The following is a 66,531-nucleotide window of genomic DNA, read 5'->3' on the forward strand; positions in this document are numbered from 1 at the left end:
ACGGCGCCCTTGAAGTGTTTAGCTCAAAAGGCAAGGAAAAGAGAACCAGGAAAATGTCTCCAGACGCAGGACCCGCAGTGAAAAGCAAACCTCAATCCTGCTGTCCAGACACCAGAGAGCACCCCCAAACTGAACACCCGCAGGCCCCTGCCAGGGACCGTCACCTCCACACCTGTGTGTCTCAGGACAGTAAGGGCTCTTTTCAGGCCTCTGACCAGGGGAGGCCTGAGCTCTTCTCATCTGTCAAATCGAGACCCTGCTGGACACGATGCCCCCGCAACTGTGAAGCCGCGGGTGCCAGGGCCTTCCTTGTGCTTGTCCAGCCCTTCAAGGGTCTTTCTAGTGGGTGGGCACAGGGCGTCTGAGGGGCTTCTCCAGGTGTCTGCTAGGTGCCCGCACTGGGCCGGGGGTGGGCTGTCACCTGTCATCGTTTCCTGCTGAGGGGACTCAACTGCTCAGCCACGCCCAGGACGGAGGCGCCAAACACGTGTTGGGTGGAACATCGCTCTCATGTCCCCGTGCTCTTTACTGCCCTGCAAGGTTCTGGCCGCGTTACCACCTCCGTGTGTCTGCAGGGTCTGCCTGGTCAGGGTCCTCTGTGGGCCTGCCTGGAGGGGTCGGGTATTCCAGGAAAGAGCGAGAGCCCATGCAGCAGCAGCAAAGGGGCTCAGGGGCCGACGGATCAAGGTCAGGGAGGCGGCAGGCCTGGCGGCCACCTCGGGCATCCAGGGTGCGCAAGAGGCAGCAGCGCGGCCCCCGGGAGCTGCGCGGGGGGGGAAGGCTGAGGACTTGGGGGGGTGCGGCGGCCAGGCCCGGCACGGGCCAGGGAGGACTCATCTGGGCGGGAGGCCAGGAGCAGCAGAGCCAGGGGACCTCGGCTGGCTGGGCCACCTCTGCCAGGACAGGGACTAGAGGGACCAGAACCTGCGCGTTGGGATCCGGCGTGGGGGGCTCGGCTGCTGTCCAAGGAGGGGCCGGAGCGACAGAGTCAGTCCCGGCCAGGGCGGAGGCATGGTCGAGTTGCGGGTAGCTCGGGGTCCCCTGGATGAGCTCAGGATACGGTGGGAGGCCGTCCTGCGGCTCCGCGGCGCTGGGCGCCGGGAGGTGCCCCGGGGCTGCCGGCTCGCCGTCCACCTGCCCGGATGCTGGTTTAGTGTGCACTCTCGGCTTCATCCTCACCAGGAGGTGCGGGCAGTCTCTCTGAAACAGGGGACTGTGGTAGAAGTGTAACTGAGGTCACAGTTGAGAGAGAAAAGGAAACCCCGAGTCACAAAAGAGTTGCTCGCAAGCAGCAGCCGCCTGGCTGGGCCCCTGGGCGCCCTCCCCCAGCCGACCCAAGGCCTCTTTGGAGAAAGCGGGACCCGGTCCCAGCAGGACGCTGTGCCCCAGCTTTGACATCCCCGAGACTCGCCCACTCACCATCGCCTTTCGCCCTTGGGAAATGACTGAAAATGGCCCCTTAGTATGAGTACAAGGCCCACGAAAGGGGACTTGGCGTTTGCAGGTACGAGACTGCAACGAGGTTCGGTAGCTTTCTAAGGAAGTGTCCGAATCGCCCCCTGGCCAGCACCTCCAGGGGCCAGACCGGGGACGCTGACTGCTTCCCAGGAAAGGACCTGCGCCCCCACTCAAGTGATGCTCTGGAGCTATGGGAGTCAAGGGGGCACACAGACCTCCCCCCTCCCCCCGGCGGGCCACTGTCCCCGAGCAGGACGGGAAAGGCCAGCGTTGCAGCAGTGTCCTCTTGTCCCCCGCTGTGACTGCGTGTCAGGCACGAGCGGCACTGCCCACGTGTCAGGAGTACAGGATGACGCCTTGCCCGCGTGTGCTGTGAAATGATCACCACAGGGGGTCCAGTTCACACGCATCACCTCACACAGACACACCAAAGGGAAAAGGAGGAGGGAGAGAAGTGACGTCCTTGTGCTGAGAACGCTTCGGGTCCCCCCCATAACAACGTCCCAACACAGCTCGCGGCACTGCCAGCTCCGGCCGTCACGCCGGTCCCCAAGTACCACCTTTAAAGGAAGCTCTCCCGACACGCCTGCCGCCGTCCCAGGCGGCCCCGAGGTTGGCACCCGCCCACCCCCGGGCCCAGTGGCTCAGCCCCTGGAGAGGGCTCCTCCCCCGCCGTCCCCCGCCCTCCTTACCTCGCTCAGGACGTGGGCGGGCCGCTCCTTCGTGGACAGGTTGGTCATGCAGAGGGACGTGTGCATGTCCTGGTACACTTTGCTGAATCCATAGCAGTTAAGCTGGCGGATGAAGCTCTCCACACGTTCTGTCTTGAACACCTTGTCTAGGCCGTCCCTGTCCAAAACCTCCTTTTGAAACAGCGGCCTGTTGACGCCTATGCAAGTCCCGTCTTCATTCCACCCAATGGATGCAAAGCGACTGCTGTGGACGATCGTCCACAGCTTCCTGGGAAAGGGGTGGAAGAGCAGGCTGCCTTCCCACACGGCCTCGCAGGCGGTGCGAGGCCTTTTCAACAAAGGCTCTTCCGTCAAATCCTGGAAAGCAGCTTCTCCAGGCAGCAGCCTGAGGTCGGGGTGCCCCGCGGGCACGGGCTGGTCCAGGGCGAGGGACTGGGGGGTGCAGCTCCCTGAGCCGAGGGCCGGAGCCGCTGTGTCGGGAGGAAGAGGCGCCTCGCCGAAGCCGGGTGCCCTGCCCGCGGCGGGGCCCTTCTCGTCCGCAGCCATGCGGAGCGCGGCGTGCCCCTCCGCCACGTAAACGGGACAGTGCAGCGCGGCCGGCAGCACCCTGGGCTCACACTCCCGCTCAGCCCCTCACAGAAGTGCTCCGGTTGCTCGGGGGTGACAGCACAGCCCAGCCAGGAAGTGACATCATAAAGGGCAGGCCCGTCAGCATGTCAGCCTCCTGCTTCACGCCCGTCATCGCAGGGGGCACGAAGACACTCGTGCACGGGTGCAGAGCCACAGGCCGAGCGCTCGTGCAAACCGGGCACGGCCTTCTGGTCCCGGAGCCCCCGGGCCAGGCAGATGTGCACGGACCCACGTGTGACCCACGAGGTCAGAAGTCCTCCTGTGTGTCCCCTGGCCTTCCGGGCCGTGCACAGCACCCATGATTTCAAGCACGAGCATCGCCCGAGACGCGGCCCACGGTCAAGGTCGCTAAAACTTTACGATTCACCTTCACCTATGAACTGGAAGAAAAACCCTCACAATGTCTGGGGCTGCAAAGTGCCTACCTTATCCTCTCCCTGGAGAGGTGTCCCATGGGTGCTGAGCAGGAATCGGACTCTGGACCCCCGCCCTCACCCGCAGCAGCCCTTTCCCTCCATTGCCCACAGCAGAGGCCAGACTCAGATGAAACGTTCAGGGAAATTTATTAAACAGAAACATTGACTGAAACCATTGAACAGAGGGCATAACAACACACAGAGGAACTTCTAACGGCCACCGGAGCTCACGGGTCCCGCCCCACCCCAGGGTCCTCGAAAAGGTGCCTCCGCTACACCCCACCCGGCGGCCCTCCATCTCCCCACAGTCTCCCTTCCTGAGGGCCCCGCGGGTGGCCTCTCGCCAGGAAGATGGGCGCCGGCCATGCCCGCTCCCCCCAGGGCAGACTCTCCATTTCTGGCCCACATGCCCGGGGCCTGGCCCTGCCCTATGGCGGGCACAGGGCAGCCCCACAGCAGGGCGCACGCCACCGAGCCGGGGACGTGGAGTCCCGAGGAACAACGGGGTGGCCCAGCAGAACACAAGCCCTGGGGGGCCTCCTGCAGACCTCCTGCAGCCCCGGTCAAGGTCTTCCTTCCCAAGGTCCCGGGGAGGAGCCCAGGTCCTGGGGTGGGCGCTGGCTGTGACCTCGTCCATCCTGTCCTTCCTGCCGGCTCCTGAGACTGGGCTTCCTGTCTCGGCGCCGGGACCGGGGCGGGGTGGACTGCTCAGAGGAGAACACATGCACCTTACCACAACAACAGGCAGCGCTGGGCCTGAATCTATGCCCAGAAAGCACACGTTGAGCTCACGACACCGGCCCACAGAGACCAGAGCCTTGGCTGGCTCGTGGCGCACCTCAGGGCTCTGCGGGGGGACGATGGCTAGGGTGTGTGTGTTGGGGGGAGGGGAGCGGGGGCTGGGGGTTCCTTGACACCTGGGTCCCTCTGGGGCCTACAGGGACACATTTGGGCTTGCCAGTACAGGGAGCAACCTGCCCCAGGGGATGATGAATAGGGGACCCTCTCAGGAGGGAGGCCCAGGCACCTGGAGTGGCCCCTAATATGGGGCCAGTAGGCTGCCAGGCCTGGCCTCCCCCTGCCTCCAAGCCTGGGGGCCCCGGGACCTGCTGAGCCTACTGGCCTGAGGTGCACCCCGGGGGGCTCATCTCTGCAGCCCCGTCCTCATTTCCCGGCTCTTCTGGGATGGGCTTGAGCCCCTCCTCGGGGGTCTCCTCGGCCTCCTGGCCTCCTGCCTGGGCGAGGCCCTCTGGCTCCCAGCCAGGACCTCCTGGGGCCACCGGGGAAGCACTGCCCATCCGGCCAGGCATGGGGACCCCGGGGGCATCTGAGGGTCCTGCCTGACCTAGGCCCGCAGGGGCGGCAGCACTTCCATCTTCCTGAGTGGCCGCGGACGCCTTGCTGGTCTCCCCAGGGCCAGGGGCTGCCCTGGCGGCACCATGGTCTTCAGGGGCCGCCTCGCCAGCCTTGGCAGTGCCGGCAACTGCCGCACTGGCCTCCTCACGTGCCGGGTGGTCCTCGGCGCTCCCTTCCTTGGAACGGGCGGCCTGGGCGGTGGTATCTTCACCATGTGCAGTGGTGCCTGCGGTGATGGCCTCATGGGCCGGGGCGGCCTGGGCGGCTGCTGCCAGGACTGCAACGTCCACACGGGCCTCTTCCTGCCCTGGGAAGTGCTCCCTGCTAGCCGGGTCGGCGTCCCAGGCCTCGGTCCTCTGGATGAGCCGCAGCATCCCCGCAAAGCCGGGAGGCCTCCTCATCAGCCGCCTCCTCCTCAGCGTGTCCCGGAGCGTGTCGTTCAGCCGGGCCCGCGTCAGCACCTGCCGGGCGCGCGCCTGGTCCGCCATGGCCGGGTGGATGGCCCCCTTCTCCAGGGCCGACTGCAGCAGGCCTTCCAGGCGCATCACGTACGCAGAGAGAGTCTCCTGGGGCCGCTGGGCACAGGTCACGAACTTCAGCCAAGCACTCCCCCGGGGGTCCTTGTTCCCAAACACCTGCACCAGCGCGGCCAGGCAGTCCTGGGCAGCCAGCTCGGGATCTTCCGCCAGGAGGCCGCGCAGGAGGTCCAGCGCGGGGCCGCGCAAGCTCTCCACCAGCCTCCTCCTCCTCTCCCTCTCAGACACGTGGCGCCACAGGTGCAGCGTGTGGCTGGCCTGCTCCAGCCAGCTCTCAGAGGACCCTTCCCCGTGGCCCGGCTCTTCCATCCCAGAGAAGGTTCCCAGCTCCTGGTAGCCCATGCTGTCCAGCACGGGCTGCGAGGCCTGCCTCCACTGCTGGGTCCCGGGCCCTGCCTCACCCATGGCGCCTGCCACTGTCACAACTGCTTCCTCAGGCGCAGCCATTGCCCCGCCCGTGGGTCCTGCCATACTCAGAAGTCCTGCCACGCCTGCAACATTTCTGTAACCTGCAGCTCCTTCCTCATCTGACTCAGCTCCTGCTTCACCTTCAGCTCCTGCTTGACCCTCAGCTCCTGCTTGACCCTCAGCTCCTTCCGCACCTGCAGCTCCTTCCTCACCTGCAGCTCCCTTCTCACCTGCAGCTCCCTCCTCACCTTCAGCTCCCTCCTCACCTGTAGCTCCTTCCTCATCTGACTCAGCTCCTGCTTCACCTTCAGCTCCTGCTTGACCCTCAGATCTTTCCCCACCTGCAGCTCCTGCCTCACCTGAGGCTCCCTCCTCACCTGAAGCTCCTTCCTCACCTGCATCTCCTGCCTCACCTACAGCTCCCTCCTCACCTGCATCTCCTGCCTCACCTTCAGCCCCCTCCTCACCTGCAGCTCCCTCCTCACCTGCACCTCCCTCACCTTCAGCTCCCTCCTCACCTTCAGCTCCCTCCTCACCTGCAGCTCCTACCTCACCTTCAGCTCCCTCCTCACCTGCAGCTCCCTCCTCACCTGCAGCTCCCTCCTCACCTGCAGCTCCCTTCTCACCTGCACCTTCTTCCTCACCTTCAGCTCCCTCCTCACCTAAAGCTCCTGCCTCACCTTCAGCTCCCTCCTCACCTGCAGCTCCTACCTCACCTTCAGCTCCCTCCTCACCTGCAGCTCCCTCCTCACCTGCACCTTCTTCCTCACCTGCATCTCCTGCCTCACCTTCAGCCCCCTCCTCACCTGCAGCTCCCTCCTCACCTGCACCTCCCTCACCTTCAGCTCCCTCCTCACCTTCAGCTCCCTCCTCACCTGCAGCTCCTACCTCACCTTCAGCTCCCTCCTCACCTGCAGCTCCCTCCTCACCTGCAGCTCCCTCCTCACCTGCAGCTCCCTTCTCACCTGCACCTTCTTCCTCACCTTCAGCTCCCTCCTCACCTAAAGCTCCTGCCTCACCTTCAGCTCCCTCCTCACCTGCAGCTCCTACCTCACCTTCAGCTCCCTCCTCACCTGCAGCTCCCTTCTCACCTGCACCTTCTTCCTCACCTTCAGCTCCCTCCTCACCTGCAGCTCCTACCTCACCTTCAGCTCCCTCCTCACCTGCAGCTCCCTCCTCACCTTCAGCTCCCTCCTCACCTGCAGCTCCCTTCTCACCTGCACCTTCTTCCTCACCTTCAGCTCCCTCCTCACCTAAAGCTCCTGCCTCACCTTCAGCTCCCTCCTCACCTGCAGCTCCTACCTCACCTTCAGCTCCCTCCTCACCTGCAGCTCCCTCCTCACCTTCAGCTCCCTCCTCACCTGCAACTCCCTTCTCACCTGCACCTTCTTCCTCACCTTCAGCTCCCTCCTCACCTAAAGCTCCTGCCTCACCTTCAGCTCCCTCCTCACCTGCAGCTCCCTTCTCACCTGCACCTCCCTCCTCACCTTCAGCTCCCTCCTCACCTAAAGCTCCTGCCTCACCTTCAGCTCCCTCCTCACCTGCAGCTCCCTCCTCATCTTCAGCTCCCTCCTCACCTAAGGCTTCCTCCTCACCTGTGTCTCCCTCCATACCTGCGACTCCCGCCTCCCCTGCAGCCTCCTCCTCCCCTGCAGTTCCTGAGTGACCTGCAGTTCCTGCCTCACCCGCCCTGCCAACCACTGCTTGTCCCTGGGGCTGCGCAGGGCAATTGGGTCTATCCTGTGAATCAGCATCAGGGGCCTGGGGCAGGCAGACCACAGTCCAGGGCCCTCCCTTGCCTGGTATTTGCCGGGGGAGCAAGCTTCGATTTAAACACTCAGCAAACTCGACCAGGGCAACACTCGACCCCAGCTCCTTTCTGTAGACCTTGCCCAGCACTCGGTACCTGCCCAGGGAACGCAGGGCAGCCTGCACAGCCTCCTGGAATTCCTGGTCTTTGCAGTCATCTGGGATTCCCAGGATGAGCAGAGATCGCTGGGCGTTCACGCCCATCGACCTACACCAGTCCCGCAATACCGCCAGAGCCATCGCCATCTTCGAGGACCTGAGGGTGGGGGGAAGCGATCAAACAGGTGTGCACAGGCTGTTGAAGTGTGGGAATCGGCCTGTGGGTGCAAAGAGGAGAGAATCATGTTTGTGCCACACAGCCCACCCTAGTGCCCCTCACAGCAGCAGCCTGGAGCACCTCCCTGCCCTGTTTGGTTTGTTTGACTTTAGGAAACTTTTTTTTATAAATTACATTTATTTACAAGATAGAAGGCTAGGGACTTCCCTGGTGGCGCAGTGGTTAAGAATCCACCTGCCAGTGCAGGGGACACAGGTTCGATCCCTGGTCCGGGAAGATCCCACAAGCCGCGGAGCAACTAACCCCACGCGCCACAACCACTGACCCAGCGCTCTAGAGCCCACGAGCCACAACTACTGAGTCCACGTGACACAACCTCTGAAGCCCACATGCCTGGAGCCCGTGCTCTGCAACAAGAGAAGCCACCGTAATGAGAGGCCTGCGCGCCGCAACGAAGAGTAGCCCCCGCTCGCTGCACCTAGAGAAAGCCCGCGCGCAGCAACAAAGACCCAACGCAGCCCAAAGTAAAAATAAAATTTAAAAATAATAACAAAAGAGCACTTGTTGCGTACGACTCAAGAAACAATAATAAAATAAAATAAAATAATTTTTTTAAAAAAGACAGATAGAAGGCTCGTCACCTTTTCTACATTTCTGGCCTCAGTTTTAGGAAGCTGCCTTTTTCCCAAGGAATTTTTCAAGTCTTCCAATTTGTTAGCATAAACATTTCCATAATGTCCCATAATATTCCCCTATATCCTCTTTGTTAATGTACATCTGATCCGTAACGTTGGCCCTCTTTCATTCCTCATATTGGGGATCAGCGTTCTTTCTATGTTTCCGTGATTCATCGTTCTAGGACTTTCTCGGTTTCCTTGCTCTTTTGAAAGAAGCGCGTGGCTTTGTTCACCGTGTCCATAATTTGCTTTCTATCACTGATTTCCTCTCTTAGCTCTCTTATTACTTCATTTTATGTTTCCTTTGCTCTTCTTCTTCTAGCATCTCTCAATGGACTGTTAGCTCACTGATTTTATGTCCTGACTCTTTTCTAACAGAAGCATTTAGAGGAATACAGTTTCCTCCTGTCGCTTTTTGCTGCCTCCCACTAATTTTGGTAAGTTGTGCTTTTTTAGTATTCACTTGGAAATATTTTCTAAGTCCCTCTGTGATTTTTCTCTTTGATCCATGGGTTTCCCAATATTTGAAGATATATTATCATTAGTACCATCAAATAAAATTCCCCCGTGATGAGAAAACTTATCATGTAAACTTGCAATACTGCTAAATTTATGGAGACTGTTTTACAACTCTGGTATGGCGTGTCCGGGTGAATGTGCAAAGCACCCTCGTAAAGAATCTGTGTACTCTGTGTGGAGGCCAGGGCCTTGCCCTGCCCACCCACCTCTGCAATTCCTGTGCCACCCGGACAGAGGCGACCTGAAGCTCTCGATGCCTCATGCAGTGGGCCAGAGCCCCTCCCTGGACCCCCACAAATCCATCTGCCATGGCCAACAGCCTCCACCAGATCACAGCAGCCCCAGCGCCTCCCCCTCTCAGCTTCACTTATGCCCCCCCCCCCCCCCCGTGGCCAGGCGGCTCCTCCCCGACCCCTCGCACTACATCCCCTCCATACACCCTCCCCCACCCACCAGCTGGTGGCGCTCCGCTCTGGGCCCTGGAAGCCGGGCGCCCCGCCATGCGTAGAGGTCAGACTGCCTCTCTCACCTCCCCACACCGGGGAGTCCTCCCCCGAGCACACTCAGCGCCAGGGGCTCTCGCTTCTCGTACCCCAGACGCAGAGCCCACCCGTCTTGCCCCCGCCCACCCGGGAGCCGGAGCCCCCTAACTGCCACGAGCGTCCTCCCCCCCCACCCCACGCCCCGCCCCGGCGGGAGCTCCCCTAACGCCTACCGCACCCGCGCCCGGGAGTCCTCCCCATCGACCCCCGCCTCAGCCTTCCTCCCGCCACACGCCGCAGCCGTTAGCCCTCCCCTCCCGTCTCGGCCCCGGGGGTGGGGCCCGCCCTTCCCGTCCTCCCCACCCCCGCAGCCAGTCGTCCTCTCCTCTGGCCCCCAAAGCCGGCCCCACCCGACCAGTAGGAAGCCCTCCGCTCAGGCACCCCCCACGCTTAGCCATTAGCCCCACCCTCTGCACCCCGACTCCAGAACGCCCCCCACCAGCCACCCCGGAAGCCAGCGGTCCTCCCCTCTGACCCGCTCACTGGGGGACCCTTCCCTCAGCCCCCCTTCAGCCCGCTACCCTCCGCCGCCGCTCCCCCACTCCCAACCGAGCAGCCCGTAGCCCTCCCCCGACCTCCACTCCTTCCCAGGGCCCCCGGTACCTGCGGAGTCCAGCCCCCGGCAAAGCCCCCGCCTGTCTCCTGACTCGCTCTGACTCTCTGGATGGCTCCGGAGTCCCGCTCACGAGGGGCTGAAGAGCTCGTCTCAGCAGAGCAGCCAGGAACTGTGCCGCCGACTGTCCCAGGCACTCTGTGCGAACGCCACGTGGGCTTCCGGGTGCTCCCGGAAGCCCCAGGAAGATGAGGGAGAAAGTTCTAGACGTCTCTTTACCGAGAAACTGGTTGGATCAGAAGAGCACGTGAGGAGGCGCTCTGCTACGGAAGCAGCAGTAGCCATGCGCACTGAGGGCCTGAGGTCCCAAGGCTTGGCGCCTCCGGAAGCAAAAGACACGCCCATTGGCCTTCCACCAATAGGAAGGCCTCCTGCGAGGCTGCGGAGCTTGGGGAGCAAACTTGGCGATGCAGAGCCCGTTGTGGCAAGTACGTCCATTTGTCTTTACAGGTGGTTTTCTACTGTGATTGATAATGTCATAAACCTATTCTTATTTCTTTGGTTTGTTTTGAATTTTATTTTATGTATTTTTTTATACAGCAGGTTCTTATGAGTTACCCATTTTATACATATTAGTGTACATTTGTCAATCCCAATCTCCCAATTCATCACACCCCCCGCCCGCCCCCACCATTTTCTCACCTTGGTGCCCATATGTTTGTGCTCTACATCTGTGTCTCTATTTCTGCCCTGCAAAGCGGTTCATCTGTACCATTTATCTAGGTTCCACATATGTGCATTAATACACGATATTTGTTTCTCTCTTTCTGACTTCCTTCACTCTGTATGACAGTCTCTAGATCCATCCACATCTCTACAAATGACCCAATTTCGTTCCTTTGTACGGCTGAGTAATAAATAATAGTAATAAAGCTCTTCTTTATATGGACTGGTTTCTTGTCTAGTTGTACCACCTAGCCATCTTCTCACATGGCACAAGAGGATGAGGCAGCCGTCTGGGGCCTCTTTTATAAGGGAGGTAATCTCATTCATGAGGGCTCCCCCCTCATGGGCTAATCACTTCCCAGGGCCTGAGGGAGGACTGAGGGGAGCCTGGACCCCAGAACACAGTTGGACCTGGGAAGCCAAAGGGCGGGATGAGCACGTGCAGCACTTCCTGACATCCGGGTCTCAGAGACGCTGGGGAGGGGAGTACGGGGCGGGATCTCAGAGAGGCTAGGGAGGGGGTATAAGGGTCGGGGTGTCTGGTGGGCACGGGAGAGAATCCCAGGTCCTCCATGGAGTCAAGGTGAGGGCCCTGAGGGAGGACTGAGGGGAGCCTGGACCCCAGAACAGAGTTGGCCCTGGGAGGCCATAGGGCGGGATGAGCACGTGCAGCACTTCCTGACATCCGGGTCTCAGAGACGCTGGGGAGGGGAGTACGGGGCGGGGTCTCAGAGAGACTAGGGAGCGGGTATAAGGGTCGGGGTGTCTGGTGGGCACGGGAGAGAATCCCAGGTCCTCCGTGGAGTCAAGGTGAGGGCCCTGAGGGAGGACTGAGGGGAGCCTGGACCCCAGAACAGAGTTGGTCCTGGGAGGCCATAGGGCGGGATGAGCACGTGCAGCACTTCCTGACATCCGGGTCTCAGAGACGCTGGGGAGGGGAGTACGGGGCGGGGTCTCAGAGAGGCTAGGGAGGGGGTATAAAGGTCGGGGTGTCTGGTGAGCAAGGTAGAGAATCCCAGGTTCTCCGTGGAGTCAAGGTGAGGGCCCTGAGGGAAGACTTAACAGAGCCTGGACCGCAGAACAGAGTTGGTCCTGGGAGGCCATAGGGCGGGATGAGCACGTAGAGCAGTTCCTGACATCCGGGTCTCAGAGGCGCTGGGGAGGGGGAGCACGGGGCGGGGTCTCAGAGAGGCTGGGTAGGCGGTATAAGGGTCGGGGTGTCTGACGGGTACGGGAGAGAATCCCAGGTCCTGCGTGGAGTCAAGGTGAGGGCCCTGAGGGAAGACTGAGGGGAGCCTGGACCCCAGAACAGAGTTGGCCCTGGGAGGCCATAGGGCGGGATGAGCACGTGCAGCACTTCCTGACATCCGGGTCTCAGAGAGGCTGCGTAGGGGGAGCACGGGGCGGGGTCTCAGAGAGTCTAGGGAGGGGGTATAAGGGTCGGGGTGTCTGGTGGGCACAGAAGAGAATCCTAGGTCCTGCATGGAGTCAAGGTGAGGGCCCTGAGGGAGGACTGAGGGGAGCCTGGACCCCAGAACAGAGTTGGCCCTGGGAGGCCATAGGGCGGGATGAGCACGTGCAGCACTTCCTGACATCCGGGTCTCAGAGACGCTGCGGAGGGGGAGCACGGGGCGGGGTCTCAGAGAGGCTAGGGAGGCGGTATAAGGGTCGGGGTGTCTCGTGGGCACGGGGAGAATCCCAGGTCCTTCGTTGAGTCAAGGTGAGTGCCCTGAGGGAGGACTGAGGGGAGCCTGGACCCCAGAACAGAGTTGGCCCTGGGAGGCCATAGGGCGGGATGAGCACGTGCAGCACTTCCTGACATCCGGGTCTCAGACACCCTGGAGAGGGGGAGCACGGGGCGGGGTATCAGAGAGGCTGCAGAGGGGGTATAAGGGGCGGGGTGTCTGCTGGGCACTGCGGAGAATCGCAGGTCCTGTGTGGAGTCAAGGTGAGGGCCCTGAGGGAGCACTGAGGGCAGCCTGCAACCCAGAACTGAGTTGGCCCTGGGAGGCCGCCACGTGCAACACTTCCTGACATCCGGGTGTCAGAGAAGCTGGGGACCTGGGATAAGGGGCGGGGTCTCATGAGGGCAGAGGGTAAAATGTCAGGTCCCTGGTGGACTAAGGTTAGGGCCCTTAGGCAGGACTGAGGGGACCCTGAGGGAGGACAAAAGGGACCCACCAGATCACCGCCCTTGCAGGTGGCCGTGGGAGGCCCCGGGGCGGGATGAGCACGGTAGGCCTGTCCTGACGTCCTGACGTCAGGGTCTCGGAGAGACTGGAGACCTGGTATAAGGAGCAGGGACTCACACTGGCAGACGGGACAATCCCAGGTCCTGCCCAGAGTCCAGCCTGCACGCGAGGAAGGAAGGACTGAGGACGTTAGACCCCGACACAGGGAGGGATCCTTTGCCCTTCCGCGGGGGCCTTGGAGGCGCCAGAGCGCGGTCAGCAGATGAGATGTTTCCTGACCTCTGGGTCGGGGTCCTCAGGAGGTCAGGTGTTTGGTGTGAGGGGTGAGCCTTCAGGTCCGCAGAGGGTGGACTCCCAGGACCCCGAGGGAGGACTGAGCAGACCCCCAGCCCTGGAACAGGGGCCTCGACAGAAACCTGCCCCTGTGGTCAGCGCTGGGAGGCCAGGCAGGATGTGAGGAGGAGGTGAGGACCCAGCATCTCCCCATCCTAGGACCCTCGGGAGGCCCTGGGCAGGTGCGGCCACCTGTGGGGCCCCCTCACTGCTTTCTGTTCAGATTCGGGGTCCTGTTCTGAGTTTCCCCTCCGGCCTGCAAAGGGGAGGGTCCAGGCCCTTAAGGGGAACAGTGAGCACGACGAGCGAGCCCCGAGGGGACCACCCACCCCAGAACTCAGCACTGGGGGGACCTCACAGAGTCCGGCCCAATCCTCCTACCAGCACCGAGGCCCAGAGCTGTGCCACAGTGTACACAAGAGGTGCGCCCTCCATTCCTCTTACAGGGGCTCCAGGAACCGGGAGGCGAAGGCCCAGGTCTGAGGACCGTGTCCTCAGGGCACAGAGCAGAGGAGGCCCAGGCAGCGCCAGGAGCCAAGGGGAGGTGCGTGCCCTGAGTGTGTACCCAGGGGCTCCCCCTCCCAGAACAGAGGGGACCCCACAACACCCAAGTCACCCCACAGCCCTGTCAGCCCCAGAACCTGGGGCCGTGCTGGCTGCACCCTGAGGAGCCCCTTCACTTCCTTCTTCAGGTTGGCAGGGGACAGGCCACCCAGGAGGAGCGCCCCTGTGAGGCCCGAGGGCAGCCCTTAAGACGAGACCTGTAAGTGGCCTTTGTCAGAGCTGCCCAGGGTGCCTTTCTCTGCCGAGGCCGCTCACACCCCCTCTCTACCCCAGGTACGAGGTCCCCTGCCCACACTCCCGTGGGCGGACCGACCCCAGTGATCAGGCCCCCGGTCGAGATGAGTGAGCTCCGCCAGCCTGAGGCCGACCTTGAGGCCCCAGTCCCGGCCCAGGGTCCGGTGGAGGCGCCGCTGCTGGGGGCTGCGGGGGAGGAGGCCGCATCCCCCTCGTCCTCCGCCTCCCCTGGCGCCCCCTCCTTCTCCGCCTATGCCGAGCCCTTGTCCCGCGAGGCACTTGTTGCGCTGATGGCTGACCTGGTGGGGTTCCTGCTCGTCAAGTTTCGTACCGGGGAGCCGACCTCCGAGGCGGAGATGCTGAGTACGGTCGTCCGGGAGCATCGGGACCACTTCCCCGTGGTCCTCCGCCTCGTTTGCGAGTGCATGCAGCTGCTGTTTGGCTTGGCCGTGGAGGAGGTGGACCCCCGCGAGCGCACCTACGTCCTGGTCCCCACCCTGGGCCTCACCTGGGATGCAGTGCTGAGCGACTGGCAGCGCACGCCCGAGGCCGGCCTCCCTCTGCTGGTCCTGACCATGGTCACCCTGTTCGGTGACCGCGTCCCTGAGGAGGAGGTGTGGGGAAAGCTAGGCACCCTGGGGTTTTGTGGCGGGAGGGAGCTGCTCACCGAAGTGTGGGTGCAGACGGGCTACCTGAAGTACCGGCAGGTGCCCCACAGCGACCCTGCCCGCTACGAGTTCCTGTGGGGTGCCCGGGCCTACGCGGAGGCCAGCAAGTGTCAGGTCCTGCAGCATCTGCTCAGGAGCAATAGCATGGCTCCCAGGTTCTTCCCATCCGTGTCTGCAGGGAGTGTGAGCGATGAGGAAGAGGGAGCCTGAGCCAGAGCAGCAGCCAGTCCCACGTCCAGCAGCTTCTCCCGTGGGGCAGGAAGGGGGGCTGCTCCTTCACTCTGAGTTTGAAGAGGGAGCGGTCAGCCTTCTAAGCAGTGAGAGCCGGGCGAGTTGGGGGAAGCCGGTGTGCAGCATTTTGGGTTCCTGTTGTGTATGTTGACGTGGACTTCCATGTCGTTTTCTTTAGGAATTTTTCAAATGTTGGTTCTTTGAATAGAAGACTAAACAAGCTTCAGTGTCTAACTGTGTATGACGTTAATCCCACAGGTATTTGCACTAATTCAGTTCAAGAACAAGAGTTTTGCTGTTTTGTAAGAGAGGTTGGGAAATCTCCCAGTTCGTTTTGTGACCGTGTACAAGATAACAGGGAATTGGAATCAGAACTGCTCTGGAAATGTGGAAGTACTTAGCAGTGATATAGATGGGGGAAGAAATAGAAAAATAAAAGCCATTGTTGTTCCAATTCTTGCTTCCCTGTCTTGTCTGTCATTCTGTAAATAAAACGAACTATCTCTGTTGAGTTGGATTTGCACGGGTATTTTAAGAAAGTAGGAGAAGGTTCATCTGCGTCAATAAGCCCCCTGCCCACTGGTTTGTTTATTCCGCAGACCTCCACGGAGCCTCTGCTCTCCGGAAGGGCCTGTGTTAGTAGCGGGAACGCTAGGAAAGGCAGGACACACCCACACCTAGAGTGATGGTCTAGGAGCCACTGTCACATGAGGAAGGTGGTGAGACGTCCCCTAAGTCCCACAGAATAAGACAACATGGGACGAGGCGGTGGGGCTCCAGGAGCGAGCCCTGGAGTGTTAAGTGCCCCGAGCCAGGGCACTTCGGGCCTTTGGGAAGTGGGGGTTCCTTCTGTGGGAGGTGATGGTGATGAAGCTGGGTGGTGGCAGCAGCCAGACATGCAGAGGGTGTGTCTTGGGTTGCAGGGGAAAGTCTGAAATGGGACATTGCTGTGAGATGTCCTTCTGGGTCGTGGATAAAGCCGAGAGAAATCTCGCCCTGGGGCAGGAAGGAAGGGGTGCTGGCTCTTGTTGCATTGCAGTGGGCCACAGTGAAGAGGTAGGTGTTTCATACCCGCCATCTGCAAGGATTTCCAGAGAAATGAGGGTCTTGCTCTTTGAAGCCCTGCTCGGTATTCCCGGGGCTGGCCCTCCTCTCCCTGCCCTGGGAGAGCCAATTACCAACTGTATGGAAACGACCATTTTAGTCACCTGGAGTTTACTTTGGCCACTTGTGAGCAAGGTCTAGATTTCAGTGGGATGAAATGAATGAAAATAGGGGGTTTGAAAGAACAGAGGCTGCCGAAGTGGAAAGGAGTCGCCGTGTGACTGGAATCCTGGGAGCTTTGCGTGAGCTGCACCCAGCTGGGGAAATCACCACCCTTCCCTCCATGCCGACACACACACACACACACACACACACACACACACACACACACACACATCCAAATTGAATAATAAATCCTCCAGGAGTAAAACACACAGAACAGCAATTTTGACTGGTTTTCTATTCCGTTTCCTATGGAGCTGCAAATTCTCTGAGATGTCATGAAAAGAAAGCAATTTCCAGAGGGGAGAAGGACAGAGTCTGGGATCAGAATAATACTAGAAATAAGTCCTAGCCACTAAGAAGCAACGTCCGCCAGTGTCCCCGCGTTCAGGCAGGTGCAGAAATATGGCGGCATCAGAGACCCACAGGTTTGGGCTGTGACCTGGCATCGAAAGGAAGAGGCAACTCCTGGGCCTAATGGGATTGGGAGGTCACTGCAGTGGGAGGTGCAGACGGCGCCGGGGGCTAAAGAGGCAGCCCTCCCTGCTGAGCGCCGTACGACAACGTGAACATTACGTGGGATCCTGGATTTGAAGCACCTGCCATATAGCAGGTGGGCACTTGGAAAAGGTGGAGAATTTCAGGGCCAATGGAACCTGCTCAGACACTCCTGCCGGAAAAGAAGGGGATTTTGTCATCACAAATGGTAAGCGCTGCTTTTGTTGAGCCTCTACTAGGCAGTGTGGCATTGGAGAGCCGTCAGGTGCTCGTCCCCATCTTGTCTTCCTCTCCTCCCCGCACAAGAGGGGACACAGCACTGCCAGAGTCCTCTTCACTTAGGAGGGGTCATGTGATGACCCTTTGCCACTGAATCCTGAGCAGAAGCATTTTTGTCACGGCCATCTGTATCGAAGGCACACCGGGGTCGGGGGTTAGTCCTCAAGCCATGACAACTCAGACACAGACCACTGTGTTTCCTCCCCCAGGGTCTTAAGTCCTGCACCTTTGACCCTTAGATGTGAGATGCCAGACTCTGTGCCTTTAAGGCCCTGGGCAGGGTTGGAGGTGTTCCAGAGAGAGGCTGCCCCACAGGGAGCTGGCGGAGGGCATTTCCCTCAAGCAACCCGCGCCCTTAGGTCCCTGAGCTGCACCCATCCGTCCCCGCGGGGCTGTGCTGAGTCTCTGTCAGGAGGGCAGCCGCCAGCTGCCGAACGGCCCCGTTGGGGTCGGGGGCGTCCCCGTGGGGCCCAGCCCCGAGTCCCCCTCAGGGGTGACCCTGCTGCCCACAGCGCCCACTCTCTCCAGAACCTGGCCTCGGTCTGCACAGCCTGGCTTTTGCCCTGCCTGTCCCCCGACTAGGAGCCGCTTAGGCCCCGGTCCTGATGACCTCGTGCATGTATGTTTATCTGAAAGTCCCAGAGAAGCATCCCCCCCCGACCAATATCATGGTTCGGGTGGAGCTGGCAGGACGTGATGTAGGCACTCGGCGAGTCTCCTCGTGGTTGGTAAGTGATAATCATTGCCGCGTGGATGTGGGGCGAATCTCTGTGCTTCCGACTTACTTTGAAATCATTCCCTACGTAATGCCCAAATGTTTGAGTACGCTGATGACCTTCTGAATGTGACCGTGAGGTTTTGGTTTTTGAGCCTGAGTGCGAGAGGCACAGGCGTGTCCTGTCAGCCACCCGCAGAGCCGGCTAGGACTCTGGTGTCCCCGATCAGGGTGTTTGAGCAGAGGGGCAGGCTGTAGCAGATGGCAGGGGTGGTCCCCAGGACGCTCCCCCAGGCCCCAGCCACCTGCAGACCCGCATGAGGGTTTGGAAAGGAGCCAGGCAGGAGAGGGCTTTGGGGTCCCGGTGATGCAGGCTGTGAAGAGGGTCAGCCGCCCCAGAGAGGTGGAAGGAACAGCACCCACCAGATCCCATCTGACCTGCCCTGGGCTGGCCGGGGGAGGCAGGTGGGAGCAGATGCCGCTGCCGGTGAGCTGCAGCCCTGGACCCCAGCAGGAAATGGGTGCTCTTGGGACAACGGGTGCTCCAGGAGCAGAACCTCGTGGGGCACTCCCGGGGGAAAGCAGGGATTCCTAGTGCCCGTTTGTGCAGTGAACTGACTGATGGGGGGCAGTGCTAGCCCAGGGATGGCCGTGGCAGGCAGCGCAGCAGCGGCCGGGACACGCCAAGAGTGCCCCAGGGACATTCAGGGAGACACTTTTCAGGGGGGCAGCAGCGCCCTCCCCAGTAGACTCTGGACGAGCACACACCACCCCGGCACACAGCCAGTCCTGACCAGGGCGGGGCAGGGCACACGGGAGCTGCTGCCCATCAGCGGGAAGCTCTGACGTTCTCTACGTGCGCTGAGCCTGCCCCCTGAGGGGCTGGTGTGAGTTGTCTCAGCCGTGGCCCTGTTTCCCGAGAAGCCCCCATTCCCCAGCCCCAGCTAAAGTCTGCTCTGAGCTCCAGCCTCCTTGGCAAAGGGCTGACCTCCCGCCTGGCTCTCGCCTACCCTCCTCTGTGGCAAATATCGCCGGCTGCTGCTTTAGGGGCCTTTGTGAGCAAGTGCGGGGCCCGGGCCTGTGCCTGTCCGTGGTCCCTGAGCTGGGGCTGGGCACAGGGATAGGGCTGGGTTTTTGGCGGGATGCAGGGTGTGAAGCCAAGTGACATTCACAAGACAGCAGCAGGGTGTAAAGCCACGTGTGAGCAAGCATCCAGGAGGAGGGGCATCCGCAGGGCCCTGAAGGGCACAGACACTCACGCCCCGTGGGGATGCGGAGAGTCCTCCAGCCCGGTGGTCCCCGTGCTTTGAATGCAGGCTTGCCGCCTGCCTGACAGCCAGTGTGCCCGGGGAAGTGAGCCTGCAGGAGAACGTGGGGCCACCACGCCGCTGGGACAGAAGGGAGCAGAGTGGGCAGTGGAAGGGGAGAGCAGGGCCCAAGCCTGAGCATAGGAGCCGCCTTCAGAGGGCCGTGCCTCGGACCCCCACGTCCGGGACCCTTCTCCATCCTCACGCCCTCAGTCCTAGACCCTCACCCTCCTCCCTGGCCCTCGTGTCCATTTCACAAGAGATGGTGACCTGATGGGGCTGGGGAGGCCACGTGGGCAGAATCCAGTGTCAGGCTCTCATGGGCACTAATGCCTGGCTTCCCTGTGTTTTCTCCATGATGTGGCCTGAGGCGTCAGGTAGTAGGACCCCGTGGAGGACAGCTGAATCCCCCTTGACTGTTGGGGAGACAGGTCAGGCCAGTGCGGGGATGGGTCTTTGCACGCATATGATGCTTAGCTTGAATAAGAGTCCTTCTAGTGACAAGCTGATCAAATCATGGAGACTCCCTACGCCTCGATTTCTCCATCTGTAAAATGGGCCTCCTAACAGTACCAGGCAAAAGCATTGGTGTGGGTTTCCCCATGATGTGACCTGCTTGTAAAAAGCCTGTGCAAATGAAGTGGTCGGTGGCTGTAGCTCTTGTTACTGAGTGTGTAAGAAGGATGCGCCCTCCCCCATGTTGTGAGGATTCCCGACCAGTGCACGTCTTGGGATCCCCGCGTACGTGGATTAGCGCAGTTTTTCTTTTCTCGTGAACATTTGTTGTCAGAATGCTTGGGCTCGCCTTCCTCGTCTTCTCGCTTGTCCCCGTTCAAGATGAGGCGGTTGATCTGAGGTGTCGCCTCCATTGGAACACGGGTGTTTGCAGCTTTAGGTCCCAAGTGCCTCTTTGGCCACGTGCCATAAGTCCTGGGGGCTTTGGTATGTGTTTTCTTCATTTCAAAGTATTTTCTAGTTTCCCTTGTGATGTCTTGTACGTTCCCTGGGCTATTGTTATGGACTGAACTGCGTCCCCCCAAAATTTGCATGTTGAAGCCCCAATCCCCTAGAACCTCAGAATGTCACTGTGGCTGGAGTTAGTGGTTCTTAGGTTGAAATGAGGCCATTAGGATGAGGTCTGATCCAAGATGGCTGGTGCCCTTGAGGGAAGAGCGGATCAGCACACGCAAGGAGAGAAGGCAGGGCCTGGGGGTGCGTGCACAGAGGGTGACCACGTGAGGGGCGGTAAGAGCACGGCCACCTGCAACCAAGGAGACCGGCCGCAGTACAAGCCACCCCTGCTGGACCCTCCCTCTCGGCCTCCTGGTCGGAACCACCGTGAGAATCTGTGTCTGCTGTTTCAGCCCCTCATCCTGTGCTGTGGGATTTGGCATCGTCCCAGACTAATGCGGTTATTTGGGGACGCACGGCTCAATTTCCCTCTCTTTGCAGATTTCCCACATTTCCTTCTGTTATTGAGGTCTAATTTCACTCTATTTTGGCCAGAGGACATACTTTGTATGACTTCAGCCCTTTTGTTTGTATCCCCTTAAGTTTACTGAGGGATGCTGTGTGGCCTGATGCATGGAGTACCCTGGAGAACGTTCTAGGTACGCTTGACGAGCACGTGTCTACTCTGTTCGAGCACGTGTCTACTCTGTTCTTGGGGCTAATAGTCTACACATGTCATGAGACCTAGTCTTTGTACAGTGCTGTTCAAATCTGTGATTCCCGTACTGCGGTGCTGTCTGGTCGCTGTACCCATAATGAAAGCAGGCTGTGTTAGTCTGCTTAGAGCTGCCATAGCAAAGTCCCACAGAGGGGGTGGCTAAAACTACAGAAATGTACTGGGTCCCAGTCCTGGTGGCTAGAAGTCCAACCTCAACTTGCTGGAAAGTGCAGTTTCAGGTGAGGGAAGGCGTCTGTTCCTGGCTCGCAGACAGCTGGTTTTCTCTTGGTCCCTCACTCGGCTGCTTCTCTGAACAGGTTGTGGGGGAGAAGGGAGGCAGGGAGAGAGAGTGGTGGGGGAGGGAGAGAGAGAGAGAGAAAGAGGGAGGGAGGGAGAGAAAGGGGGAGAGACAAAGGGAGGGAAGGAGGGAGGGAGGGAGAGAGGGGGAGGGAGGGAGAGAGTGAAAGGGAGAGAGAGGGAGCGAGGGAGAGAGAGAAAGAGGGAGGGAGAGAGGGAGGGAAAGAGACAGGGAGGGAAGGAGGGAGGGAGGGAGAGAGAGAGAGAAAGAGGCAGGGAGGGAGGGAGAGAAAGGGGCAGAGACAAAGGGAGGAAAGGAGGGAGGGAGGGAGAGAGGGGGAGGGAGGGGTAGGGGAGAGAGAGAGAGAGAGAGAGAGAGAGAGACACACACACACAGGAGGGAGGGAGGAATCGAAAGCAAGAGAGAGAGGGACGGAGGGAAGGAGAGAGAGAAGGGGAATGAGGGAGGGAGAGAGGCGGTAGGGAGTGAAGGAGAGAGGAGAGAGAGAGAGAGAGAGATGGAGGGAGTGATAGAGGGGAAGGGAGGAAGGGAGAGAGAGAGAGGGGAAGGGGGAGGGAAGGAGGGCAGGAGAGAAGAGGGGGAGGGAGGGAGAGACAGGGAAGGGAGAGAGAGATAAGGAGCAGGGAAGGAGGGAGAGAGGGGGAGGGAGGGAGAGAGATAAAGGGAGGGGGGCGAGGGAGGGAAAGAGAGAGGGGGAGGAAGGTAGGGGCAGAGAGAGAGAGAGAGAGGGAGCGGGGAGAGGGGGGCAGAGGGGGAGGGAGGGATGGAGAGAGAGAGGGACGGAGGGACAGAAACGGAGGGAGAGAGAGGGAGGGAGGTTGGGAGGGTGGAAGAGAGGCTGAGGGAGGGAGGGAGGGAGATCTTCGGTGTCTCTTCCTCTTTGCCAAAGGACACCGCTCTTGTCGGACTAGGGTCCCACCCTTGTGACCTCATTTAACCTTACTGACTTCCCCAAGGGTGCTATCTCCAAATACATGCACCTTGGGATTAGCACTGCAACAGGTGGACTTAATGGTTGGGGTGGGAGCCGGGGGATCCATTTGAATCCATCACAGGGGGGACCGAAGTCTCCCACTTCTACTGTAGACCGGTTTCTTCCGTCCCTTCTGTCCATTTTTGCATCGTTCATTTGGGGCACTGCTGTTGGGCTGCTCAAGAGACCCCCCTGACGTGCACTAGCTGTTGCATTGTGACAGACGGGAGCGGCAGATGGGACCACCCCTCACCCGGGCAGACCCGGGGCTCCTCTGGCTGCTGGTGCTTGGATCATTCCTGGTACCTTGGGTCTACTTCCCCTCCTCCCCCAACCCACCTATTTTTTCTTTTCTGTGTTTCTGGCCACCCCACAAGTCTTGGGGGATCTTAGATCCCCGACCAGGGATTGAACCCGGGCCACCGCAGTGAAAGCATGGAGTCCTAACCCCTGGAACTCTAGGCAATTCCCACTCCCCGCCCGCTCCTTAGCAGTGTTTGGGAGGGGATGTCGCCCTATCGCTGTGACAGCCACAGAGTCCTGGCCAGGTCCCCCAGCCCATCCCCCACACGTGGAGGCAGCAACTGTGAGCTGGGGGTGCGCCCTGGCCTTCAGTGCTCTGTACACACCACTGGGCGCTGACCACAAGGACTCGCGGTATAAGCTCGACACCCCAGCCCCCAGAGGGTGGTGGAGCACGGCGCCCTTGAAGTGTTTAGCTCAAAAGGCAAGGAAAAGAGAACCAGGAAAATGTCTCCAGACGCAGGACCCGCAGTGAAAAGCAAACCTCAATCCTGCTGTCCAGACACCAGAGAGCACCCCCAAACTGAACACCCGCAGGCCCCTGCCAGGGACCGTCACCTCCACACCTGTGCGTCTCAGGACAGTAAGGGCTCTTTTCAGGCCTCTGACCAGGGGAGGCCTGAGCTCTTCTCATCTGTCAAATCGAGACCCTGCTGGACACGATGCCCCCGCAACTGTGAAGCCGCGGGTGCCAGGGCCTTCCTTGTGCTTGTCCAGCCCTTCAAGGGTCTTTCTAGTGGGTGGGCACAGGGCGTCTGAGGGGCTTCTCCAGGTGTCTGCTAGGTGCCCGCACTGGGCCGGGGGTGGGCTGTCACCTGTCATCGTTTCCTGCTGAGGGGACTCAACTGCTCAGCCACGCCCAGGACGGAGGCGCCAGACACGTGTTGGGTGGAACATCGCTCTCATGTCCCCGTGCTCTTTACTGCCCTGCAAGGTTCTGGCCGCGTTACCACCTCCGTGTGTCTGCAGGGTCTGCCTGGTCAGGGTCCTCTGTGGGCCTGCCTGGAGGGGTCGGGTATTCCAGGAAAGAGCGAGAGCCCATGCAGCAGCAGCAAAGGGGCTCAGGGGCCGACGGATCAAGGTCAGGGAGGCGGCAGGCCTGGCGGCCACCTCGGGCATCCAGGGTGCGCAAGAGGCAGCAGCGCGGCCCCCGGGAGCTGCGCGGGGGGGGAAGGCTGAGGACTTGGGGGGGTGCGGCGGCCAGGCCCGGCACGGGCCAGGGAGGACTCATCTGGGCGGGAGGCCAGGAGCAGCAGAGCCAGGGGACCTCGGCTGGCTGGGCCACCTCTGCCAGGACAGGGACTAGAGGGACCAGAACCTGCGCGTTGGGATCCGGCGTGGGGGGCTCGGCTGCTGTCCAAGGAGGGGCCGGAGCGACAGAGTCAGTCCCGGCCAGGGCGGAGGCATGGTCGAGTTGCGGGTAGCTCGGGGTCCCCTGGATGAGCTCAGGATACGGTGGGAGGCCGTCCTGCGGCTCCGCGGCGCTGGGCGCCGGGAGGTGCCCCGGGGCTGCCGGCTCGCCGTCCACCTGCCCGGATGCTGGTTTAGTGTGCACTCTCGGCTTCATCCTCACCAGGAGGTGCGGGCAGTCTCTCTGAAACAGGGGACTGTGGTAGAAGTGTAACTGAGGTCGCGGTTGAGAGAGAAAAGGAAACCCCGAGTCACAAAAGAGTTGCTCGCAAGCAGCAGCCGCCTGGCTGGGCCCCTGGGCGCCCTCCCCCAGCCGACCCAAGGCCTCTTTGGAGAAAGCGGGACCCGGTCCCAGCAGGACGCTGTGCCCCAGCTTTGACATCCCCGAGACTCGCCCACTCACCATCGCCTTTCGCCCTTGGGAAATGACTGAAAATGGCCCCTTAGTATGAGTACAAGGCCCACGAAAGGGGACTTGGCGTTTGCAGGTACGAGACTGCAACGAGGTTCGGTAGCTTTCTAAGGAAGTGTCCGAATCGCCCCCTGGCCAGCACCTCCAGGGGCCAGACCGGGGACGCTGACTGCTTCCCAGGAAAGGACCTGCGCCCCCACTCAAGTGATGCTCTGGAGCTATGGGAGTCAAGGGGGCACACAGACCTCCCCCCTCCCCCCGGCGGGCCACTGTCCCCGAGCAGGACGGGAAAGGCCAGCGTTGCAGCAGTGTCCTCTTGTCTCCCGCTGTGACTGCGTGTCAGGCACGAGCGGCACTGCCCACGTGTCAGGAGTACAGGATGACGCCTTGCCCGCGTGTGCTGTGAAATGATCACCACAGGGGGTCCAGTTCACACGCATCACCTCACACAGACACACCAAAGGGAAAAGGAGGAGGGAGAGAAGTGACGTCCTTGTGCTGAGAACGCTTCGGGTCCCCCCCATAACAACGTCCCAACACAGCTCGCGGCACTGCCAGCTCCGGCCGTCACGCCGGTCCCCAAGTACCACCTTTAAAGGAAGCTCTCCCGACACGCCTGCCGCCGTCCCAGGCGGCCCCGAGGTTGGCACCCGCCCACCCCCGGGCCCAGTGGCTCAGCCCCTGGAGAGGGCTCCTCCCCCGCCGTCCCCCGCCCTCCTTACCTCGCTCAGGACGTGGGCGGGCCGCTCCTTCGTGGACAGGTTGGTCATGCAGAGGGACGTGTGCATGTCCTGGTACACTTTGCTGAATCCATAGCAGTTAAGCTGGCGGATGAAGCTCTCCACACGTTCTGTCTTGAACACCTTGTCTAGGCCGTCCCTGTCCAAAACCTCCTTTTGAAACAGCGGCCTGTTGACGCCTATGCAAGTCCCGTCTTCATTCCACCCAATGGATGCAAAGCGACTGCTGTGGACGATCGTCCACAGCTTCCTGGGAAAGGGGTGGAAGAGCAGGCTGCCTTCCCACACGGCCTCGCAGGCGGTGCGAGGCCTTTTCAACAAAGGCTCTTCCGTCAAATCCTGGAAAGCAGCTTCTCCAGGCAGCAGCCTGAGGTCGGGGTGCCCCGCGGGCACGGGCTGGTCCAGGGCGAGGGACTGGGGGGTGCAGCTCCCTGAGCCGAGGGCCGGAGCCGCTGTGTCGGGAGGAAGAGGCGCCTCGCCGAAGCCGGGTGCCCTGCCCGCGGCGGGGCCCTTCTCGTCCGCAGCCATGCGGAGCGCGGCGTGCCCCTCCGCCACGTAAACGGGACAGTGCAGCGCGGCCGGCAGCACCCTGGGCTCACACTCCTGCTCAGCCCCTCACAGAAGTGCTCCGGTTGCTCGGGGGTGACAGCACAGCCCAGCCAGGAAGTGACATCATAAAGGGCAGGCCCGTCAGCATGTCAGCCTCCTGCTTCACGCCCGTCATCGCAGGGGGCACGAAGACACTCGTGCACGGGTGCAGAGCCACAGGCCGAGCGCTCGTGCAAACCGGGCACGGCCTTCTGGTCCCGGAGCCCCCGGGCCAGGCAGATGTGCACGGACCCACGTGTGACCCACGAGGTCAGAAGTCCTCCTGTGTGTCCCCTGGCCTTCCGGGCCGTGCACAGCACCCATGATTTCAAGCACGAGCATCGCCCGAGACGCGGCCCACGGTCAAGGTCGCTAAAACTTTACGATTCACCTTCACCTATGAACTGGAAGAAAAACCCTCACAATGTCTGGGGCTGCAAAGTGCCTACCTTATCCTCTCCCTGGAGAGGTGTCCCATGGGTGCTGAGCAGGAATCGGACTCTGGACCCCCGCCCTCACCCGCAGCAGCCCTTTCCCTCCATTGCCCACAGCAGAGGCCAGACTCAGATGAAACGTTCAGGGAAATTTATTAAACAGAAACATTGACTGAAACCATTGAACAGAGGGCATAACAACACACAGAGGAACTTCTAACGGCCACCGGAGCTCACGGGTCCCGCCCCACCCCAGGGTCCTCGAAAAGGTGCCTCCGCTACACCCCACCCGGCGGCCCTCCATCTCCCCACAGTCTCCCTTCCTGAGGGCCCCGCGGGTGGCCTCTCGCCAGGAAGATGGGCGCCGGCCATGCCCGCTCCCCCCAGGGCAGACTCTCCATTTCTGGCCCACATGCCCGGGGCCTGGCCCTGCCCTATGGCGGGCACAGGGCAGCCCCACAGCAGGGCGCACGCCACCGAGCCGGGGACGTGGAGTCCCGAGGAACAACGGGGTGGCCCAGCAGAACACAAGCCCTGGGGGGCCTCCTGCAGACCTCCTGCAGCCCCGGTCAAGGTCTTCCTTCCCAAGGTCCCGGGGAGGAGCCCAGGTCCTGGGGTGGGCGCTGGCTGTGACCTCGTCCATCCTGTCCTTCCTGCCGGCTCCTGAGACTGGGCTTCCTGTCTCGGCGCCGGGACCGGGGCGGGGTGGACTGCTCAGAGGAGAACACATGCACCTTACCACAACAACAGGCAGCGCTGGGCCTGAATCTATGCCCAGAAAGCACACGTTGAGCTCACGACACCGGCCCACAGAGACCAGAGCCTTGGCTGGCTCGTGGCGCACCTCAGGGCTCTGCGGGGGGACGATGGCTAGGGTGTGTGTGTTGGGGGGAGGGGAGCGGGGGCTGGGGGTTCCTTGACACCTGGGTCCCTCTGGGGCCTACAGGGACACATTTGGGCTTGCCAGTACAGGGAGCAACCTGCCCCAGGGGATGATGAATAGGGGACCCTCTCAGGAGGGAGGCCCAGGCACCTGGAGTGGCCCCTAATATGGGGCCAGTAGGCTGCCAGGCCTGGCCTCCCCCTGCCTCCAAGCCTGGGGGCCCCGGGACCTGCTGAGCCTACTGGCCTGAGGTGCACCCCGGGGGGCTCATCTCTGCAGCCCCGTCCTCATTTCCCGGCTCTTCTGGGATGGGCTTGAGCCCCTCCTCGGGGGTCTCCTCGGCCTCCTGGCCTCCTGCCTGGGCGAGGCCCTCTGGCTCCCAGCCAGGACCTCCTGGGGCCACCGGGGAAGCACTGCCCATCCGGCCAGGCATGGGGACCCCGGGGGCATCTGAGGGTCCTGCCTGACCTAGGCCCGCAGGGGCGGCAGCACTTCCATCTTCCTGAGTGGCCGCGGACGCCTTGCTGGTCTCCCCAGGGCCAGGGGCTGCCCTGGCGGCACCATGGTCTTCAGGGGCCGCCTCGCCAGCCTTGGCAGTGCCGGCAACTGCCGCACTGGCCTCCTCACGTGCCGGGTGGTCCTCGGCGCTCCCTTCCTTGGAACGGGCGGCCTGGGCGGTGGTATCTTCACCATGTGCAGTGGTGCCTGCGGTGATGGCCTCATGGGCCGGGGCGGCCTGGGCGGCTGCTGCCAGGACTGCAACGTCCACACGGGCCTCTTCCTGCCCTGGGAAGTGCTCCCTGCTAGCCGGGTCGGCGTCCCAGGCCTCGGTCCTCTGGATGAGCCGCAGCATCCCCGCAAAGCCGGGAGGCCTCCTCATCAGCCGCCTCCTCCTCAGCGTGTCCCGGAGCGTGTCGTTCAGCCGGGCCCGCGTCAGCACCTGCCGGGCGCGCGCCTGGTCCGCCATGGCCGGGTGGATGGCCCCCTTCTCCAGGGCCGACTGCAGCAGGCCTTCCAGGCGCATCACGTACGCAGAGAGAGTCTCCTGGGGCCGCTGGGCACAGGTCACGAACTTCAGCCGAGCACTCCCCCGGGGGTCCTTGTTCCCAAACACCTGCACCAGCGCGGCCAGGCAGTCCTGGGCAGCCAGCTCGGGATCTTCCGCCAGGAGGCCGCGCAGGAGGTCCAGCGCGGGGCCGCGCAAGCTCTCCACCAGCCTCCTCCTCCTCTCCCTCTCAGACACGTGGCGCCACAGGTGCAGCGTGTGGCTGGCCTGCTCCAGCCAGCTCTCAGAGGACCCTTCCCCGTGGCCCGGCTCTTCCATCCCAGAGAAGGTTCCCAGCTCCTGGTAGCCCATGCTGTCCAGCACGGGCTGCGAGGCCTGCCTCCACTGCTGGGTCCCGGGCCCTGCCTCACCCATGGCGCCTGCCACTGTCACAACTGCTTCCTCAGGCGCAGCCATTGCCCCGCCCGTGGGTCCTGCCATACTCAGAAGTCCTGCCACGCCTGCAACATTTCTGTAACCTGCAGCTCCTTCCTCATCTGACTCAGCTCCTGCTTCACCTTCAGCTCCTGCTTGACCCTCAGCTCCTGCTTGACCCTCAGCTCCTTCCGCACCTGCAGCTCCTTCCTCACCTGCAGCTCCCTTCTCACCTGCAGCTCCCTCCTCACCTTCAGCTCCCTCCTCACCTGTAGCTCCTTCCTCATCTGACTCAGCTCCTGCTTCACCTTCAGCTCCTGCTTGACCCTCAGATCTTTCCCCACCTGCAGCTCCTGCCTCACCTGAGGCTCCCTCCTCACCTGAAGCTCCTTCCTCACCTGCATCTCCTGCCTCACCTACAGCTCCCTCCTCACCTGCATCTCCTGCCTCACCTTCAGCCCCCTCCTCACCTGCAGCTCCCTCCTCACCTGCACCTCCCTCACCTTCAGCTCCCTCCTCACCTTCAGCTCCCTCCTCACCTGCAGCTCCTACCTCACCTTCAGCTCCCTCCTCACCTGCAGCTCCCTCCTCACCTTCAGCTCCCTCCTCACCTGCAGCTCCCTTCTCACCTGCACCTTCTTCCTCACCTTCAGCTCCCTCCTCACCTAAAGCTCCTGCCTCACCTTCAGCTCCCTCCTCACCTGCAGCTCCTACCTCACCTTCAGCTCCCTCCTCACCTGCAGCTCCCTCCTCACCTTCAGCTCCCTCCTCACCTGCAACTCCCTTCTCACCTGCACCTTCTTCCTCACCTTCAGCTCCCTCCTCACCTAAAGCTCCTGCCTCACCTTCAGCTCCCTCCTCACCTGCAGCTCCCTTCTCACCTGCACCTCCCTCCTCACCTTCAGCTCCCTCCTCACCTAAAGCTCCTGCCTCACCTTCAGCTCCCTCCTCACCTGCAGCTCCCTCCTCATCTTCAGCTCCCTCCTCACCTAAGGCTTCCTCCTCACCTGTGTCTCCCTCCATACCTGCGACTCCCGCCTCCCCTGCAGCCTCCTCCTCCCCTGCAGTTCCTGAGTGACCTGCAGTTCCTGCCTCACCCGCCCTGCCAACCACTGCTTGTCCCTGGGGCTGCGCAGGGCAATTGGGTCTATCCTGTGAATCAGCATCAGGGGCCTGGGGCAGGCAGACCACAGTCCAGGGCCCTCCCTTGCCTGGTATTTGCCGGGGGAGCAAGCTTCGATTTAAACACTCAGCAAACTCGACCAGGGCAACACTCGACCCCAGCTCCTTTCTGTAGACCTTGCCCAGCACTCGGTACCTGCCCAGGGAACGCAGGGCAGCCTGCACAGCCTCCTGGAATTCCTGGTCTTTGCAGTCATCTGGGATTCCCAGGATGAGCAGAGATCGCTGGGCGTTCACGCCCATCGACCTGCACCAGTCCCGCAATACCGCCAGAGCCATCGCCATCTTCGAGGACCTGAGGGTGGGGGGAAGCGATCAAACAGGTGTGCACAGGCTGTTGAAGTGTGGGAATCGGCCTGTGGGTGCAAAGAGGAGAGAATCATGTTTGTGCCACACAGCCCACCCTAGTGCCCCTCACAGCAGCAGCCTGGAGCACCTCCCTGCCCTGTTTGGTTTGTTTGACTTTAGGAAACTTTTTTTTATAAATTACATTTATTTACAAGATAGAAGGCTAGGGACTTCCCTGGTGGCGCAGTGGTTAAGAATCCACCTGCCAGTGCAGGGGACACAGGTTCGATCCCTGGTCCGGGAAGATCCCACAAGCCGCGGAGCAACTAACCCCACGCGCCACAACCACTGACCCAGCGCTCTAGAGCCCACGAGCCACAACTACTGAGTCCACGTGACACAACCTCTGAAGCCCACATGCCTGGAGCCCGTGCTCTGCAACAAGAGAAGCCACCGTAATGAGAGGCCTGCGCGCCGCAACGAAGAGTAGCCCCCGCTCGCTGCACCTAGAGAAAGCCCGCGCGCAGCAACAAAGACCCAACGCAGCCCAAAGTAAAAATAAAATTTAAAAATAATAACAAAAGAGCACTTGTTGCGTACGACTCAAGAAACAATAATAAAATAAAATAAAATAATTTTTTTAAAAAAGACAGATAGAAGGCTCGTCACCTTTTCTACATTTCTGGCCTCAGTTTTAGGAAGCTGCCTTTTTCCCAAGGAATTTTTCAAGTCTTCCAATTTGTTAGCATAAACATTTCCATAATGTCCCATAATATTCCCCTATATCCTCTTTGTTAATGTACATCTGATCCGTAACGTTGGCCCTCTTTCATTCCTCATATTGGGGATCAGCGTTCTTTCTATGTTTCCGTGATTCATCGTTCTAGGACTTTCTCGGTTTCCTTGCTCTTTTGAAAGAAGCGCGTGGCTTTGTTCACCGTGTCCATAATTTGCTTTCTATCACTGATTTCCTCTCTTAGCTCTCTTATTACTTCATTTTATGTTTCCTTTGCTCTTCTTCTTCTAGCATCTCTCAATGGACTGTTAGCTCACTGATTTTATGTCCTGACTCTTTTCTAACAGAAGCATTTAGAGGAATACAGTTTCCTCCTGTCGCTTTTTGCTGCCTCCCACTAATTTTGGTAAGTTGTGCTTTTTTAGTATTCACTTGGAAATATTTTCTAAGTCCCTCTGTGATTTTTCTCTTTGATCCATGGGTTTCCCAATATTTGAAGATATATTATCATTAGTACCATCAAATAAAATTCCCCCGTGATGAGAAAACTTATCATGTAAACTTGCAATACTGCTAAATTTATGGAGACTGTTTTACAACTCTGGTATGGCGTGTCCGGGTGAATGTGCAAAGCACCCTCGTAAAGAATCTGTGTACTCTGTGTGGAGGCCAGGGCCTTGCCCTGCCCACCCACCTCTGCAATTCCTGTGCCACCCGGACAGAGGCGACCTGAAGCTCTCGATGCCTCATGCAGTGGGCCAGAGCCCCTCCCTGGACCCCCACAAATCCATCTGCCATGGCCAACAGCCTCCACCAGATCACAGCAGCCCCAGCGCCTCCCCCTCTCAGCTTCACTTATGCCCCCCCCCCCCCCCCGTGGCCAGGCGGCTCCTCCCCGACCCCTCGCACTACATCCCCTCCATACACCCTCCCCCACCCACCAGCTGGTGGCGCTCCGCTCTGGGCCCTGGAAGCCGGGCGCCCCGCCATGCGTAGAGGTCAGACTGCCTCTCTCACCTCCCCACACCGGGGAGTCCTCCCCCGAGCACACTCAGCGCCAGGGGCTCTCGCTTCTCGTACCCCAGACGCAGAGCCCACCCGTCTTGCCCCCGCCCACCCGGGAGCCGGAGCCCCCTAACTGCCACGAGCGTCCTCCCCCCCCACCCCACGCCCCGCCCCGGCGGGAGCTCCCCTAACGCCTACCGCACCCGCGCCCGGGAGTCCTCCCCATCGACCCCCGCCTCAGCCTTCCTCCCGCCACACGCCGCAGCCGTTAGCCCTCCCCTCCCGTCTCGGCCCCGGGGGTGGGGCCCGCCCTTCCCGTCCTCCCCACCCCCGCAGCCAGTCGTCCTCTCCTCTGGCCCCCAAAGCCGGCCCCACCCGACCAGTAGGAAGCCCTCCGCTCAGGCACCCCCCACGCTTAGCCATTAGCCCCACCCTCTGCACCCCGACTCCAGAACGCCCCCCACCAGCCACCCCGGAAGCCAGCGGTCCTCCCCTCTGACCCGCTCACTGGGGGACCCTTCCCTCAGCCCCCCTTCAGCCCGCTACCCTCCGCCGCCGCTCCCCCACTCCCAACCGAGCAGCCCGTAGCCCTCCCCCGACCTCCACTCCTTCCCAGGGCCCCCGGTACCTGCGGAGTCCAGCCCCCGGCAAAGCCCCCGCCTGTCTCCTGACTCGCTCTGACTCTCTGGATGGCTCCGGAGTCCCGCTCACGAGGGGCTGAAGAGCTCGTCTCAGCAGAGCAGCCAGGAACTGTGCCGCCGACTGTCCCAGGCACTCTGTGCGAACGCCACGTGGGCTTCCGGGTGCTCCCGGAAGCCCCAGGAAGATGAGGGAGAAAGTTCTAGACGTCTCTTTACCGAGAAACTGGTTGGATCAGAAGAGCACGTGAGGAGGCGCTCTGCTACGGAAGCAGCAGTAGCCATGCGCACTGAGGGCCTGAGGTCCCAAGGCTTGGCGCCTCCGGAAGCAAAAGACACGCCCATTGGCCTTCCACCAATAGGAAGGCCTCCTGCGAGGCTGCGGAGCTTGGGGAGCAAACTTGGCGATGCAGAGCCCGTTGTGGCAAGTACGTCCATTTGTCTTTACAGGTGGTTTTCTACTGTGATTGATAATGTCATAAACCTATTCTTATTTCTTTGGTTTGTTTTGAATTTTATTTTATGTATTTTTTTATACAGCAGGTTCTTATGAGTTACCCATTTTATACATATTAGTGTACATTTGTCAATCCCAATCTCCCAATTCATCACACCCCCCGCCCGCCCCCACCATTTTCTCACCTTGGTGCCCATATGTTTGTGCTCTACATCTGTGTCTCTATTTCTGCCCTGCAAAGCGGTTCATCTGTACCACTTATCTAGGTTCCACATATGTGCATTAATACACGATATTTGTTTCTCTCTTTCTGACTTCCTTCACTCTGTATGACAGTCTCTAGATCCATCCACATCTCTACAAATGACCCAATTTCGTTCCTTTGTACGGCTGAGTAATAAATAATAGTAATAAAGCTCTTCTTTATATGGACTGGTTTCTTGTCTAGTTGTACCACCTAGCCATCTTCTCACATGGCACAAGAGGATGAGGCAGCCGTCTGGGGCCTCTTTTATAAGGGAGGTAATCTCATTCATGAGGGCTCCCCCCTCATGGGCTAATCACTTCCCAGGGCCTGAGGGAGGACTGAGGGGAGCCTGGACCCCAGAACACAGTTGGACCTGGGAAGCCAAAGGGCGGGATGAGCACGTGCAGCACTTCCTGACATCCGGGTCTCAGAGACGCTGGGGAGGGGAGTACGGGGCGGGATCTCAGAGAGGCTAGGGAGGGGGTATAAGGGTCGGGGTGTCTGGTGGGCACGGGAGAGAATCCCAGGTCCTCCATGGAGTCAAGGTGAGGGCCCTGAGGGAGGACTGAGGGGAGCCTGGACCCCAGAACAGAGTTGGCCCTGGGAGGCCATAGGGCGGGATGAGCACGTGCAGCACTTCCTGACATCCGGGTCTCAGAGACGCTGGGGAGGGGAGTACGGGGCGGGGTCTCAGAGAGACTAGGGAGCGGGTATAAGGGTCGGGGTGTCTGGTGGGCACGGGAGAGAATCCCAGGTCCTCCGTGGAGTCAAGGTGAGGGCCCTGAGGGAGGACTGAGGGGAGCCTGGACCCCAGAACAGAGTTGGTCCTGGGAGGCCATAGGGCGGGATGAGCACGTGCAGCACTTCCTGACATCCGGGTCTCAGAGACGCTGGGGAGGGGAGTACGGGGCGGGGTCTCAGAGAGGCTAGGGAGGGGGTATAAAGGTCGGGGTGTCTGGTGAGCAAGGTAGAGAATCCCAGGTTCTCCGTGGAGTCAAGGTGAGGGCCCTGAGGGAAGACTTAACAGAGCCTGGACCGCAGAACAGAGTTGGTCCTGGGAGGCCATAGGGCGGGATGAGCACGTAGAGCAGTTCCTGACATCCGGGTCTCAGAGGCGCTGGGGAGGGGGAGCACGGGGCGGGGTCTCAGAGAGGCTGGGTAGGCGGTATAAGGGTCGGGGTGTCTGACGGGTACGGGAGAGAATCCCAGGTCCTGCGTGGAGTCAAGGTGAGGGCCCTGAGGGAAGACTGAGGGGAGCCTGGACCCCAGAACAGAGTTGGCCCTGGGAGGCCATAGGGCGGGATGAGCACGTGCAGCACTTCCTGACATCCGGGTCTCAGAGAGGCTGCGTAGGGGGAGCACGGGGCGGGGTCTCAGAGAGTCTAGGGAGGGGGTATAAGGGTCGGGGTGTCTGGTGGGCACAGAAGAGAATCCTAGGTCCTGCATGGAGTCAAGGTGAGGGCCCTGAGGGAGGACTGAGGGGAGCCTGGACCCCAGAACAGAGTTGGCCCTGGGAGGCCATAGGGCGGGATGAGCACGTGCAGCACTTCCTGACATCCGGGTCTCAGAGACGCTGCGGAGGGGGAGCACGGGGCGGGGTCTCAGAGAGGCTAGGGAGGCGGTATAAGGGTCGGGGTGTCTCGTGGGCACGGGGAGAATCCCAGGTCCTTCGTTGAGTCAAGGTGAGTGCCCTGAGGGAGGACTGAGGGGAGCCTGGACCCCAGAACAGAGTTGGCCCTGGGAGGCCATAGGGCGGGATGAGCACGTGCAGCACTTCCTGACATCCGGGTCTCAGACACCCTGGAGAGGGGGAGCACGGGGCGGGGTATCAGAGAGGCTGCAGAGGGGGTATAAGGGGCGGGGTGTCTGCTGGGCACTGCGGAGAATCGCAGGTCCTGTGTGGAGTCAAGGTGAGGGCCCTGAGGGAGCACTGAGGGCAGCCTGCAACCCAGAACTGAGTTGGCCCTGGGAGGCCGCCACGTGCAACACTTCCTGACATCCGGGTGTCAGAGAAGCTGGGGACCTGGGATAAGGGGCGGGGTCTCATGAGGGCAGAGGGTAAAATGTCAGGTCCCTGGTGGACTAAGGTTAGGGCCCTTAGGCAGGACTGAGGGGACCCTGAGGGAGGACAAAAGGGACCCACCAGATCACCGCCCTTGCAGGTGGCCGTGGGAGGCCCCGGGGCGGGATGAGCACGGTAGGCCTGTCCTGACGTCCTGACGTCAGGGTCTCGGAGAGACTGGAGACCTGGTATAAGGAGCAGGGACTCACACTGGCAGACGGGACAATCCCAGGTCCTGCCCAGAGTCCAGCCTGCACGCGAGGAAGGAAGGACTGAGGACGTTAGACCCCGACACAGGGAGGGATCCTTTGCCCTTCCGCGGGGGCCTTGGAGGCGCCAGAGCGCGGTCAGCAGATGAGATGTTTCCTGACCTCTGGGTCGGGGTCCTCAGGAGGTCAGGTGTTTGGTGTGAGGGGTGAGCCTTCAGGTCCGCAGAGGGTGGACTCCCAGGACCCCGAGGGAGGACTGAGCAGACCCCCAGCCCTGGAACAGGGGCCTCGACAGAAACCTGCCCCTGTGGTCAGCGCTGGGAGGCCAGGCAGGATGTGAGGAGGAGGTGAGGACCCAGCATCTCCCCATCCTAGCACCCTCGGGAGGCCCTGGGCAGGTGCGGCCACCTGTGGGGCCCCCTCACTGCTTTCTGTTCAGATTCGGGGTCCTGTTCTGAGTTTCCCCTCCGGCCTGCAAAGGGGAGGGTCCAGGCCCTTAAGGGGAACAGTGAGCACGACGAGCGAGCCCCGAGGGGACCACCCACCCCAGAACTCAGCACTGGGGGGACCTCACAGAGTCCGGCCCAATCCTCCTACCAGCACCGAGGCCCAGAGCTGTGCCACAGTGTACACAAGAGGTGCGCCCTCCATTCCTCTTACAGGGGCTCCAGGAACCGGGAGGCGAAGGCCCAGGTCTGAGGACCGTGTCCTCAGGGCACAGAGCAGAGGAGGCCCAGGCAGCGCCAGGAGCCAAGGGGAGGTGCGTGCCCTGAGTGTGTACCCAGGGGCTCCCCCTCCCAGAACAGAGGGGACCCCACAACACCCAAGTCACCCCACAGCCCTGTCAGCCCCAGAACCTGGGGCCGTGCTGGCTGCACCCTGAGGAGCCCCTTCACTTCCTTCTTCAGGTTGGCAGGGGACAGGCCACCCAGGAGGAGCGCCCCTGTGAGGCCCGAGGGCAGCCCTTAAGACGAGACCTGTAAGTGGCCTTTGTCAGAGCTGCCCAGGGTGCCTTTCTCTGCCGAGGCCGCTCACACCCCCTCTCTACCCCAGGTACGAGGTCCCCTGCCCACACTCCCGTGGGCGGACCGACCCCAGTGATCAGGCCCCCGGTCGAGATGAGTGAGCTCCGCCAGCCTGAGGCCGACCTTGAGGCCCCAGTCCCGGCCCAGGGTCCGGTGGAGGCGCCGCTGCTGGGGGCTGCGGGGGAGGAGGCCGCATCCCCCTCGTCCTCCGCCTCCCCTGGCGCCCCCTCCTTCTCCGCCTATGCCGAGCCCTTGTCCCGCGAGGCACTTGTTGCGCTGATGGCTGACCTGGTGGGGTTCCTGCTCGTCAAGTTTCGTACCGGGGAGCCGACCTCCGAGGCGGAGATGCTGAGTACGGTCGTCCGGGAGCATCGGGACCACTTCCCCGTGGTCCTCCGCCTCGTTTGCGAGTGCCTGCAGCTGCTGTTTGGCTTGGCCGTGGAGGAGGTGGACCCCCGCGAGCGCACCTACGTCCTGGTCCCCACCCTGGGCCTCACCTGGGATGCAGTGCTGAGCGACTGGCAGCGCACGCCCGAGGCCGGCCTCCCTCTGCTGGTCCTGACCATGGTCACCCTGTTCGGTGACCGCGTCCCTGAGGAGGAGGTGTGGGGAAAGCTAGGCACCCTGGGGTTTTGTGGCGGGAGGGAGCTGCTCACCGAAGTGTGGGTGCAGACGGGCTACCTGAAGTACCGGCAGGTGCCCCACAGCGACCCTGCCCGCTACGAGTTCCTGTGGGGTGCCCGGGCCTACGCGGAGGCCAGCAAGTGGCAGGTCCTGCAGCATCTGCTCAGGAGCAATAGCATGGCTCCCAGGTTCTTCCCATCCGTGTCTGCAGGGAGTGTGAGCGATGAGGAAGAGGGAGCCTGAGCCAGAGCAGCAGCCAGTCCCACGTCCAGCAGCTTCTCCCGTGGGGCAGGAAGGGGGGCTGCTCCTTCACTCTGAGTTTGAAGAGGGAGCGGTCAGCCTTCTAAGCAGTGAGAGCCGGGCGAGTTGGGGGAAGCCGGTGTGCAGCATTTTGGGTTCCTGTTGTGTATGTTGACGTGGACTTCCATGTCGTTTTCTTTAGGAATTTTTCAAATGTTGGTTCTTTGAATAGAAGACTAAACAAGCTTCAGTGTCTAACTGTGTATGACGTTAATCCCACAGGTATTTGCACTAATTCAGTTCAAGAACAAGAGTTTTGCTGTTTTGTAAGAGAGGTTGGGAAATCTCCCAGTTCGTTTTGTGACCGTGTACAAGATAACAGGGAATTGGAATCAGAACTGCTCTGGAAATGTGGAAGTACTTAGCAGTGATATAGATGGGGGAAGAAATAGAAAAATAAAAGCCATTGTTGTTCCAATTCTTGCTTCCCTGTCTTGTCTGTCATTCTGTAAATAAAACGAACTATCTCTGTTGAGTTGGATTTGCACGGGTATTTTAAGAAAGTAGGAGAAGGTTCATCTGCGTCAATAAGCCCCCTGCCCACTGGTTTGTTTATTCCGCAGACCTCCACGGAGCCTCTGCTCTCCGGAAGGGCCTGTGTTAGTAGCGGGAACGCTAGGAAAGGCAGGACACACCCACACCTAGAGTGATGGTCTAGGAGCCACTGTCACATGAGGAAGGTGGTGAGACGTCCCCTAAGTCCCACAGAATAAGACAACATGGGACGAGGCGGTGGGGCTCCAGGAGCGAGCCCTGGAGTGTTAAGTGCCCCGAGCCAGGGCACTTCGGGCCTTTGGGAAGTGGGGGTTCCTTCTGTGGGAGGTGATGGTGATGAAGCTGGGTGGTGGCAGCAGCCAGACATGCAGAGGGTGTGTCTTGGGTTGCAGGGGAAAGTCTGAAATGGGACATTGCTGTGAGATGTCCTTCTGGGTCGTGGATAAAGCCGAGAGAAATCTCGCCCTGGGGCAGGAAGGAAGGGGTGCTGGCTCTTGTTGCATTGCAGTGGGCCACAGTGAAGAGGTAGGTGTTTCATACCCGCCATCTGCAAGGATTTCCAGAGAAATGAGGGTCTTGCTCTTTGAAGCCCTGCTCGGTATTCCCGGGGCTGGCCCTCCTCTCCCTGCCCTGGGAGAGCCAATTACCAACTGTATGGAAACGACCATTTTAGTCACCTGGAGTTTACTTTGGCCACTTGTGAGCAAGGTCTAGATTTCAGTGGGATGAAATGAATGAAAATAGGGGGTTTGAAAGAACAGAGGCTGCCGAAGTGGAAAGGAGTCGCCGTGTGACTGGAATCCTGGGAGCTTTGCGTGAGCTGCACCCAGCTGGGGAAATCACCACCCTTCCCTCCATGCCGACACACACACACACACACACACACACACACACACACACACACACACATCCAAATTGAATAATAAATCCTCCAGGAGTAAAACACACAGAACAGCAATTTTGACTGGTTTTCTATTCCGTTTCCTATGGAGCTGCAAATTCTCTGAGATGTCATGAAAAGAAAGCAATTTCCAGAGGGGAGAAGGACAGAGTCTGGGATCAGAATAATACTAGAAATAAGTCCTAGCCACTAAGAAGCAACGTCCGCCAGTGTCCCCGCGTTCAAGCAGGTGCAGAAATATGGCGGCATCAGAGACCCACAGGTTTGGGCTGTGACCTGGCATCGAAAGGAAGAGGCAACTCCTGGGCCTAATGGGATTGGGAGGTCACTGCAGTGGGAGGTGCAGACGGCGCCGGGGGCTAAAGAGGCAGCCCTCCCTGCTGAGCGCCGTACGACAACGTGAACATTACGTGGGATCCTGGATTTGAAGCACCTGCCATATAGCAGGTGGGCACTTGGAAAAGGTGGAGAATTTCAGGGCCAATGGAACCTGCTCAGACACTCCTGCCGGAAAAGAAGGGGATTTTGTCATCACAAATGGTAAGCGCTGCTTTTGTTGAGCCTCTACTAGGCAGTGTGGCATTGGAGAGCCGTCAGGTGCTCGTCCCCATCTTGTCTTCCTCTCCTCCCCGCACAAGAGGGGACACAGCACTGCCAGAGTCCTCTTCACTTAGGAGGGGTCATGTGATGACCCTTTGCCACTGAATCCTGAGCAGAAGCATTTTTGTCACGGCCATCTGTATCGAAGGCACACCGGGGTCGGGGGTTAGTCCTCAAGCCATGACAACTCAGACACAGACCACTGTGTTTCCTCCCCCAGGGTCTTAAGTCCTGCACCTTTGACCCTTAGATGTGAGATGCCAGACTCTGTGCCTTTAAGGCCCTGGGCAGGGTTGGAGGTGTTCCAGAGAGAGGCTGCCCCACAGGGAGCTGGCGGAGGGCATTTCCCTCAAGCAACCCGCGCCCTTAGGTCCCTGAGCTGCACCCATCCGTCCCCGCGGGGCTGTGCTGAGTCTCTGTCAGGAGGGCAGCCGCCAGCTGCCGAACGGCCCCGTTGGGGTCGGGGGCGTCCCCGTGGGGCCCAGCCCCGAGTCCCCCTCAGGGGTGACCCTGCTGCCCACAGCGCCCACTCTCTCCAGAACCTGGCCTCGGTCTGCACAGCCTGGCTTTTGCCCTGCCTGTCCCCCGACTAGGAGCCGCTTAGGCCCCGGTCCTGATGACCTCGTGCATGTATGTTTATCTGAAAGTCCCAGAGAAGCATCCCCCCCCGACCAATATCATGGTTCGGGTGGAGCTGGCAGGACGTGATGTAGGCACTCGGCGAGTCTCCTCGTGGTTGGTAAGTGATAATCATTGCCGCGTGGATGTGGGGCGAATCTCTGTGCTTCCGACTTACTTTGAAATCATTCCCTACGTAATGCCCAAATGTTTGAGTACGCTGATGACCTTCTGAATGTGACCGTGAGGTTTTGGTTTTTGAGCCTGAGTGCGAGAGGCACAGGCGTGTCCTGTCAGCCACCCGCAGAGCCGGCTAGGACTCTGGTGTCCCCGATCAGGGTGTTTGAGCAGAGGGGCAGGCTGTAGCAGATGGCAGGGGTGGTCCCCAGGACGCTCCCCCAGGCCCCAGCCACCTGCAGACCCGCATGAGGGTTTGGAAAGGAGCCAGGCAGGAGAGGGCTTTGGGGTCCCGGTGATGCAGGCTGTGAAGAGGGTCAGCCGCCCCAGAGAGGTGGAAGGAACAGCACCCACCAGATCCCATCTGACCTGCCCTGGGCTGGCCGGGGGAGGCAGGTGGGAGCAGATGCCGCTGCCGGTGAGCTGCAGCCCTGGACCCCAGCAGGAAATGGGTGCTCTTGGGACAACGGGTGCTCCAGGAGCAGAACCTCGTGGGGCACTCCCGGGGGAAAGCAGGGATTCCTAGTGCCCGTTTGTGCAGTGAACTGACTGATGGGGGGCAGTGCTAGCCCAGGGATGGCCGTGGCAGGCAGCGCAGCAGCGGCCGGGACACGCCAAGAGTGCCCCAGGGACATTCAGGGAGACACTTTTCAGGGGGGCAGCAGCGCCCTCCCCAGTAGACTCTGGACGAGCACACACCACCCCGGCACACAGCCAGTCCTGACCAGGGCGGGGCAGGGCACACGGGAGCTGCTGCCCATCAGCGGGAAGCTCTGACGTTCTCTACGTGCGCTGAGCCTGCCCCCTGAGGGGCTGGTGTGAGTTGTCTCAGCCGTGGCCCTGTTTCCCGAGAAGCCCCCATTCCCCAGCCCCAGCTAAAGTCTGCTCTGAGCTCCAGCCTCCTTGGCAAAGGGCTGACCTCCCGCCTGGCTCTCGCCTACCCTCCTCTGTGGCAAATATCGCCGGCTGCTGCTTTAGGGGCCTTTGTGAGCAAGTGCGGGGCCCGGGCCTGTGCCTGTCCGTGGTCCCTGAGCTGGGGCTGGGCACAGGGATAGGGCTGGGTTTTTGGCGGGATGCAGGGTGTGAAGCCAAGTGACATTCACAAGACAGCAGCAGGGTGTAAAGCCACGTGTGAGCAAGCATCCAGGAGGAGGGGCAACCGCAGGGCCCTGAAGGGCACAGACACTCACGCCCCGTGGGGATGCGGAGAGTCCTCCAGCCCGGTGGTCCCCGTGCTTTGAATGCAGGCTTGCCGCCTGCCTGACAGCCAGTGTGCCCGGGGAAGTGAGCCTGCAGGAGAACGTGGGGCCACCACGCCGCTGGGACAGAAGGGAGCAGAGTGGGCAGTGGAAGGGGAGAGCAGGGCCCAAGCCTGAGCATAGGAGCCGCCTTCAGAGGGCCGTGCCTCGGACCCCCACGTCCGGGACCCTTCTCCATCCTCACGCCCTCAGTCCTAGACCCTCACCCTCCTCCCTGGCCCTCGTGTCCATTTCACGAGAGATGGTGACCTGATGGGGCTGGGGAGGCCACGTGGGCAGAATCCAGTGTCAGGCTCTCATGGGCACTAATGCCTGGCTTCCCTGTGTTTTCTCCATGATGTGGCCTGAGGCGTCAGGTAGTAGGACCCCGTGGAGGACAGCTGAATCCCCCTTGACTGTTGGGGAGACAGGTCAGGCCAGTGCGGGGATGGGTCTTTGCACGCATATGATGCTTAGCTTGAATAAGAGTCCTTCTAGTGACAAGCTGATCAAATCATGGAGACTCCCTACGCCTCGATTTCTCCATCTGCAAAATGGGCCTCCTAACAGTACCAGGCAAAAGCATTGGTGTGGGTTTCCCCATGATGTGACCTGCTTGTAAAAAGCCTGTGCAAATGAAGTGGTCGGTGGCTGTAGCTCTTGTTACTGAGTGTGTAAGAAGGATGCGCCCTCCCCCATGTTGTGAGGATTCCCGACCAGTGCACGTCTTGGGATCCCCGCGTACGTGGATTAGCGCAGTTTTTCTTTTCTCGTGAACATTTGTTGTCAGAATGCTTGGGCTCGCCTTCCTCGTCTTCTCGCTTGTCCCCGTTCAAGATGAGGCGGTTGATCTGAGGTGTCGCCTCCATTGGAACACGGGTGTTTGCAGCTTTAGGTCCCAAGTGCCTCTTTGGCCACGTGCCATAAGTCCTGGGGGCTTTGGTATGTGTTTTCTTCATTTCAAAGTATTTTCTAGTTTCCCTTGTGATGTCTTGTACGTTCCCTGGGCTATTGTTATGGACTGAACTGCGTCCCCCCAAAATTTGCATGTTGAAGCCCCAATCCCCTAGAACCTCAGAATGTCACTGTGGCTGGAGTTAGTGGTTCTTAGGTTGAAATGAGGCCATTAGGATGAGGTCTGATCCAAGATGGCTGGTGCCCTTGAGGGAAGAGCGGATCAGCACACGCAAGGAGAGAAGGCAGGGCCTGGGGGTGCGTGCACAGAGGGTGACCACGTGAGGGGCGGTAAGAGCACGGCCACCTGCAACCAAGGAGACCGGCCGCAGTACAAGCCACCCCTGCTGGACCCTCCCTCTCGGCCTCCTGGTCGGAACCACCGTGAGAATCTGTGTCTGCTGTTTCAGCCCCTCATCCTGTGCTGTGGGATTTGGCATCGTCCCAGACTAATGCGGTTATTTGGGGACGCACGGCTCAATTTCCCTCTCTTTGCAGATTTCCCACATTTCCTTCTGTTATTGAGGTCTAATTTCACTCTATTTTGGCCAGAGGACATACTTTGTATGACTTCAGCCCTTTTGTTTGTATCCCCTTAAGTTTACTGAGGGATGCTGTGTGGCCTGATGCATGGAGTACCCTGGAGAACGTTCTAGGTACGCTTGACGAGCACGTGTCTACTCTGTTCGAGCACGTGTCTACTCTGTTCTTGGGGCTAATAGTCTACACATGTCATGAGACCTAGTCTTTGTACAGTGCTGTTCAAATCTGTGATTCCCGTACTGCGGTGCTGTCTGGTCGCTGTACCCATAATGAAAGCAGGCTGTGTTAGTCTGCTTAGAGCTGCCATAGCAAAGTCCCACAGAGGGGGTGGCTAAAACTACAGAAATGTACTGGGTCCCAGTCCTGGTGGCTAGAAGTCCAACCTCAACTTGCTGGAAAGTGCAGTTTCAGGTGAGGGAAGGCGTCTGTTCCTGGCTCGCAGACAGCTGGTTTTCTCTTGGTCCCTCACTCGGCTGCTTCTCTGAACAGGTTGTGGGGGAGAAGGGAGGCAGGGAGAGAGAGTGGTGGGGGAGGGAGAGAGAGAGAGAGAAAGAGGGAGGGAGGGAGAGAAAGGGGGAGAGACAAAGGGAGGGAAGGAGGGAGGGAGGGAGAGAGGGGGAGGGAGGGAGAGAGTGAAAGGGAGAGAGAGGGAGCGAGGGAGAGAGAGAAAGAGGGAGGGAGAGAGGGAGGGAAAGAGACAGGGAGGGAAGGAGGGAGGGAGGGAGAGAGAGAGAGAAAGAGGCAGGGAGGGAGGGAGAGAAAGGGGCAGAGACAAAGGGAGGAAAGGAGGGAGGGAGGGAGAGAGGGGGAGGGAGGGGTAGGGGAGAGAGAGAGAGAGAGAGAGAGAGAGAGAGACACACACACACAGGAGGGAGGGAGGAATCGAAAGCAAGAGAGAGAGGGACGGAGGGAAGGAGAGAGAGAAGGGGAATGAGGGAGGGAGAGAGGCGGTAGGGAGTGAAGGAGAGAGGAGAGAGAGAGAGAGAGAGATGGAGGGAGTGATAGAGGGGAAGGGAGGAAGGGAGAGAGAGAGAGGGGAAGGGGGAGGGAAGGAGGGCAGGAGAGAAGAGGGGGAGGGAGGGAGAGACAGGGAAGGGAGAGAGAGATAAGGAGCAGGGAAGGAGGGAGAGAGGGGGAGGGAGGGAGAGAGATAAAGGGAGGGGGGCGAGGGAGGGAAAGAGAGAGGGGGAGGAAGGTAGGGGCAGAGAGAGAGAGAGAGAGGGAGCGGGGAGAGGGGGGCAGAGGGGGAGGGAGGGATGGAGAGAGAGAGGGACGGAGGGACAGAAACGGAGGGAGAGAGAGGGAGGGAGGTTGGGAGGGTGGAAGAGAGGCTGAGGGAGGGAGGGAGGGAGATCTTCGGTGTCTCTTCCTCTTTGCCAAAGGACACCGCTCTTGTCGGACTAGGGTCCCACCCTTGTGACCTCATTTAACCTTACTGACTTCCCCAAGGGTGCTATCTCCAAATACATGCACCTTGGGATTAGCACTGCAACAGGTGGACTTAATGGTTGGGGTGGGAGCCGGGGGATCCATTTGAATCCATCACAGGGGGGACCGAAGTCTCCCACTTCTACTGTAGACCGGTTTCTTCCGTCCCTTCTGTCCATTTTTGCATCGTTCATTTGGGGCACTGCTGTTGGGCTGCTCAAGAGACCCCCCTGACGTGCACTAGCTGTTGCATTGTGACAGACGGGAGCGGCAGATGGGACCACCCCTCACCCGGGCAGACCCGGGGCTCCTCTGGCTGCTGGTGCTTGGATCATTCCTGGTACCTTGGGTCTACTTCCCCTCCTCCCCCAACCCACCTATTTTTTCTTTTCTGTGTTTCTGGCCACCCCACAAGTCTTGGGGGATCTTAGATCCCCGACCAGGGATTGAACCCGGGCCACCGCAGTGAAAGCATGGAGTCCTAACCCCTGGAACTCTAGGCAATTCCCACTCCCCGCCCGCTCCTTAGCAGTGTTTGGGAGGGGATGTCGCCCTATCGCTGTGACAGCCACAGAGTCCTGGCCAGGTCCCCCAGCCCATCCCCCACACGTGGAGGCAGCAACTGTGAGCTGGGGGTGCGCCCTGGCCTTCAGTGCTCTGTACACACCACTGGGCGCTGACCACAAGGACTCGCGGTATAAGCTCGACACCCCAGCCCCCAGAGGGTGGTGGAGCACGGCGCCCTTGAAGTGTTTAGCTCAAAAGGCAAGGAAAAGAGAACCAGGAAAATGTCTCCAGATGCAGGACCCGCAGTGAAAAGCAAACCTCAATCCTGCTGTCCAGACACCAGAGAGCATCCCCAAACTGAACACCCGCAGGCCCCTGCCAGGGACCGTCACCTCCACACCTGTGCGTCTCAGGACAGTAAGGGCTCTTTTCAGGCCTCTGACCAGGGGAGGCCTGAGCTCTTCTCATCTGTCAAATCGAGACCCTGCTGGACACGATGCCCCCGCAACTGTGAAGCCGCGGGTGCCAGGGCCTTCCTTGTGCTTGTCCAGCCCTTCAAGGGTCTTTCTAGTGGGTGGGCACAGGGCGTCTGAGGGGCTTCTCCAGGTGTCTGCTAGGTGCCCGCACTGGGCCGGGGGTGGGCTGTCACCTGTCATCGTTTCCTGCTGAGGGGACTCAACTGCTCAGCCACGCCCAGGACGGAGGCGCCAGACACGTGTTGGGTGGAACATCGCTCTCATGTCCCCGTGCTCTTTACTGCCCTGCAAGGTTCTGGCCGCGTTACCACCTCCGTGTGTCTGCAGGGTCTGCCTGGTCAGGGTCCTCTGTGGGCCTGCCTGGAGGGGTCGGGTATTCCAGGAAAGAGCGAGAGCCCATGCAGCAGCAGCAAAGGGGCTCAGGGGCCGACGGATCAAGGTCAGGGAGGCGGCAGGCCTGGCGGCCACCTCGGGCATCCAGGGTGCGCAAGAGGCAGCAGCGCGGCCCCCGGGAGCTGCGCGGGGGGGGAAGGCTGAGGACTTGGGGGGGTGCAGCGGCCAGGCCCGGCACGGGCCAGGGAGGACTCATCTGGGCGGGAGGCCAGGAGCAGCAGAGCCAGGGGACCTCGGCTGGCTGGGCCACCTCTGCCAGGACAGGGACTAGAGGGACCAGAACCTGCGCGTTGGGATCCGGCGTGGGGGGCTCGGCTGCTGTCCAAGGAGGGGCCGGAGCGACAGAGTCAGTCCTGGCCAGGGCGGAGGCATGGTCGAGTTGCGGGTAGCTCGGGGTCCCCTGGATGTGCTCAGGATACGGTGGGAGGCCGTCCTGCGGCTCCGCGGCGCTGGGCGCCGGGAGGTGCCCCGGGGCTGCCGGCTCGCCGTCCACCTGCCCGGATGCTGGTTTAGTGTGTACTCTCGGCTTCATCCTCACCAGGAGGTGCGGGCAGTCTCTCTGAAACAGGGGACTGTGGTAGAAGTGTAACTGAGGTCACAGTTGAGAGAGAAAAGGAAACCCCGAGTCACAAAAGAGTTGCTCGCAAGCAGCAGCCGCCTGGCTGGGCCCCTGGGCGCCCTCCCCCAGCCGACCCAAGGCCTCTTTGGAGAAAGCGGGACCCGGTCCCAGCAGGACGCTGTGCCCCAGCTTTGACATCCCCGAGACTCGCCCACTCACCATCGCCTTTCGCCCTTGGGAAATGACTGAAAATGGCCCCTTAGTATGAGTACAAGGCCCACGAAAGGGGACTTGGCGTTTGCAGGTACGAGACTGCAACGAGGTTCGGTAGCTTTCTAAGGAAGTGTCCGAATCGCCCCCTGGCCAGCACCTCCAGGGGCCAGACCGGGGACGCTGACTGCTTCCCAGGAAAGGACCTGCGCCCCCACTCAAGTGATGCTCTGGAGCTATGGGAGTCAAGGGGGCACACAGACCTCCCCCCTCCCCCCGGCGGGCCACTGTCCCCGAGCAGGACGGGAAAGGCCAGCGTTGCAGCAGTGTCCTCTTGTCCCCCGCTGTGACTGCGTGTCAGGCACGAGCGGCACTGCCCACGTGTCAGGAGTACAGGATGACGCCTTGCCCGCGTGTGCTGTGAAATGATCACCACAGGGGGTCCAGTTCACACGCATCACCTCACACAGACACACCAAAGGGAAAAGGAGGAGGGAGAGAAGTGACGTCCTTGTGCTGAGAACGCTTCGGGTCCCCCCCATAACAACGTCCCAACACAGCTCGCGGCACTGCCAGCTCCGGCCGTCACGCCGGTCCCCAAGTACCACCTTTAAAGGAAGCTCTCCCGACACGCCTGCCGCCGTCCCAGGCGGCCCCGAGGTTGGCACCCGCCCACCCCCGGGCCCAGTGGCTCAGCCCCTGGAGAGGGCTCCTCCCCCGCCGTCCCCCGCCCTCCTTACCTCGCTCAGGACGTGGGCGGGCCGCTCCTTCGTGGACAGGTTGGTCATGCAGAGGGACGTGTGCATGTCCTGGTACACTTTGCTGAATCCATAGCAGTTAAGCTGGCGGATGAAGCTCTCCACACGTTCTGTCTTGAACACCTTGTCTAGGCCGTCCCTGTCCAAAACCTCCTTTTGAAACAGCGGCCTGTTGACGCCTATGCAAGTCCCGTCTTCATTCCACCCAATGGATGCAAAGCGACTGCTGTGGACGATCGTCCACAGCTTCCTGGGAAAGGGGTGGAAGAGCAGGCTGCCTTCCCACACGGCCTCGCAGGCGGTGCGAGGCCTTTTCAACAAAGGCTCTTCCGTCAAATCCTGGAAAGCAGCTTCTCCAGGCAGCAGCCTGAGGTCGGGGTGCCCCGCGGGCACGGGCTGGTCCAGGGCGAGGGACTGGGGGGTGCAGCTCCCTGAGCCGAGGGCCGGAGCCGCTGTGTCGGGAGGAAGAGGCGCCTCGCCGAAGCCGGGTGCCCTGCCCGCGGCGGGGCCCTTCTCGTCCGCAGCCATGCGGAGCGCGGCGTGCCCCTCCGCCACGTAAACGGGACAGTGCAGCGCGGCCGGCAGCACCCTGGGCTCACACTCCTGCTCAGCCCCTCACAGAAGTGCTCCGGTTGCTCGGGGGTGACAGCACAGCCCAGCCAGGAAGTGACATCATAAAGGGCAGGCCCGTCAGCATGTCAGCCTCCTGCTTCACGCCCGTCATCGCAGGGGGCACGAAGACACTCGTGCACGGGTGCAGAGCCACAGGCCGAGCGCTCGTGCAAACCGGGCACGGCCTTCTGGTCCCGGAGCCCCCGGGCCAGGCAGATGTGCACGGACCCACGTGTGACCCACGAGGTCAGAAGTCCTCCTGTGTGTCCCCTGGCCTTCCGGGCCGTGCACAGCACCCATGATTTCAAGCACGAGCATCGCCCGAGACGCGGCCCACGGTCAAGGTCGCTAAAACTTTACGATTCACCTTCACCTATGAACTGGAAGAAAAACCCTCACAATGTCTGGGGCTGCAAAGTGCCTACCTTATCCTCTCCCTGGAGAGGTGTCCCATGGGTGCTGAGCAGGAATCGGACTCTGGACCCCCGCCCTCACCCGCAGCAGCCCTTTCCCTCCATTGCCCACAGCAGAGGCCAGACTCAGATGAAACGTTCAGGGAAATTTATTAAACAGAAACATTGACTGAAACCATTGAACAGAGGGCATAACAACACACAGAGGAACTTCTAACGGCCACCGGAGCTCACGGGTCCCGCCCCACCCCAGGGTCCTCGAAAAGGTGCCTCCGCTACACCCCACCCGGCGGCCCTCCATCTCCCCACAGTCTCCCTTCCTGAGGGCCCCGCGGGTGGCCTCTCGCCAGGAAGATGGGCGCCGGCCATGCCCGCTCCCCCCAGGGCAGACTCTCCATTTCTGGCCCACATGCCCGGGGCCTGGCCCTGCCCTATGGCGGGCACAGGGCAGCCCCACAGCAGGGTGCACGCCACCGAGCCGGGGACGTGGAGTCCCGAGGAACAACGGGGTGGCCCAGCAGAACACAAGCCCTGGGGGGCCTCCTGCAGACCTCCTGCAGCCCCGGTCAAGGTCTTCCTTCCCAAGGTCCCGGGGAGGAGCCCAGGTCCTGGGGTGGGCGCTGGCTGTGACCTCGTCCATCCTGTCCTTCCTGCCGGCTCCTGAGACTGGGCTTCCTGTCTCGGCGCCGGGACCGGGGCGGGGTGGACTGCTCAGAGGAGAACACATGCACCTTACCACAACAACAGGCAGCGCTGGGCCTGAATCTATGCCCAGAAAGCACACGTTGAGCTCACGACACCGGCCCACAGAGACCAGAGCCTTGGCTGGCTCGTGGCGCACCTCAGGGCTCTGCGGGGGGACGATGGCTAGGGTGTGTGTGTTGGGGGGAGGGGAGCGGGGGCTGGGGGTTCCTTGACACCTGGGTCCCTCTGGGGCCTACAGGGACACATTTGGGCTTGCCAGTACAGGGAGCAACCTGCCCCAGGGGATGATGAATAGGGGACCCTCTCAGGAGGGAGGCCCAGGCACCTGGAGTGGCCCCTAATATGGGGCCAGTAGGCTGCCAGGCCTGGCCTCCCCCTGCCTCCAAGCCTGGGGGCCCCGGGACCTGCTGAGCCTACTGGCCTGAGGTGCACCCCGGGGGGCTCATCTCTGCAGCCCCGTCCTCATTTCCCGGCTCTTCTGGGATGGGCTTGAGCCCCTCCTCGGGGGTCTCCTCGGCCTCCTGGCCTCCTGCCTGGGCGAGGCCCTCTGGCTCCCAGCCAGGACCTCCTGGGGCCACCGGGGAAGCACTGCCCATCCGGCCAGGCATGGGGACCCCGGGGGCATCTGAGGGTCCTGCCTGACCTAGGCCCGCAGGGGCGGCAGCACTTCCATCTTCCTGAGTGGCCGCGGACGCCTTGCTGGTCTCCCCAGGGCCAGGGGCTGCCCTGGCGGCACCATGGTCTTCAGGGGCCGCCTCGCCAGCCTTGGCAGTGCCGGCAACTGCCGCACTGGCCTCCTCACGTGCCGGGTGGTCCTCGGCGCTCCCTTCCTTGGAACGGGCGGCCTGGGCGGTGGTATCTTCACCATGTGCAGTGGTGCCTGCGGTGATGGCCTCATGGGCCGGGGCGGCCTGGGCGGCTGCTGCCAGGACTGCAACGTCCACACGGGCCTCTTCCTGCCCTGGGAAGTGCTCCCTGCTAGCCGGGTCGGCGTCCCAGGCCTCGGTCCTCTGGATGAGCCGCAGCATCCCCGCAAAGCCGGGAGGCCTCCTCATCAGCCGCCTCCTCCTCAGCGTGTCCCGGAGCGTGTCGTTCAGCCGGGCCCGCGTCAGCACCTGCCGGGCGCGCGCCTGGTCCGCCATGGCCGGGTGGATGGCCCCCTTCTCCAGGGCCGACTGCAGCAGGCCTTCCAGGCGCATCACGTACGCAGAGAGAGTCTCCTGGGGCCGCTGGGCACAGGTCACGAACTTCAGCCGAGCACTCCCCCGGGGGTCCTTGTTCCCAAACACCTGCACCAGCGCGGCCAGGCAGTCCTGGGCAGCCAGCTCGGGATCTTCCGCCAGGAGGCCGCGCAGGAGGTCCAGCGCGGGGCCGCGCAAGCTCTCCACCAGCCTCCTCCTCCTCTCCCTCTCAGACACGTGGCGCCACAGGTGCAGCGTGTGGCTGGCCTGCTCCAGCCAGCTCTCAGAGGACCCTTCCCCGTGGCCCGGCTCTTCCATCCCAGAGAAGGTTCCCAGCTCCTGGTAGCCCATGCTGTCCAGCACGGGCTGCGAGGCCTGCCTCCACTGCTGGGTCCCGGGCCCTGCCTCACCCATGGCGCCTGCCACTGTCACAACTGCTTCCTCAGGCGCAGCCATTGCCCCGCCCGTGGGTCCTGCCATACTCAGAAGTCCTGCCACGCCTGCAACATTTCTGTAACCTGCAGCTCCTTCCTCATCTGACTCAGCTCCTGCTTCACCTTCAGCTCCTGCTTCACCCTCAGCTCCTGCTTCACCCTCAGCTCCTGCTTCACCCTCAGCTCCTTCCAGCCCTGCAGCTCCTTCCTCACCTTCAGCTCCTTCCTCACCTGCAGCTCCTTCCTCACCTGCAGCTCCCTCCTCACCTTCATCTCCCTCCTCACCTTCAGCTCCCTCCTCACCTTCATCTCCCTCCTCACCTGCAGCTCCTTCCTCATCTGACTCAGCTCCTGCTTCACCTTCATCTCCTGCTTCACCTGCAGCTCCTTCCTCACCTGCAGCTCCTGCCTCACCTGCAACTCCTGCTTCACCTGAGGTTCCGTCGTCACCTGCAGCTCCTTCCTCATCTGACACTCCTGCTTCACCTTCAGCTCCTGCTTGACCCTCAGATCTTTCCCCACCTGCAGCTCCTGCCTCACCTGAGGCTCCCTCCTCACCTGAAGCTCCTTCCTCACCTGCATCTCCTGCCTCACCTACAGCTCCCTCCTCACCTGCATCTCCTGCCTCACCTTCAGCCCCCTCCTCACCTGCAGCTCCCTCCTCACCTGCACCTCCCTCACCTTCAGCTCCCTCCTCACCTTCAGCTCCCTCCTCACCTGCAGCTCCTACCTCACCTTCAGCTCCCTCCTCACCTGCAGCTTCCTCCTCACCTTCAGCTCCCTCCTCACCTGCAGCTCCCTTCTCACCTGCACCTTCTTCCTCACCTTCAGCTCCCTCCTCACCTGAAGCTCCTGCCTCACCTTCAGCTCCCTCCTCACCTGCAGCTCCCTCCTCATCTTCAGCTCCCTCCTCACCTAAGGCTTCCTCCTCACCTGTGTCTCCCTCCATACCTGCGACTCCCGCCTCCTCTGCAGCCTCCTCCTCCCCTGCAGTTCCTGAGTGACCTGCAGTTCCTGCCTCACCCGCCCTGCCAACCACTGCTTGTCCCTGGGGCTGCGCAGGGCAATTGGGTCTATCCTGTGAATCAGCATCAGGGGCCTGGGGCAGGCAGACCACAGTCCAGGGCCCTCCCTTGCCTGGTATTTGCCGGGGGAGCAAGCTTCGATTTAAACACTCAGCAAACTCGACCAGGGCAACACTCGACCCCAGCTCCTTTCTGTAGACCTTGCCCAGCACTCGGTACCTGCCCAGGGAACGCAGGGCAGCCTGCACAGCCTCCTGGAATTCCTGGTCTTTGCAGTCATCTGGGATTCCCAGGATGAGCAGAGATCGCTGGGCGTTCACGCCCATCGACCTGCACCAGTCCCGCAATACCGCCAGAGCCATCGCCATCTTCGAGGACCTGAGGGTGGGGGGAAGCGATCAAACAGGTGTGCACAGGCTGTTGAAGTGTGGGAATCGGCCTGTGGGTGCAAAGAGGAGAGAATCATGTTTGTGCCACACAGCCCACCCTAGTGCCCCTCACAGCAGCAGCCTGGAGCACCTCCCTGCCCTGTTTGGTTTGTTTGACTTTAGGAAACTTTTTTTTATAAATTACATTTATTTACAAGATAGAAGGCTAGGGACTTCCCTGGTGGCGCAGTGGTTAAGAATCCACCTGCCAGTGCAGGGGACACAGGTTCGATCCCTGGTCCGGGAAGATCCCACAAGCCGCGGAGCAACTAACCCCACGCGCCACAACCACTGACCCAGCGCTCTAGAGCCCACGAGCCACAACTACTGAGTCCACGTGACACAACCTCTGAAGCCCACATGCCTGGAGCCCGTGCTCTGCAACAAGCCACCGTAATGAGAGGCCTGCGCACCGCAACGAAGAGTAGCCCCCGCTCGCTGCACCTAGAGAAAGCCCGCGCGCAGCAACAAAGACCCAACGCAACCCAAAGTAAAAATAAAATTTAAAAATAATAACAAAAGAGCACTTGTTGCGTACGACTCAAGAAACAATAATAAAATAAAATAATTTTTTTAAAAAAGACAGATAGAAGGCTCGTCACCTTTTCTACATTTCTGGCCTCAGTTTTAGGAAGCTGCCTTTTTCCCAAGGAATTTTTCAAGTCTTCCAATTTGTTAGCATAAACATTTCCATAATGTCCCATAATATTCCCCTATATCCTCTTTGTTAATGTACATCTGATCCGTAACGTTGGCCCTCTTTCATTCCTCATATTGGGGATCAGCGTTCTTTCTATGTTTCCGTGATTCATCGTTCTAGGACTTTCTCGGTTTCCTTGCTCTTTTGAAAGAAGCGCGTGGCTTTGTTCACCGTGTCCATAATTTGCTTTCTATCACTGATTTCCTCTCTTAGCTCTCTTATTACTTCATTTTATGTTTCCTTTGCTCTTCTTCTTCTAGCATCTCTCAATGGACTGTTAGCTCACTGATTTTATGTCCTGACTCTTTTCTAACAGAAGCATTTAGAGGAATACAGTTTCCTCCTGTCGCTTTTTGCTGCCTCCCACTAATTTTGGTAAGTTGTGCTTTTTTAGTATTCACTTGGAAATATTTTCTAAGTCCCTCTGTGATTTTTCTCTTTGATCCATGGGTTTCCCAATATTTGAAGATATATTATCATTAGTACCATCAAATAAAATTCCCCCGTGATGAGAAAACTTATCATGTAAACTTGCAATACTGCTAAATTTATGGAGACTGTTTTACAACTCTGGTATGGCGTGTCCGGGTGAATGTGCAAAGCACCCTCGTAAAGAATCTGTGTACTCTGTGTGGAGGCCAGGGCCTTGCCCTGCCCACCCACCTCTGCAATTCCTGTGCCACCCGGACAGAGGCGACCTGAAGCTCTCGATGCCTCATGCAGTGGGCCAGAGCCCCTCCCTGGACCCCCACAAATCCATCTGCCATGGCCAACAGCCTCCACCAGATCACAGCAGCCCCAGCGCCTCCCCCTCTCAGCTTCACTTATGCCCCCCCCCCCCCCCGTGGCCAGGCGGCTCCTCCCCGACCCCTCGCACTACATCCCCTCCATACACCCTCCCCCACCCACCAGCTGGTGGCGCTCCGCTCTGGGCCCTGGAAGCCGGGCGCCCCGCCATGCGTAGAGGTCAGACTGCCTCTCTCACCTCCCCACACCGGGGAGTCCTCCCCCGAGCACACTCAGCGCCAGGGGCTCTCGCTTCTCGTACCCCAGACGCAGAGCCCACCCGTCTTGCCCCCGCCCACCCGGGAGCCGGAGCCCCCTAACTGCCACGAGCGTCCTCCCCCCCCACCCCACGCCCCGCCCCGGCGGGAGCTCCCCTAACGCCTACCGCACCCGCGCCCGGGAGTCCTCCCCATCGACCCCCGCCTCAGCCTTCCTCCCGCCACACGCCGCAGCCGTTAGCCCTCCCCTCCCGTCTCGGCCCCGGGGGTGGGGCCCGCCCTTCCCGTCCTCCCCACCCCCGCAGCCAGTCGTCCTCTCCTCTGGCCCCCAAAGCCGGCCTCACCCGACCAGTAGGAAGCCCTCCGCTCAGGCACCCCCCACGCTTAGCCATTAGCCCCACCCTCTGCACCCCGACTCCAGAACGCCCCCCACCAGCCACCCCGGAAGCCAGCGGTCCTCCCCTCTGACCCGCTCACTGGGGGACCCTTCCCTCAGCCCCCCTTCAGCCCGCTACCCTCCGCCGCCGCTCCCCCACTCCCAACCGAGCAGCCCGTAGCCCTCCCCCGACCTCCACTCCTTCCCAGGGCCCCCGGTACCTGCGGAGTCCAGCCCCCGGCAAAGCCCCCGCCTGTCTCCTGACTCGCTCTGACTCTCTGGATGGCTCCGGAGTCCCGCTCACGAGGGGCTGAAGAGCTCGTCTCAGCAGAGCAGCCAGGAACTGTGCCGCCGACTGTCCCAGGCACTCTGTGCGAACGCCACGTGGGCTTCCGGGTGCTCCCGGAAGCCCCAGGAAGATGAGGGAGAAAGTTCTAGACGTCTCTTTACCGAGAAACTGGTTGGATCAGAAGAGCACGTGAGGAGGCGCTCTGCTACGGAAGCAGCAGTAGCCATGCGCACTGAGGGCCTGAGGTCCCAAGGCTTGGCGCCTCCGGAAGCAAAAGACACGCCCATTGGCCTTCCACCAATAGGAAGGCCTCCTGCGAGGCTGCGGAGCTTGGGGAGCAAACTTGGCGATGCAGAGCCCGTTGTGGCAAGTACGTCCATTTGTCTTTACAGGTGGTTTTCTACTGTGATTGATAATGTCATAAACCTATTCTTATTTCTTTGGTTTGTTTTGAATTTTATTTTATGTATTTTTTTATACAGCAGGTTCTTATGAGTTACCCATTTTATACATATTAGTGTACATTTGTCAATCCCAATCTCCCAATTCATCACACCCCCCGCCCGCCCCCACCATTTTCTCACCTTGGTGCCCATATGTTTGTGCTCTACATCTGTGTCTCTATTTCTGCCCTGCAAAGCGGTTCATCTGTACCATTTATCTAGGTTCCACATATGTGCATTAATACACGATATTTGTTTCTCTCTTTCTGACTTCCTTCACTCTGTATGACAGTCTCTAGATCCATCCACATCTCTACAAATGACCCAATTTCGTTCCTTTGTACGGCTGAGTAATAAATAATAGTAATAAAGCTCTTCTTTATATGGACTGGTTTCTTGTCTAGTTGTACCACCTAGCCATCTTCTCACATGGCACAAGAGGATGAGGCAGCCGTCTGGGGCCTCTTTTATAAGGGAGGTAATCTCATTCATGAGGGCTCCCCCCTCATGGGCTAATCACTTCCCAGGGCCCCACCTCCAAATGCCATCCCTTTGGGGGTTAGAATTTAACAGGTGAATGAGGGGGAGAGGTTTACAAATATTCAGTCCATAGCAGTGTCTGTCCATCTATTGTTGCTCCTATGTTCCCTTTTTCCTGCTGAGATAATCAAGGTTTTCATTTACATTTTAACTTCTCTACTGCCTTTTTAGGCAATTATCAGTTTTTGCTAAAACTTTACAATTCACCTATGAAATGGAAAAAAGCGCTCACCATCTCTGGGTCTGCAAAGTGCCTACCCTACCCTCTCACTGGAGGGGTGTCCCATGGGTGCTGAGCAGGAATCGGACTCTTGACCCCCGCCCTCACCTGCAGCATCCCTTTCCCTCCATTGCCCACAGCAGAGGCCAGACTCAGCTGAAACTTTCAGAGAACTTTACTAAGAGAAACTTTGACTGAAACCATTGAACAGAGGGCATGATAACACAGAGAGGAACTTGTAACAGCCACCAGAGTCCGGGGGTCACGGTCCCCCCACCAGTGTCCCCAACAATGTGCCTCCACTACACCCCACCTGGCGGCCCTCCATCCCCCCACTGCCTCCCTTCCTGAGGGCCCTGCGGGTGGTGTCTCGCCAGGAAGATGGGTGCCAGCAATGCCCGCTCCCCCAGGTCAGCCACTCCCCCTCTGGCCCACATGCTCGGGGCCTGGCCCTGCCCTATGGCTGGAACAGGAAAGTCCCACAGCAGGGTACCCACCACTGAGCGGACGACGGGGTGTCCCGAGGAACAACGTGGTGGCCTTCAGTTGTACTGCTAATTACTTTCACATTTCCAAGTAAACTCCTATTCCAATGCCATGTTATCTTGTTCACCATCACAAAATAATATGGGAATCTTACAATTTGTTTTACACAATTGCAAAACTCTTGTCATTGAACTGAATTAGTGCAAATACATGTGTGATTAATGTCATTTGCAAACTTAGATACTGAAGCTTATTAAGCCTTCTTTTAAATGAGACAATATGTGAAAAATTCCTAAAGAAAACAGACATGGAAGTCCATGTCAACATACACAACAGGAACCCAAAATGCTGCACACTGGCTTCCCCCAACTCGCCCGGCTCTCACTGCTTAGAAGGCTGACCGCTCCCTCTTCAAACTCAGAGTGAGGGATCAGCCCCCCTTCCTGCCCCACGGGAGAAGCTGCTGGACATGGGACTGGCTGCTGCACTGGCTCAGGCTCCCTGCAGACACGGATGGGAAGAACCTGGGATCCATGCTATTGATCCTGAGCAGATGCTCCAGGACCTGCCACTTGCTGGTCTCCATGTAGGCCCGGGGACCCCACAGGAACTCGTAGCGGGCAGGGTCGCTGTGGGGCACCTGCCGGTACTCCAGGTAGCCCGTCTGCACCCACACTTTGGTGAGCAGCTCCCTGGGCTCCCCATAGATGCAGGACTCCCTCCCGGCACACACCCCCATGTTGCCGAGCATTCCCCACACCTCCTCCTCAGGGGCGCGGTCACCGAACAGGGTGATCACGCCCAGGACCGGCACCAGGAGGCCGGCCTTGGGCGTGGGCTGCCCGGCCCTCAGCACTGCATCCCAGGTGAGGCCCAGGGTGGGGACCAGGACGTAGGTGCGCTCGCGGGGGTCCACCTCCTTCACGTCCAAGCCAAACAGCAGCTGCATGCACTCGCAAGCGTGGCTGAAGACCACGGGGAAGTGGTCCCGATGCTCCCGGAGGACCGTACTCAGCATCTCCGCCTTGGAGGTCAGCTCCCCGGTACGAAACTTGAGGAGCAGAAACCCCACCAGGTCAGCCATCAGCACAACAAGTGCCTCGCGGGACAAGGGCTCGGCATAGGCGGAGAAGGAGGGGGCGCCAGGGGAGGCGGAGGACGAGGGGGATGCGGCCTCCTCCCCCGCAGCCCCCAGCAGCGGCGCCTCCACAGGACCCTGGGCCGGGACTGGGGCCTCAAGGTCGGCCTCAGGCTGGCGGAGCTCACTCATCTCGACCGGGGGCCTGATCACTGGGGTCGGTCCGCCCACGGGAGTGTGGGCAGGGGACCTCGTACCTGGGGTAGAGAGGAGGTGTGAGCAGCCTCGGCAGAGAAAGGCACCCTGGGCAGCTCTGACAAAGGCCACTTACAGGTCTCGTCTTAAGGGCTGCCCTCGGGCCTCACAGGGGCGCTCCTCCTGGGTGGCCTGTCCCCTGCCAGCCTGAAGAAGGAAGTGAGGGGGCTCCTCAGGGTGCAGCCAGCACGGCCCCAGGTTCTGGGGCTGTCAGGGGGGTGGGGTGACTTGGGTGTTGTGGGGTCCCCTCTGTTCTGGGAGGGGGAGCCCCTGGGTACACACTCAGGGCACACACCTCACCTTGATACCTGGCACCGCCTGGGCCTCCTCTGGTCTGTGCCCTGAGGACACGGTCCTCAGACCTGGGCCTTCGCCTCCCGGTTCCTGGAGCCCCTGTAAGAGGAATGGAGGGCGCACCTCTTGTGTACACTGTGGCACAGCCCTGTGCCCCTTGGTGCTGGCAGGAGGACTGGGCTTTACTCTGTGAGGTTCCCACTGTCCTGGCATTGGTGGCCCCCTCTGTGCTCACTCAGGGCAGGGCCTCCCCTTCCCCCTGGCAGGGCCTGGGCCCTCTGTCTGCTGTCTGAGTCAAAATTCTCAAACAAATTCCCTGCACTGACAAGAAGTGAGGGGCCCCGAATACTGGCCACACCTGCCCAGGGGCTAACAGGGGTCACAGGGGACAAAAAGGGGTGGCCAAACTCCGTGGGGTCCATCTGTGCTGGGACGATGGGTGGTCCGCTCAGTCTGCACCTTGACACCCTGCAGGGCTTGGGACAGCTCCCTCTGCTGACTATGACCAATCTCCTTCAGCCAAGGCCTCACCTCCATAAGACACCAGGAGAGGATGTGACGGGGAGTCAATGCTCCCACCTATTCTGGGACACCCATGGGTGACAAAAGGGGCAGGGCCGGCTGGGCTCCAAGTACTCTGTGTGAGGAGGGGTCTCCCCAGTCTTTTCCATGACCCTTGCCGGGGCCTGAGGCCAGACCCCCAGAGCATGGTTTCCTCCTTCCTGAGCCCACCCATCTGGAAATGAGGAGGGGGCAGTGAGACAGGTCCTGCCCGAGGTTTCCAGGGCTGACAGTTGGGTCAGGCCAGATGTCTGTGGGCCCTCATTTGTTCCGGGGATTGGGCTCCCCCCAGTCCTCTCTCGGGGTCCACACCTTGACCCCTGGCAGGTCCTGGGACTCCATCCTCCGCTGCCCTGATGTTTCCCCTCAGACCAAGGTCCTCGCATCCCTAGACGCCTCCATCCCCAACCACGTGGCAGAGGTGAGAGCCTGCAACGTCCAGTCAGCCCTGCCCGGGACCTCCCAGGGCTGACAGCATGGGCGAGCTCCTCTGAGGTCCCCTCTATTCTGGGGTCCAGGGTCCCCTCAGTCCTGCCTCAGGGTCCTCACCCTGACCCCCGGCAGGACCTGGGATTCTCCCCTCTGCCCACCTGAGGCCCCGTCCCTCATACCGGGGCGCCACTCTTTCTGGGACCCGGATGTCAGGAAGTGCTGCAAGGGGTCCTCCTGCCCTATGACCTCCCAGGCCTACCCTGATCTGGGGCCCAGGGTCCCCTCTGTCCTCCCTCAGGGGCCTCACATTGACTCCCAGCAGGACCTGTGATTCTCCCCTCCACCCACCTTAGGCCCCCCCCCTTATACCAGGTCCCCAGTGTCTCTGAGACCCAGATGCGGAAGTCAAAACTCCTTGCCAAGTGCTCATTCCGTCCCGGGACCGCCCAGGGCTGATGGCAGGGGCAGGGATCTGTCGGGTCCCCTCTGTCTTCCTTCAGAGTCCTCAGCTGGATCTCTGGCAGGTCTTGGACGCCCCCCTGTGTTGATCCGAGGCCGGACCCTCACACCAAGGCTTTCACTGTCCTGAGACCCCCAGGGGGAATCTATGGACAACACATCAGGCCCCCAAGCCCAGGGCTTCCCAGGGCTGAGATGATCCCACGGGGGTCCCTCAGCCCTCCGTTGGCTACTCACCTTCCCTCCCAGATGGTAGGGCCCATCCCCCGCCCACCTGACTTTGGTCCCCTGAGACCCAGGCCCTCCCCAGCCAGGACCCCTGAGAGGGAAGCGGGGGTCGGGGGTGGCGCTTATTCCCACAGCCCAGCCAGCGGTCTCTCAGGGCTGACAGCAGGGCCAACCTGGATGCCTTGCGGCCTCCGAGTCCCCCTCACGGTTGTACCTTGACTCCTGGTGGGGCTGGGCTCCTTCCCTCTGCCGACCTGGCCCCGGCCTCCCTGACCCAGGCCCTTCCCTGCCCCTCCCAGGGGGATCAGTGCAGTCCCATCTGGACAGCATGCCGGGGTGGGGGGGCTCCCAGGGCTGTCGGGAGGGCTGCAGATGCATCCCCCTGGGGCCCTCAGTCCTCCTCTGGTCCTCACCTCGACTCCAGGCAGCACCTGGGCCCCTCCCTCTGCCCACCTGAGACTGTGCCCCTCAGACCGAGCCTCTGAACCCCCGAGATCCCTGAGGAGTTGGGGGCGGCGGAGGGGGATGGGCAGCCTGATAGCCCGGCCCGGGGTGCCCCAGGAGTCCCAGTACGGGTGGAGTTGCATGCTGGGGGACCCTCTGTTCCGGGCCTGCTGGACCCCTCCATCCTCACTCAGGAGGGTCCTCCTCAACCCCTGAGAGAAAGGCTGCAGTCCCAGCACAGATGCTGGAAGGGGGGCTGCCGTGCCCATGACCGTGGGGGGAGCACAGAGAACCGCACACCTTCCCCTCGGGGCTCCTCACCAGCCAGCAGACTTTGGAAACCTGTTGTTTCACAAGGTTTCTTTTCTACACGGAAGAGGCTGCGTGGTGGGATTTGGGGAAGTCCTGTTGTTTTCAGGTTGTCTAACTTTACATTGTCCATTGAAATGATTTTTTTTTCTGAACCCTCTTTTCTAGTAAATAGTACATTTTATATCTCTACCAAGTGTACTTTTAGAATATATATGTATATATGTAATATACATATATACACATATATATGTATATATATAATTTCATGAAAGAATACCTACCCTTACTCTCTGTGGTTCACTCGTTATTCTATTGTCTGGTTGTGTGATGGGGTAGAGTGTTTTCTGCTCATTGGAAAGGAAGGTGGGTGTCTCACTTCCTTAGCAAAGCATTCATGTATTCCTCTATGGAGATAGTGTCAGGATGGGGACTGTCCTGGATCCCTGGCATACACCAAACTACAACCATAGTAACAAGGTGGTCTTTGGGTAGGTGCAAAATTGTATCCTGAAAGAGGTAGACCAACATTAACAATAGAAAGATGTGTTTGTCTTGTGGTGATGTAGATATGCCACTCAGATCTCCAGCAAGAGAACCTATTGTAGGGGGCAGAGTTGCTTGCCAGCCCCAGTTGAGTTTGCAATGAGGTCACACTTCCCCCTTGGGCTGCTCTCATCCAGTGATTCAGCATGGCAGGGATAGTAGTGTTGGCTTGTTCCAGCCTGAGCAGGACCAGAGGGTTCAAATAATTATATGAGCAGATAGCTCAGATCCCCATATCACCCACTACAGTTGCACCAGCACCCCTTTCCCAGCTTGCACCTATGACCATATAGAGTTTCTTTAGGCCCTGGCTGGTTTAAGCATGGGCTGGTGCAGTATGTGGGTACAAGTTGAAAATGGATAGTGCTATTGAAAGACAGCAGGGATGGAAAATCTTCCTAATAGGCAGAGATTTAAGCAGTGCACCTGGCCTGGGGTGAAAATGGGCTGGCTCCTTGGTTGGGGCTGGGAAAGAAGAGGATTCGAAGAGGCCCCCTAATGAACAGGGTCTTGCCTAAAGGCACACAGAGAATTCCAGACAGAAGGGAGGGCTGGGGTCCACTATTTCCAATAAATTTTTAACCTCCATCCCTCATGTGATATTAAAGGGAGACTCTCTAAGAAGATGATTTGTAATTGAAATTGAGAGATTTACAGTCAAGGATGCAGAACTGCATTCTACTGTAGCAACTCTTAGCCTGGCCATTGGCAGAGTTTATGTTCAAATTATGGCCCTTGCTCACTGTACAGTCCCTGAGTTGCTTCTAGACCATTGGAGAGAAACTTGTTTGAGTCCCGTGAGGAATAGGTCCTCATCACCCATTACTTTTTTAAAACAAATTTTATTTATTTTTTTGGCTGCATTGGGTCTTCGTTGCTGTGCACGGGCTTTCTCTAGTTGTAGTGTGCAGGGGGCTACTCTTCGTTGTGGCATGCGGGCTTCTCATTGTAGTGGGTTCTCTTGTTGCAGAGCAGGGGCTTTAGGTGCGGTCTTCAGTAGTTGTGGCTTGTGGCTTAGAGCACAGGCTCAGTAGTTGTAGCACATGGGCTTAGTTGCTCCGTGGCATGTGGGATCTTCCTGGGCCAGGGATCAAACCTGTGTCCCCTGCATTGGCAGGCGGATTCTTAACCACTGCTCCACCAGGGAAGTCCCCCCATTACTTTTTTTTCTGATCTTCACTTTCTTTTTTCCCCATTTTCCCCTATTGCTATTAAACATATCAGTATAAAAAATGTGCTTAAGGTTATTAAAAAGTAAAATAATCCTTCCTCAGTCCTGTATACCTTAGTAATTCCCTTGAGAGTCTTATCAGGAAGGCAGCTTGGGAGAGACCTGGTTGGGGGAAGTGGCACCATGGCAGTACTAAGGGGTCCCTGGAGGCCCTGCCAGGGCTCAGAGGCAGCTGAGCCAACATGGGAGGCTGGGAAGAGACCTTGCTGAAAGCCTGGAGAAGTTGTAGCAAGGGTTCTTTCACCCTGAGAGTTAGGGAAGCTGTAAATGGGGAGGGAGACCACATCCCTCTTCTCTTACGCCATATCCATTAAGGTGGTTGTATAGTTGTTGGGTAGCAAGTTACAGTAGGACGATTCAAGGGTCACAACTCCACCTGGGATTGCAGGCCAGTTTCAGAACCTGAGTTATTGGCAATAAATTAGCCAGCAGAAAATAACTCAGTAGCTAAGGGCCTACTCCAGACATACTGTGAAAACTACCCTTTTACCCCCAACTGCATTTTCTCTTTCTGAATGTCCCTGTGACACCAGCCCCCAGACCCTTGGGCAGATCAGACCTGTTGGGTGTGAATGCACAGCTCTCCTGTCCTGCTTTGGGTACAAAAGGGACCACAGAGGAGGAGACATTAGGTCTGGGTTCCTGCTGCAAGTCTAAGGTTTTCAACAAAAGGTGCTTGCAGGCGGGCACACTGACAAATGTGGGCCACAGCAATGACCTTCTGCAGCATCAGCAGGATGTTTTAATGTGACTCTGCAAACTTTTTAAAACCTGGGCACACCGTTCTTCCCACCTCTACAGGGTTGTCTTGCTTTTTATTCTGCACATCCACATTGGTAATGGAGATTTAAAAAAATTTTCTTTATGAAGACCTTTCTCCTCCAGCCGCCCCCCTGAATGGAAATAAGTGTGCACATTGTATTTGACACCACAATGACTTGCCGTGTTTTAAAATTTTTGTCTTAAATAATTAGTATGATTTTTGCAAGAGCATAAACTAATTTCAACTGTGACATCATTATTTCCCCTCCTTTTGAAAACTATGGATTCAGATATCCCAGGGTATGGGGAGGTGGGTGTGCAAAGCTGTGGGGAGGCAAAGGTGATGAATGGAAGACAGAGGCTTCCTGGACCCAGATGAAGGTCCCTTCCAACATAATAGAGAGGAAACGCAATGACTCATATGTATGTGTATTTGCAATTATATACATTTATTTTCCCCTTTTGGCTATTTACAAACCTTTATTTCAGCATATTTTCAGAAGCATAATTTTATGTTTCTTCATGTTTTCCTTTTTAAAAGTCAGGATTGGTCAAGGTCTTTTTCATGCAAAAATGTGCATTTAATGAAGACAAAGAGGGAACTGGGTCATCTTGGGGGCTCTCTGCTGCTCTGGGCCCTTTTGCCAGACAGACCATCCAGGACACATGGGTCTTGGTCTTCTTTCTTGATTTTCACTGCCTGGGCCCAGCACCACTCCTGAAGCCCTGCACGTGTGTGATTTTACTGTATTTCATCTGCTTCCAGAATGGCACTGCCTTGGCTGCCCTCTGAAGAATTCGCTTCCACTGATGACTATTGACCCCAGAGATGCAGTCCGGCAAGATGGTGGGTACAAAGTCTTACATATGTTGAGTCAACAGAGGTGACCCTGACCAACTGGGGGTATTTCATAATTGAAGTATATCAGGGAGACACTGTAACGCCCTCCCCGCTCCCTACCCTGAAAACCTAACACTGATAATAAAGATTTCATATTGATCACAGGACATGATACAACCTACACAAACACACTGCACTTTCAGTAGGACAAGTCATGATTTCTTTTGGTGGTCATCACCACAGCAGGGTACCATGCAGGTGGATAGCTTAGTGAATGCATTCATTAGTTAATAGCTCAAAGGGTTAGCTCTTTTATGTACAGAATAAGGAAACTTCATTAGGAATGGCCACAGTCTCAGCAAAACTCAGCTCTAAATGTGCAAACACTTTGCAGCCTTGCTATTAACAAGATGACATGGATTGTAAGAATACATTTGACAAGCTCCAGTAAGACCCAAGAGATTGTCTGTTATCTCTGCAAAGGTGCCCCACAGTGGCACATGCAAGAACTTTGTAGGAATCGTGTCACACATCCCCACAACAAACTGACACATTAAAGACACAGAGGTCTCCTTCCCGTGGTAGTGGTAGAGGAGCAATTTTCGGGGGTAAAGAAAGAGAAGGTGGGTAGACAAATAAAGTCTGGGCTGCTCCATCCCAGACTAAGCAAGACCCTTCCCTCTGCCCAAGCTCCAAATTCTCTGTTAGCACAGACCCTGATTGAGTTAGTGGGTGTGAGATGAGGAGTGCAGGGGTGGGGGGTGTAGGCAGCCAGCTGGAGGGCGACGTGCTTGTACAGCTGGGGGCAGCTAAGAGTGGGGCTCAACCATGACACTGACGACAGAACACACAGAGAATGACACAGGGGAGATCTGGCAATTTTCAGGCTAAAACGACCAATTCTATGGCAAACTCAAAGGTTCAAGTTTCTGATAAGGTGTCATTGCCAAACCTCCGCCTCCACCTTGACACTCACTCTCACACAGTGTGAGCCGCAGTAGTTCAACTGCTCTCATTGCAGCACACTAGGGCAGGGTATTCTTTTTTTAAAGTATAATATTATATCTAGCTACATGGATCTGTAGAGATATTTACAACTGGCCTCTCTGCCCTTCCTCTGCACTCTGAAGACTTCCTGAGCATTTCTGCCAGATACATCTTAAAACCTTCTTTTTTTGTCCCCACTCCTCCAATCTATCTGTATGATCTCCTCCCAAATGAACTGCTTGCCTCCTGCAGGGCTCAAAGGCACTCCTGGGTCCTGGAAACCCAAATCCAAATCAATCAACCAATGTTTAGGCCCCAGGAAGCAAGGCTTTCAATAGCCATGATGGGAGCTTCAGATGTGAGGTCATTGCTCTCCCCACAAACCTGATTTCTCTGTGAGGGGTGTCCAAAAAGAAAGAGGCTATCTTTGATATTCCAGCAGCAATTTTTTTGTTTTTAGCTGTCTCATAAGATTTGTGTGTGTGTATGTGTGTGTTTGTGTGTGGATATGAGGGTAAACGTGTGATTTTGCGTGTGAACTTACGTATGTGTGGCTGTATGTGTTTGTGCATATCTGTGTGTATATATGTATATGCTGCTGAAGGTGAGTGCCCATGTGTGTATACATGTATGTGTTACTGTGTAGGTCTCTGTGGGTGTGTTAGGATGCTATATTTGTATGCTGTGTGTATAGAAAAGAAGAAGAGACAAGCTGAGCTGATCGAGGTAGTCAGCCCCTGAGGGCTCCTTTGCACTTCTCTCCTTGGTCAGCCCTCTCACCCCTCTGATTATTCTTTCCCTGGAGGGGGTGGAAGTAGGGAGCTCTGGACTACAAATCCAAATCCAAGGCTGAAGTGCAATTAACAACCATCCCAGGATGGGCTACCAAAGTGCCCTTTGGTTCTTTGCCTCCAACTGCTAGCAGCCAATCCCCTGAGCCGTTTCCTCATACCACCCACCTGCTTGCAGCTGGCTCCGCCCTGACACGTTTCAGACTTACAAGGTGATTATAATAAAAGGATGAATCATAAAGGCTATATACAACCTCCTCTCCAGCTCTTTAGCTCTCCCATCCCATTGTGTACATCATATTTTTGTTCTTACTGCATCTTCAAGGCTTCCCCACCCCAACCCCTACCTTTGTTACTGCCAAACACGTCCTTCCAGGACAAAGCAAAATCTCTGAACTCCCATCCTAGCCCATGATCGAGCATTTCCTACCTCAAGGCACTAAATTATCTCTTCCTGGGACTACATTCACTTCTTCTGCATCTTCCGTCCAGGAGACAGCACAGATGGGTGGAGGGACGAGGAGAAGAGTGGATGGGGACCGGGAGACACCGCTCCCTGGAACAAGGGAATTGGAAAGAAATGGTCAGTTAAGTAGCCCGGCCAAATACGGCCCCCCTTATGTGGGAACAGGCCAAGGGAATTCTGGTGGTTCAAGAAGAGCCACCAAAAAGGAATGCATATGCTTTCACACGTATTTCCTTTCACACCTATTCAAATCAGATAAATAAACAGAGGTATGCACACATGCACTTATACACATGCATGCAGAATACACCCATGTGTGTACACACAAGCACACACATACGTAAGTCGTAAGTTTACACACTCTTTCATAGGGGTGCACACATGCACACATATGTGCATCTACATGTTTTTATATATACAATCTTATACACACCAATATAGATTTACACTGATGTACATAGAACTATACAGCTTCTCAAGTGGTTGTATGTGCACGCAGAACTACCTTGATGCAGACACACACCCAGGTATACACAGAAACACAAATATAGGAACACGGTTAAAAGCGTAGGTGGCTGAGGGGCTGCAGTAGAGGCTCTGCCTATGGAGGAAGGAGGAACATAAGCTGGGTGCTTGGCAAATCTTGCTCCCCCACCTCCTCTGTCAGTGAAATGGAGCTGCTTGGCAAATTGGCATGCAGGCTACTGCCCACTTCCCTTAGGAGCCCCATCGGGTGAGCAGTGCCTATGTTCAATGTGCTCGGTTCACACTCATTGGCTGGTCACTGGTCTCTTTCTGCAGAGATGCTCCAGGTGCTGTAGGATGAGGTCTGATGCCTGGCACATAAGCAGAACCTGATGGAGCACCCCCCTTTTGTAAAAGGGAGGAGAGACAGGGGAGCACCTCAGCTGACAGAGTTATGAGGACAAGAAGAAGGAAGAGCAAGTGGGGTGGCTCCACCACTCACTGGATGCATGTCCTCAAGCGTGGTACATAAATTCCATTTTTTCCCCCTCAGAACACTGGGGACAATGTACTTTGCCTTCCCTGGCTCACAGGACTCTTGTGAGGGTTCAACAATGGGATGTGTGGGTAAGCTCGTTGACACTTACTATGCACTTGACAAACAGCAAGAATCAGTATACTGATTCACAACAGCTATTCTAGATCAGATGGTGAACTTTCCAAACCCTAGTCTTCATTCACCAAGTGCTTGCACTGTGTCTAGTGATGAACTCAGCATGTGACCTAGACAGATGTATTGAGTCCCCATTGTCAAACATTCTGAAGCAGAAATATACGCAAGAGAAGTTCCAATCCCTCC

At 59.1% G+C, this 66,531-nt stretch overlaps 8 protein-coding genes across 8 annotated transcripts; 2 read left to right on the forward strand and 6 right to left on the reverse strand.

The window, feature by feature from the left end:
- Positions 1-4,311: 4,311 nt before the first annotated feature.
- LOC132513871 (paraneoplastic antigen Ma6E-like) lies at positions 4,312-7,551 on the reverse strand. The gene is made up of 3 exons (XM_060138483.1): positions 7,020-7,551; positions 6,642-6,911; positions 4,312-5,762 (listed from the first exon to the last, which is right to left on the reverse strand). The coding sequence occupies exons 1-3, from the start codon at positions 7,549-7,551 to the stop codon at positions 4,312-4,314; spliced, it is 2,253 nt and encodes a 750-aa protein (XP_059994466.1).
- Positions 7,552-14,026: 6,475 nt separating this feature from the next.
- Positions 14,027-14,800, forward strand: LOC132514112 (melanoma-associated antigen 8-like). The gene has a single exon (XM_060138840.1). It carries the CDS (start codon positions 14,027-14,029, stop codon positions 14,798-14,800), a length of 774 nt encoding a protein of 257 aa, XP_059994823.1.
- Positions 14,801-23,096: 8,296 nt separating this feature from the next.
- LOC132514018 (heat shock transcription factor, X-linked-like) lies at positions 23,097-25,240 on the reverse strand. Its single transcript, XM_060138654.1, has 2 exons — positions 24,695-25,240; positions 23,097-23,744 (listed from the first exon to the last, which is right to left on the reverse strand). Exons 1-2 carry the CDS (start codon positions 25,238-25,240, stop codon positions 23,097-23,099), a joined length of 1,194 nt encoding a protein of 397 aa, XP_059994637.1.
- A 1,615-nt stretch (positions 25,241-26,855) lies between these two features.
- Positions 26,856-29,504, reverse strand: LOC132513834 (paraneoplastic antigen Ma6E-like). The gene is made up of 3 exons (XM_060138435.1): positions 28,973-29,504; positions 28,595-28,864; positions 26,856-28,306 (listed from the first exon to the last, which is right to left on the reverse strand). The coding sequence occupies exons 1-3, from the start codon at positions 29,502-29,504 to the stop codon at positions 26,856-26,858; spliced, it is 2,253 nt and encodes a 750-aa protein (XP_059994418.1).
- Positions 29,505-35,979: 6,475 nt separating this feature from the next.
- Positions 35,980-36,753, forward strand: LOC132514067 (melanoma-associated antigen 8-like). The gene has a single exon (XM_060138741.1). It carries the CDS (start codon positions 35,980-35,982, stop codon positions 36,751-36,753), a length of 774 nt encoding a protein of 257 aa, XP_059994724.1.
- An 8,298-nt stretch (positions 36,754-45,051) lies between these two features.
- On the reverse strand, positions 45,052-47,195 carry LOC132514019 (heat shock transcription factor, X-linked-like). Its single transcript, XM_060138655.1, has 2 exons — positions 46,650-47,195; positions 45,052-45,699 (listed from the first exon to the last, which is right to left on the reverse strand). The coding sequence occupies exons 1-2, from the start codon at positions 47,193-47,195 to the stop codon at positions 45,052-45,054; spliced, it is 1,194 nt and encodes a 397-aa protein (XP_059994638.1).
- A 1,615-nt stretch (positions 47,196-48,810) lies between these two features.
- On the reverse strand, positions 48,811-51,405 carry LOC132513702 (paraneoplastic antigen Ma6E-like). The gene is made up of 3 exons (XM_060138237.1): positions 50,712-51,405; positions 50,244-50,426; positions 48,811-50,198 (listed from the first exon to the last, which is right to left on the reverse strand). Exons 1-3 carry the CDS (start codon positions 51,403-51,405, stop codon positions 48,811-48,813), a joined length of 2,265 nt encoding a protein of 754 aa, XP_059994220.1.
- A 4,548-nt stretch (positions 51,406-55,953) lies between these two features.
- LOC132514020 (melanoma-associated antigen 8-like) lies at positions 55,954-56,793 on the reverse strand. The gene has a single exon (XM_060138657.1). The coding sequence runs from the start codon at positions 56,791-56,793 to the stop codon at positions 55,954-55,956; it is 840 nt and encodes a 279-aa protein (XP_059994640.1).
- Positions 56,794-66,531: the final 9,738 nt, after the last annotated feature.

The sequence above is a fragment of the Lagenorhynchus albirostris genome, chromosome X (genome assembly GCF_949774975.1).
Source record: "Lagenorhynchus albirostris chromosome X, mLagAlb1.1, whole genome shotgun sequence".
NCBI lineage: Eukaryota > Metazoa > Chordata > Mammalia > Artiodactyla > Delphinidae > Lagenorhynchus > Lagenorhynchus albirostris.

Coding starts and splice junctions, on each gene's coding strand:
- LOC132513871 (XM_060138483.1), bottom strand. CDS start 7,551: ATGGCGATGGCTCTGGCGGTATTGCGGGACTGGTGTAGGTCGATGGGC. Junction 6,912..7,019: donor AGGTGAGGAGGGAGCTGAAG/GTGAGGCAGGAG, acceptor CAGGAGCTTTAG/GTGAGGAGGGAGCTGAAGGT. Junction 5,763..6,641: donor AGGTGAGGAGGGAGCTGAAG/GTGAGGTAGGAG, acceptor AAGGAGCTACAG/GTGAGGAGGGAGCTGAAGGT.
- LOC132514112 (XM_060138840.1), top strand. CDS start 14,027: ATGAGTGAGCTCCGCCAGCCTGAGGCCGACCTTGAGGCCCCAGTCCCG.
- LOC132514018 (XM_060138654.1), bottom strand. CDS start 25,240: ATGGCTGCGGACGAGAAGGGCCCCGCCGCGGGCAGGGCACCCGGCTTC. Junction 23,745..24,694: donor CCGCCCACGTCCTGAGCGAG/GTAAGGAGGGCG, acceptor CCCCTGTTTCAG/AGAGACTGCCCGCACCTCCT.
- LOC132513834 (XM_060138435.1), bottom strand. CDS start 29,504: ATGGCGATGGCTCTGGCGGTATTGCGGGACTGGTGCAGGTCGATGGGC. Junction 28,865..28,972: donor AGGTGAGGAGGGAGCTGAAG/GTGAGGCAGGAG, acceptor CAGGAGCTTTAG/GTGAGGAGGGAGCTGAAGGT. Junction 28,307..28,594: donor AGGTGAGGAGGGAGCTGAAG/GTGAGGTAGGAG, acceptor AAGGAGCTACAG/GTGAGGAGGGAGCTGAAGGT.
- LOC132514067 (XM_060138741.1), top strand. CDS start 35,980: ATGAGTGAGCTCCGCCAGCCTGAGGCCGACCTTGAGGCCCCAGTCCCG.
- LOC132514019 (XM_060138655.1), bottom strand. CDS start 47,195: ATGGCTGCGGACGAGAAGGGCCCCGCCGCGGGCAGGGCACCCGGCTTC. Junction 45,700..46,649: donor CCGCCCACGTCCTGAGCGAG/GTAAGGAGGGCG, acceptor CCCCTGTTTCAG/AGAGACTGCCCGCACCTCCT.
- LOC132513702 (XM_060138237.1), bottom strand. CDS start 51,405: ATGGCGATGGCTCTGGCGGTATTGCGGGACTGGTGCAGGTCGATGGGC. Junction 50,427..50,711: donor AGGTGAGGAGGGAGCTGAAG/GTGAGGAGGGAG, acceptor CAGGAGTTGCAG/GTGAGGCAGGAGCTGCAGGT. Junction 50,199..50,243: donor AGGTGAGGAAGGAGCTGCAG/GTGAGGAAGGAG, acceptor CAGGGCTGGAAG/GAGCTGAGGGTGAAGCAGGA.
- LOC132514020 (XM_060138657.1), bottom strand. CDS start 56,793: ATGAGTGAGCTCCGCCAGCCTGAGGCCGACCTTGAGGCCCCAGTCCCG.